This window comes from Triticum urartu, chromosome 5 (assembly GCF_003073215.2).
Source record: "Triticum urartu cultivar G1812 chromosome 5, Tu2.1, whole genome shotgun sequence".
Lineage (NCBI taxonomy): Eukaryota > Viridiplantae > Streptophyta > Magnoliopsida > Poales > Poaceae > Triticum > Triticum urartu.
In genome coordinates this window covers 300,867,865-300,939,953 of record NC_053026.1, presented here as the reverse complement: position 1 = coordinate 300,939,953, position 72,089 = coordinate 300,867,865, and positions in this window count along the sequence as shown.

Genomic DNA, 72,089 nt, shown 5'->3' with positions numbered 1-72,089 from the left:
ATGCTACGCCTTCCAGCCCGGTGTCTCGCTTGCTTACTGGTCACCGCAGGCTGACACGGCCCCTCGGCTGAAGACCATGAAGGCTTCGCTGGACCCTCCTTGTGTCATTTGAGTGCTCTATCCGCTCTGCCTTTGGCACTGCTCAGGTGATTTGTGTTATTCAGAGAACTTGTTCATCCACCCCCCTAGTTTGTAGCTTTTCTACCTTTGCTTTCGAACTGCTCTTTGAGCTCCTATATCAGAATATGTTGTGGTTTCGTTCTCAGCAATGGAACCGGGGAGATGCTCCCTGTTTTTCTTAAAAATATATTTTATATGTTATTATATATTTAACGGATACTTACATATGTAAGAAAACAATATCCCACATCTTATTAACTTATAAAAATAATTTCTTAACAAATAAAATCCTGGATTGTTTTGGCACAAAAATCCTAGTGATTGTGTACAAAAGCTTGGTAAGATTTAAGGATGAATGTAATAATATCACTTATTATTTAAATATATTTATAACAAAATGCTCAGCCCCTTTTTATTTTTTGATAACATTGCTGGCCCAACCCAACATTATAATTAGAATCAGGCCAGCAAAATCGTGTATTTCGAGAAAGTGCAAATGGGCTGTAATTTTTTAGGAAATAAAATAAATGGGCCGCGTGGACGCTACATTATTTGTTCACCCATCCCAGCTAATGGCCGTCTCAAAAAAAGCCCAGCTAATGGCTGTAATTAAAAAAAGATCAAATTGACTGTAAATTCTACCGCGCAAAAAAAGACTGTAAATTCTGAAAAAATGGGTTAAATACGTGCCACATTTTTGGAGGCTGAAATGTGGGCCAATAGGTCGAAGCCAATGCAAGTCGTTGTCAATTTAGTCAACAAATGATTCTGACATGTTAGCCGTTGGATTTACATCCAACGACCGGCATCCATCTTTAATCTCTTGTCTTCTTCCTCCAGCGCCGCTGGGACCACCTCCCGCCTCCTGCTGCTAGCAGCTCTGCTTAGCACGCTTCCCTATGAAGCGCTACTCCATCGTTGGCCAGGCCATCCCTCCACCCCTCCACACCTCCTGTTCTTCTCCACCGACTGCCGAACCACGCCGCACTAGAACCAGTTCACCCTCGTACACCTCTCTGTCTGTGACTCTACTCCGGCGTCTTCCCATCTCCGGCTCGTTGCTCTCTGGGGCCTCGCCGTCGTCCACCACCTTGGATGCGCTCGGCGCGGCGTGGTCAACGTGGTCAACGAACGACATCATCGGAAGTAGACTGTGCGTGGAGAGGCTGACAGCTGGGTCCATGGCCGCACACAAGGAAATGCCTCCTTATTACGCGCAAAATAATGATTCCTCCACCTGACATCTGGGACCCACCGGAAGGGCCTCTGTATTTCGTGAAATAAAGTTCCCCCCGCTGACATGTCGGACCCACCAGGTATCTTCGCACGCAAGGAAGTGCCTCCTTATTACGCACAAAAAAATGAATATTCCCCCTGCCAGCTGGAACCCAGCATAGTGGGAGGCTGACTTGTGGGCCTACCAAGTTGACGGGGACGGAGGGCTTTGTCAACTTAGTCAATATGAACGATTCTAGCTCCTGTTACCGTACGATGTTCATCCAACGATCGTAGTGCTTCTTCAACCTCTGGTCTTCTTGCTCCAGCCGCCCAAACCAGCACCGGTCGTGCCGCGTGCTCCTGCCTCCCGTGGCCGACTGTGATGCCGCGAAGGCCTCACCGCCCCCTACTACTCCCACCGTTGGCCAGGCCATCCCTCTACTCACCCACACCCCCTGTTATTCTGCAGCGACAGCAGCCTCACACCGCAGCCGAACCAGTGAACCCTCGTACTCCTCTTCGCGTGGGCATCCACTGCTGCGTCTTCCCCGGCTCCGAGTCGTCCCCTTCCTAGTCCTCGCCGTCGTCCACCGCCCTGGTGCTCTCGGCGCGGCGTGGTCAACGTGGTCAACGACCGACTTCCATCGGAAGAGTAATGTACGTGGAGAGGCTGACAGCTGGGTCCACGGCAGCCGCAAGGAAGTGCCTCCTTATTACGCGGAAAATAATTATTCCTCCACTTGACAGCGGGGACCCACCGGACGGGCCACCAGTATTTTGCGAAAAAATCGTTTCCCCCTGACTGCTGGGACCCACCAGACGGGCCACCGTATTTCGCGAAAAAAAACGTTCCCCCACTGTCAGCTTGGACCCACCGGAAGTGCCTCCTTATTACGCACAAAAAAATGAATACTCCCCCGGCTAGCTGGGACCCACCTTGCTGGGAGGCTGACTTGTGGGCCTACTAAGTTGACGGGGACGAAGGGCTTTGTCAACTTAGTCAATATGAACGATTCTAGCTCCAATGACCGTACGATGTCCATCCAACGGCCATAGTGCTTCTTCAACCTCTGGTCTTCTTGCTCCAGCCGCCCAAAGCAGCGCCGGTCATGCCGCATGCTCCTGCCTCCCGTGGCCGGCTGTGCTGCCGCAGAGGCCTCACCGCCCCCTACTATTCCCACCGCTGGCCAGGCCCTGTGGCGACGATAGCCTCACACCGCAGCTGAACCAGTGAACCCTCGTAGTCCTCTCCGCGCGGGCTTCCACTACCGCGTCGTCCCCTTCCTAGGCCTCGCCGTCGTCCACCGCCGTGGTGCTCTACGCGCGGCGTGGTCAACGTGGTCAAGGAACGACTTCCATCGGAAGAGTACTGTACGTGGAGAAGCTGACAGCTGGGTCCACGGCCACAGCCCAATTTTTTTGTGATTTGCCAAGTAAGTCGCTTTATCAGGCCTGTTGGGCTGCAAATCTTTCAAGACGAGGAGAGCTTTCATTCGGCTGGCCGAGAAAATGGCCCATCGGTAATGAGAAATGATTTGTACATTTTTAAAACACATCAAACCGGCAATTAGTTTCAAATATCTTTTTTTTTCATTTAAAGATTTTAAATTACATTAATTTTTATGCATGGAGAATTTGTTGGATTTTATATTGATATACATTTATTTTTAAAATCAGTTTGAATGTGAGTCGAAATTTCGGGATTAAAAATAGTTCAGACCGCACCGAAATATGCAAAATTTCGTATAATTTTTTAACCGTTGCCACAATATGGGCTGTAATGCTAACAAAAAGAATATGGGCTCCAAAAAAACCTTAAGAATTAGCAAATGGACTGTAAATTATTAGAAATAATGACAAATGGCTTGTATGCTGTTTTCCACAGATTTGAGGCTTTCCTAAAAAAAAGGTTGACGCACAAGCACTGACTGTTGGATGTCCATCCAACGGCCGTCATGCTTCTTCAATCTCTACTCTTCCTGCTCCAGCCGCTCAAACAAGCGCCGGCGGGACTGCCTGCTCCCTCCTCCTCGTGGCCGGCTGTGTTGCCGCGCAGGCCTCACCACCCGACCGTACTCCCATCGCTGGCCTAGACATCCCTCTACTCACCCACACCTGTTGTTATTCTCCGGCGACGGAGACGAACCAGTAAACCCTCGTACAGTCATACTCCCCTCCGCGTGGGAAACAACTGCCGAGTCTTCCCTGCCTCCGTGTCGTCCCCTTCCTAGGCCTCGCCGTCGTCCACTGCCCTGGTGCTCTCGGCGCGGCGTGGTCAACATGGTCAAGGAACGACTACCATCGGACGTGGACTGTACGTGGAGAGGCTGACAGCTGGGTCCATGGCCGCATCAAGGAAGTGCCTCCGTATTACGTGGAAAATAATGATTCCTCCACCTGACAGCTGGGACCCACCGGACGGGCCACTGTATTTCGCGAAAAAAAAAACGTTTCTCCCTGACTGCTGGGACCCACCAGCTACATCTTCGCCCGCAAGGAAGTGCGCCGGGCAAAAAAAAATGATTCGCCCCCTGACTGCTGGGACCGACCAGCTACATTTTCGCAGGCAAGGAAGTGCCTGACAGTCGGGACCCACCTGGTCGAAGCATACGTAGCATTGTCATTCTGGTCGCGAACGTGTACGTACATACTGGTCGATGTAGAGGCGCGCAGGTGTCGGAGTAGAGGCGCGCACGTGTCGTAGTAGAGGCGCGCACGTAGCATTTACACGTACATACAGCGGCCAGGGTGCAAGAAAGAAAATACGGCCACGTATGTGTACATACGGGCGGGGTCTTGAACGCCTACTCGTGCATACGTACGGCTAGGGCTCGTGTACATGGCAGGGTCAGAACGGAGAAACATCGTCATCGTCATGTTCATGGGGAGGAAACGGAATGCGTCGTGTTCATGGGGAGGCAACGGAATGTGTCGTGTTCATGGGGAGGCAACGGAATGCGTCGTGTTCATCAGGAGGGCTTGGACGGAACAGGCGATGGAAACGAGGCCTGGCGTACCGCAGAACGGAGGAAACGGCCTTGTGTTCGACCGACCACGTTCCAAACGGGATCCTGTTCATCGGGAGGGGTCTGGCGTACTGCAAAACGGAGGAAATGGACCTCCTACGGTCGAAACGGGGGTCCTGTTGATCGGGAGGGGTGTGGCGTACCGCAAAACGGACGAAACGGACTTGTGTTGGAGCGCTACAGTCGAAACGGGGGTCCTGTTCATCGGGAGGGGTGTGGCATACCGTAAAACGGGACTCCACGGGATACTGTTCATCTCCACCGTCGACCTCCTCTGGCCTCCACGGGCTCCTGTTCATCCAGCCTCCACCGCGCGCTACTCCACTGGCTACTGTTCAACCACCCCTCCACCGTCTATTGTTCATCCAGCCCTCCACACCACGAGGTCCTATTCAACCACCCCTCCACCGTCTACTGTTCATCCAGCCCTCCACACCACGGGGTCCTGTTCAACCACCCCTCCACCGTCTACTGTTCATCCAGCCCTCCACACCACGGGGTCCTGTTCATCCACCCCTCCACGGGCAGCCCTCCACCGTCTACTGTTTATCCAGCCCTCCACCACACCACGGGGTCCTGTTCATCCAGAGGCAACGCCACCGCTCACTGTTCATCCTCGGCTTCAGTTAGCAGCAGTAGTGAAGGAATCGCTCGATCGAGTTCAGTTAACAGCCATCGATCGATCGCTCGGGTTCAGTAACGCGTAGCCTGCAGTGCAATCGCTCGGGTTCAGTTGGAGCCCAACGCCTCACTCGGGTTCAGTTAGAGCCAACGCCTCACACACACACGCGTACGTGTACAAGAGAAACGCGCATCGCTCGGCCCCCGACCTCCCACCGTAACCGGGAACTCCCCGAAATTTTCCTCCCCCTCGCTTCTACCACGGTTTTTTCTATCATGGACGGCCCAAAGAATGTCATGCAGCTGCGTCTCCGGCCCGCCCAGGACGAAAAGCCCATTTTCTGTCATGATTTTTTGTCATAGAAGTAGGAGCCCACCACATCTATGATGATACCGGGTTTTGTCACAATTATCGTCATAGAAGTGTCATATGTATGACAGAAAAAATTTCGTTCGGCCCAAAATGTCACGGATGTGTCTTTTTTTTGTAGTGGTTTCCCTCAACTTCAATGCGTTCCTAGAGAAAACCAAGTTGAAAGACAATGGCAGCAACTACACGGACTGGGTCCGTAACCTGAGGATTATCCTCATAGCTGCCAAGAAAGCATATGTCCTTGATGCACCGCTAGGTGAAGCACCTGTTTTCCCAGCAGATCAAGATGTTATGAACGCCTGGCAGACGCGTAGTGATGATTACTCCCTGGTTCAGTGTGGCATGCTTTATAGCTTAGAACCGGGGCTCCAAAAGCGTTTTGAGCAACACGGAGCATATGAGATGTTCCAAGAGCTGAAAATGGTTTTCCAAGCTCATGCCCGGGTCGAGAGATATGAAGTCTCCGACAAGTTCTATAGTTGTAAGATGGAGGAGAATAGTTCCGTCAGCGAGCACATACTCAAAATGTCTGGGTTGCACAACCGCTTGTCTCAGCTGGGAGTTAATCTCCCGGATGATGCGGTCGTTGACAGAATCCTTCAGTCGCTCCCACCTAGCTACAAGAGCTTTGTGATGAACTTCAATATGCAGGGGATGGAAAAGACAATTCCTGAGGTATATTCAATGCTGAAATCAGCGGAGGTGGAAATCAAAAACGAACATCAAGTGTTGATGGTGAATACAACCACTAAGTTCAAGAAAGGCAAGGGTAAAAAGAACTTCAAGAAGGACGGCAAGGGAGTTGCCGTGCCTGGTAAGCAAGCTGCCGAGAAGAAGCCAAAGAATGGACCCAAGCCTGAGACTGAATGCTTTTATTGCAAGGGAAACGGTCACTGGAAGCGGAACTGCCCCAAGTACATAGCGGATAAGAAGGCCAGCAATGCCAAAGGTATATGTGATATACATGTTAGTGATGTGTACCTAACCAGCGCTCATAGTAGCTCCTGGGTATTTGATACCGGTGTAGTTGCTCATATTTGTAACTCAAAATAGGAACTGCGGAATAAACGAAGACTGGCAAAGGACGAGGTGACGATGCGCGTCGAGAATGGTTCCAAGGTCGATGTGATCGTCGTCGGCACGCTACCTCTACATTTACCTACGGGATTAGTTTTAAACCTCAATAATTGTTATTTAGTACCAGCTTTGAGCATGAACATTGTATCTGGATCTCGTTTAATGCGAGATGGCTACTCATTTAAATCTGAGAATAATGGTTGTTCTATTTATATGAGAGACATGTTTTATGGTCATGCCCCGCTGGTCAATGGTTTATTCTTATTTAATCTCGAATGTGATGTTACACATATTCATAGTGTGAATGCCAAAAGGTGTAAGGTTGATAATGATAGTTCCACATACTTCTGGCACTGCCGCCTTGGTCACATTGGTGTCAAACGCATGAAGAAACTCCATGCAGATGGACTTTTGCAGTCTCTTGATTATGACTCATTTGACAGGTGCGAACCATGCCTCATGGGCAAAATGACCAAGACTCCGTTCTCCGGAACAATGGAGCGAGCAACCAACTTATTGGAAATCATACATACTGATGTGTGCGGTCTAATGAGTGTTGAGGCTCGCGATGGCTATTGTTATGTTCTCACCCTCACTGATGACTTGAGTAGATATGGGTATGTCTACTTAATGAAACACAAGTCTGAGACTTTTGAAAAGTTCAAGGAATTTCAGAGTGAGGTTGAGAATCAATGTGACAGGAAAATCAAGTTCTTACGATCAGATCGTGGGGGAGAATATTTGAGTCACGAATTTGGCACGCACTTAAGGAAATGCGGAATTGTGTCACAACTCACGCCGCCTGGAACACCTCAGCGTAATGGTGTGTCCGAACATCGTTATCGCACTCTATTGGATATGGTACGATCTATGATGTCTCTTACCGATCTACCGCTGTCATTTTGAGGATATGCTATAGAGACTGCCGCATTCACTTTAAATAGGGCTCCATCGAAATCAGTTAAAACAACACCGTATGAATTGTGGTTTGGTAAGAAACCTAAGCTGTCGTTTCTGAAAGTTTGGGGATGCGACGCTTATGTCAAGAAACTTCAACCTGAAAAGCTCAAACCCAAATCGGAAAAATGCGTCTTCATAGGATACCCTAAACAAACTATTGGGTATACCTCCTACCTCAGATCCGAAGGCAAGAACTTTGTTGCCAAGAATGGATCCTTTCTAGAGAAAGAGTTTCTCTCGAAAGAAGTAAGTGGGAGTGAGGGAGTCCTGGATTAGGGGGTCTCCGGACAGCCAGACTATATCCTTTGGCCGGACTGTTGGACTATGAAGATACAAGATTGAACACTTAGTCCCGTGTCCGGATGGGACTCTACTTGGCGTGGAAGGCAAGCTAGGCAATACGGATATGTATATCTCCTCCTTTGTAACCGACCTTGTGTAACCCTAGCCCTCTCCGGTGTCTATATAAACCGGAGGGTTTTAGTCCGTAGGACAAGATACAATCATACCATAGGCTAGCTTCTAGGGTTTAGCCTCTCTGATCTCGTGGTAGATCAACTCTTGTACTACTCATATTATAAAGAATAATCAAGCAGGACGTAGGGTTTTACCTCCATCGAGAGGGCCCGAACCTGGGTAAAACATCGTGTCCCCTGCCTCCTGTTACCATCCGCCTTAGACGCACAGTTCAGGACCCCTACCTGAGATCCGCCGGTTTTGACACCGACATTGGTGCTTTCATTGAGAGTTCCTCTGTGTCGTTGCCGGTAGGATTGATGGCTCCTACGATCATCGATAGCGATGCAGTCCAGGGTGAGACTTTTCTCCCCGGACAGATCTTTGTATTCGGCGGATTCGCACTGCGGGCCAACTCGCTTGGCCATCTGGAGCAGATCGAGAGTTACACCCCTGGCCACCAGGTCAGGTTTGGAAGCTTAAACTACACGGCTGATATCCGTGGAGACTTGATCTTTGACGGATTCGAGCCCCTGCCTTGTACGCCACACGGTCACGATGAGTATGATTTAGCTCTACCATCGGACAGTGTTCAGGAGATCGCACCGGCAACCGCTCCGACCCTCAATTCGGAACCAGTTGTGCCATCCATGGACGAGTGGATAGACCCCGCCACGGAGGCCGCACTCTCATCGGCGATCGAGCCGAGTATCGACCTTACCCTTCACGAGAGCCGTGACGCCGAACTCCCAGATTCTTCCCCGGCCACGGACTCCGAACCGCCTGCGCCTTATCGAATCCGATTGGGCGCCGATCATGGAGTTTACCTCCACGAATATTTTTCAGCACTCGCCCTTTGGCGACATACTGAACTCATTAAGGTCTCTCTCCTTGTTAGGAGAATATTGGTCAAACTATATCCGGCAGGATTGGGATGCGGATGACGAAGAAATTCGCCGCCCACCCACCACCCACTTAGTAGCCACTGTCGACGACTTAACCGACATGCTCGACTTCAACTCCGAAGACATCGATGGTATGGACGATGATGTGGGAGACAAAGAGGAACCACTGCCCACAGGGCACTGGATAGCCACCTCATCATACGATATATACATGGTGGACACACCCAAAGAAGGCAATGGCGACGAGACAGCGGAGGATGACCCCTCCAAGAAGCAACCCAAGCACCGACGTCAGCGGCGCCGCTCTAAGTCTCGCCAAAGCAAAAGCGGTGACACTGGCACAGGAGACAATACCACTCTGGATAGTGCCGAAGACGATAACAATCCCCTCCAGCAAGATTTAGGGCAGGAGGATGGAGAAGCCAGCCCTCCCGAGAGAGCGGCAGATGGAGAGGCGGAGGATGATAATTGCATGCCTCCCTTCGAAGATGAGGCAAGCCTCGATGATGACGAATTCATCGTGCCTGAGGATCCCGTCGAACAAGAGCGCTTCAAGCGCCGGCTTATAGCCACGACAAATAGCTTTAAGAAAAAGCAACAACAGCTTCAAGCTAATCAAGATTTGCTAGCCGACAGATGGACTGAAGTCCTTGCGGCCGAGGAATATAAACTCGAACGTCCCTCCAAGAGTTACCCAAAGCACAAATTGCTACCCCGACTGGAGGAGGAAGCACCAAAACCTACATCTCCAACGTATGACGTGGCTGATCGGCCACCTCGTGGCCGCGACAGAGAGGCACTTCAGCCAAAAGCTCAGCCCGCACTCCGACGCCACTCAAATAAAAATGTCAAGGCATGGGGAAATACGCCAGACCTGCGAGACGTATTGGAGGACAAAGCAAAACATGCAAGATCGATCTACGGATCGCGAGGGCGCGCCACTATGCGAGACATAATCATCACGCCGAATACAGTAAAAGTAAATCCGACCGGGCCGAACACAGCGAGCAAGACTCATTTGAGCTGCGTCGTGATATAGCCCAGTACAGAGGCGCCGCACACCCCCTATGCTTCACACACGAAGTAATGGATCACCAAATCCCAGAGGGTTTCAAACCTGTAAATATCGAATCATACGACGGCACAACAGATCCTGCGGTATGGATCGAAGATTTCCTCCTGCACATCCACATGGCCCGCGGTGATGATCTACATGCCATCAAATACCTCCCACTCAAGCTCAAAGGACCAGCTCGGCATTGGCTCAATAGCCTGCCAGCAGAATCCATTGGCTGTTGGGAAGATCTGGAAGCCGCATTCCTTGACAACTTCCAGGGCACTTATGTGCGACCACCGGATGCCGATGACTTGAGCCACATAATTCAGCAGCCATAAGAATCGGCAAGGCAATTCTGGACTCGGTTCCTAACAAAGAAAAATCAAATCGTCAACTGTCCGGATGCAGAGGCCCTAGTAGCTTTTAAGCACAACATCCGCGACGAGTGGCTAGCCCGGCTCCTTGGCCAGGAAAAGCCGAAATCTATGGCAGCCCTCACAACACTCATGACCCGCTTCTGTGCGGGAGAAGATAGCTGGCTGGCTCGCAGCAATAACATATCAAAGAACCATGGTACTTCGGATACCAAGGATGGCAATGGCAGGTCACGTCACAACAAACATAAACGCCGCATTAACAACGACAATACCGAGGATACGGCAGTCAATGCCGGATTCAAAGGCTCTAAACCCGGTCAACGGAAAAAGCCATTCAAAAGAAGCACTTCGGGCCCATCCAGTTTGGACCGTATACTCGATAGCTCGTGTCAAATACACGGCACCCCCGACAAGCCAGCCAACCACACCAATAGGGATTGTTGGGTGTTCAAGCAGGCCGGCAAGTTAATTGTCGAAAACAACGATAAGGGGTCACATAGCGATGACGAAGAGGAGCCCCGGCAGCCGAACACCAGAGGACAGAAGAGGTTTCCCCCACAAGTGCGGACAGTGAACATGATATACGCAACCCACATCCCAAGAGGGAGCGGATGCGTGCGCTGAGGGACGTATATGCGTTGGAGCCAGTCGCCCCAAAGTTCAACCCATGGTCCTCTTGTCCGATCACCTTCGATCGCAGGGACCACCCCACTAGTATCCGTCATGGCGGATTCACCGCACTGGTCCTAGACCCAATCATTGACGGATTTCACCTCACTCGAGTCCTTATGGATGGTGGCAGCAGCCTGAACCTGCTTTACCAGGACACAGTGCGCAAAATGGGTATAGACCCCTCAAGGATCAAACCCCACAAAAACGACCTTCAAAGGCGTCATACCAGGTGTAGAGGCCCATTGCACAGGCTCAGTCACACTGGAAGTGGTCTTCGGATCCCCGGATAACTTCCGAAGCGAAGAGTTAATCTTCGATATAATCCCGTTCCACAGTGGCTATCATGCACTGCTCGGGCAAACCGTATTTGCGAGATTCAATGCGGTACCGCATTAGGCATACCTCAAGCTCAAGATGCCAGGACCTCGGGGGGTCATCACAGTTAATGGAAACACAGAGCGCTCTCTTTGCATGGAGGAGCACACTGCGGCCCTCGCAGCAGAAGCGCAAAGCAGCCTCTTAAGGCAATCCACTAGTTCGGTGATTAAGGACCCGGACACCTTCAAGCGCGCCCGGAGTAATCGGCAACAAGACCGCCTGGCACGCTCCGAGCTCGCATAGCAATGCAGCCCCCACCCCAGTCCCAGCCAAACGGCGAAACCCGTGCCGCGCGTACATAATTACGCATTGAAAATACCATGGGCATAGGTGGGGAGGGGGCACGTCTACTGCACGCCCCAAGACGCGGCTCAACCGCACTAGGGGCTTCACGCTTTATTATTTTTGTCTCTTTCAGGACTTTAATCTCTAGAAACCTTATCCGGAAGTATGATTGCTGAACACATGATGCAGCAACCAAGGAGGCAGAAAGCTACGTCGCACCATGGAACTCCCAGGTGGATTACGATAACGAGTGAAATATTTGCTTTAATGCCATTCCTCAGCTTGCCCTTGGAGGGGACACTTCTAATAGTCCTACTTTTTGCTTACCGCACTACTTGTATCATTTTGATTTAACGCACCTTTTTTAATACATAATGCATAGCACTAGACTATTATCGCATTCTTTATTCCTCCTTTTTTTATATACATATATATGTTCATTCATGACATCCAGCACCCGTACACTCTGGTACGGCTAATACGCTAGGGGCTTAAGCGTACCCCTTATTACGGCGTGAGTAGTTCGAACACTTTCAACAGTGCGGCACCCCGAACTTATAGCATTATATGCATCAGCTCTGAATCATGTCTTAGGTCAATAGTTGGGTTTGCCCGGCTCCCATGTTTTGGTACCTTACGTTCCTCTATATCGGCTAAGGTAGCACCGGGAGAACTACTGCGATTGTGCCCTGGTTCTGCTAGGCTAAGCACCTCAGTAGAGAAAGCTAAAATTGACTGTCATGATAAGGCGAGAGACTGGTCGTTGTTCGAGAGGTTTCAAGTCCCTAAAGACTTATGCCGCTTAGAACGAGGAGTCGGCTTTGTTCGGCTTAAGGCGTGTATAGCGCCCCGAATTCGGCCTTCCGAATACTAGGGGCTTCGCCAAAATTTAAAATTATAGGATTCTATGGCTAAGTGAGAGTGATAAAGCATTATAGTCCGATTTCCTTGTTCGTTGTGCTGAGCACCTCCCTCGAAGGACCCAAAAATGGGAACAAGAGTGCTTAGGTTTATCCCGAACACCCCAGCACTCGTGGCATGTGGGCAGAAGCCGACGACTAGCCATCTCTCAGATTTGATAAATAGCCGAACAGAAGGTAATATTTTAAATTCAAACAAGCGTTGCATAGAGCATATGAATAAGTTTTCATAGTACAGGATCACACGAGCAAGTTCATTCAAATATTACATCTTTCGCACACTCGTCCGCTACAAGACGGGCACCCTTCAGGACACCCTCATAATACATCTCAGGGTGGCGATGCTCTTTGCCCTATGGCGGCCCCTCCTTCACCAGCTTTACGGCGTCCAGCTTCGCCTAGTGCACCTTTGCACGGGCAAAATCCCGGCGTGCACCTTCGATGCAGACGGACCGCTTGATGACTTCCAGCCGTGGGCAGGCATCCACAAGCCGCCGCACCAGGACGAAGTAGCTGTTGGGAAGGGCGTCGCTAGGCCACATCCGGACTGTAAGGCCCCTCATGGCCTGTTCGGTCGCCTTGTGTAGCTCGACCAGTTGCTTCAGCTGGTCGCTCATAGGCATCGGGTGTTCGGTCCCAGTATACTGAGACCAGAACAGCTTCTCCGCCGAGCTTCTCTCCTCGGCCTGGTAAAAATGTGCGGCATCCGACATGCTACGGGGCAAATCTGCGAATGCTCCTGGAGAGCTCCGGACTCGGGTAAGTAACAAGTAATTTACTTTCACATGCTTGATTTGCATATTGAATGCCTTACCCGCCACTATCTTCCTCATCGCCTCAATCTCCTGGAAGGCCTTTTGGGCTTCAGCCTTGGCATTCTTTGCGCTCTCAAGGGCCGCAGCAAGCTCAGACTCTCGCGTCTTCGAGTCAAGCTCCAACGCCTCGAGCTTCGTCACGAGAGCTTGGAGCTCTTGCTGCACCTCGCCCACCCGTGCCTCTTGCTTTTCCCTCTCGGTGCGCTCCTGGGCCGCTTTGTTTTCGGCCTCGGATAGCGCTTGCTTTAGGGTTGCCACTTCAGTCGTGGCCCCTGGCAAATTCATGATGATCCTGTCATCTTGCAATCGCATCTTATATATATATACTAGGTATTACTTACCTTTGTTCTCCTCGAGCTGCCTCTTAGCAAGGCCGAGCTCTTTCTCGGACCCCTAAAGGTCCTGCTTTAGTGCGGCGACCTCCGCAGTCAGTGCGGCAGAGGTCAGCAGCGAAGCCTGCATACGCATATAGACATACTTATATTAGACTCCTGCTGATATTATTTGATCCTCTATTCGGCTTTTCTTTGTGAACACCAAACAGAGCATCAGGGGCTACTGTCTATGCGGTAACATTTTTCTATATTTTAAATACGTACCTCAAAGCCTGTTAGAAGGCTGGCACAGGCTTCAGTCAGTCCGCTCTTGGCGGACTGAACCTTCTTGATCACTGCACTCATAATAGTGCGGTGCTCCTCGTCGATAGAAGCGCCACGAAGCGCTCCCAGCAGGTTCTCTGGTGCCTCTGGATGGACAGAGGTCACTGGCACGGGCGTCTTGCCCCTTTGGGAAGGGAGCCGCCTGCCGGAGTTCGGAACCACTGGAGGTTCCGGCGCGGTGTTCGGCTGAGAGCCGAACTTGGAGGCCCCGGGAGCCTTGCTCCCTTTGCTCCTGGAGTCTGGAAGGTCGCCTTGAGGCGCCTCCAGGACTGTCTCCCCCCGGCTCGGTGCCCCTTGAGACAATACCTCGGCATTGTCTGTAGGGTAGGGGGAGGAGGCGGTCGGAAGTGGATCGCTATCCATATCCGACGGGTCCAAGGAACCGTCCGACGAAGATACGTCGATACGGGCTCGGGGCGGTCTGCATAATCATATTCGGCGTTAGGAAAAGCAATGCGACAACGGTATGCTATGAATTACTCTGGTATCTGAATACTTACGACTTCGCCAGGGGCTTGGCCCTGAGCAGCCACTCGTCTTCGCCTTCAGCGGCGGTGGTGGAACAGTCCGGAAGAAGAGTCCTTCCCTTCTTGGACCCTTCGGCCTCCTCAATTGGGGCAGCCTTCCTTTTCTTGTCTCCTCCGGCTGGAGGGGGGGCATCTTCATCTTCCTCCTCGTCTTCAGCGGAGGAATGCGTTGCGGAGTTATCGGACGATGAGCCCGATACCACCTGGCACAGGGAACACTTTCGGGTCCCCGTGGCCTTCTTCTTGGTCTTCTCCGGCACCTTATAAGGAGCCGGAGTCAGCATCTCCGTCAGAAGATCATCCGCCGTGTCTTCGCGCAGGGGGGCGGACAGTTAATCTGCTCCGATGCCTCCACCCAGTCCTGTCAAGGGCATAGGAGCTCAAACCCCGCACAAGGTTAAGCTATGGGAAATAAATATCCTACCAGATGTACAAAACTTACCGGATTTGCAGGGCGCTTCGCGCTTAGCCCGTGGTCCTCGGTAAGAGAGGGAGGGACCTCGGCGCCCTTGAACAGCACCCTCCAGACGTCTTTATGCGTCGTGTCGAAGAGCTCGCTTAGAGTCTGGTGCTGGGCCGGGTCGAACTCCCATAAGTTGAAATCCCGTTGTTGGCATGGGAGGATCCGGCGGAAGAGCATAACCTGGACTATGTTGACAAGCTTGAGTTTCTTGCTTGTCATGTTCCGGATACATTTCTGGAGTCCTTCCAGCTCCATCGATGAACCCCAGGGCAGTCCCTTCTCCTTCCAGGAAGTGAGCCGCCTGGGGAATCCGGATCAAAACTCGCGGGCCGCCACCCAGTTGGTGTCGCGCGGCTCAGTGATGTAGAACCACCCCGATTGCCACCCCTTTACGGTCTCCATGAAGGAGCCCTCAAGCCATGTAACGTTGGGCATCTTGCCCACCATGGCTCCTCCGCATTCCGCTTGTTGTCCGCCCACTATCTTTGGCTTGATATTAAAGGTCTTCAGCCACAGGCCGAAGTGAGACCGGATGCGGAGGAAAGCCTCGCACACGATGATGAACGTCGAGATATTGAGGATGAAGTTCGGGGCCAGATCATGAAAGTCCAGCCCGTAATAGAACATGAGGCCGCGGACAAATGGATGAAGGGGAAACCCCAGTCCACAGACGAAATGGGGGAGGAAGACCACCCTCTCGTGAGGTTCGGGGGTAGGGATGACCTGCCCCGTGGCTGGCAGCCGGTGCGCGATATCCGTGGCTAAGTATCCGGCTCCGCGTAACTTTTTGATGTGCCCCTCCGTGACAGAGGAGGCCATCCACTTGCCTCCCGCTCCGGACATGTTTTGGAGAGAGTTGAGGAGGAAGATGCGGACTTGGGCGCTGGAGCTCGAGTGCGCGAGAATGGATGAGCAAGGAGGAAGAAGGCGTGGGTAGAAAAATGTGAGATCTTATCCCTTTATAAGGGCGGACTAAACTATGCGCCCTCACTAGCCTGGTAAAACTCGCTTATCCACCAAGCGCCGTAATTGATGGCGCAGTTGGGTTACCCACGTCCATATTGATGAGAATCCTGTAATAAGGGGAACACGATCTTTGCTTTGACAAGACGTGTCAAGAAACCGCCTCGCGTTATGTGCGGGGCTGGTTAAGGAAAAATGGTTCGAATAATTACCGGGGCATGACATGATGTCATGCTGCCAAAACATGTCAGTGGATTGGATTTGTGGAAATATTATTCTCTCTACGGTGGTATGTGAAACTTATTTTGTAGGGTCGGACACTATCCTTGTATTCAAATTCTCCTCTGGTGTATTCGGAGGAGGAACCCGCCTTGCAATGCCGAAGACAACATTGCGCGCCGGACTCATCGTAATTGAAGCCTGGTTCAGGGGCTACTGAGGGAGTCCTGGATTAGAGGGTCTCCGGACAGCCGGACTATATCCTTTGGCCGGACTGTTGGACTATGAAGATACAAGATTGAAGACTTCGTCCCGTCTCCGAATGGGACTCTACTTGGCGTGGAAGGCAAGCTAGGCAATACGGATATGTATATCTCCTCCTTTGTAACCGACCTTGTGTAACCCTAGCCCTCTCCAGTGTCTATATAAACCGGAGGGTTTTAGTCCGCAGGACAAGATACAATCATACCATAGGCTAGCTTCTAGGGTTTAGCCTCTCCGATCTCGTGGTAGATCAACTCTTGTACTACTCATATTATCAAGAATAATCAAGCAGGATGTAGGGTTTTACCTCCATCGAGAGGGCCCAAACCTGGGTAAAACATCGTGTCCCCTGCCTCCTGTTACCATCCGCCTTAGACGCACAGTTCGGGACCCCCTACTCGAGATCCGCCGGTTTTGACAAGCACCGAGATCCGTCGGTTTTACCTCCATCGAGATGCAACGCTTGTTTGAATTTAAAATATTACCTTCTGTTCGGCTATTTATCAAATCTGAGAGATGGCCAGTCGTCGCCTTCTGCCCCCATGCCACGAGTGCTGGGGTGTTCGGGATAAACCTGAGCACTCTTGTTCCCATTTTTGGGTCCTTCGAGGGAGGTGCTCGGCACAACGAACAAGGCAATCGGACTATAATGCTTTATCACTCTCACTTAGCCATGGAATTCTATAATTTTAAATTTCGGCGAAGCCCCTAGTATTCGGAAGGCCGAATTCGGGGCGCTATACACGCCTTAAGCCGGACAAAGCCGACTCCTTGCTCTAAGCGGCATAAGTCTTTAGGGACTCGAAACCTCTCGAACAGCGACCAGTCTCTTGCCTTATCAAGACAGTCAGTTTTAGCTTTCTCTACTGAGGTGCTTAACCCAGCAGAACCGGGGCACAATCGCAGTAGTTCTCACAGTGCTACCTTAGCTGATATAGCGGAACGTAAGGTACCAAAACATGGGAGCCGGGCAAACCCAACTATTGACCCAAGACATGATTCGGAGCTGATGCATATAATGCTATAAGTTCGGGGTGCCGCACTGTCAAAAGTGTTCGGACTTCTCACATCGTAATAAGGGGTATGCTTAAGCCCCTAGTGTATTAGCCGTACCAGAGTGTACGGGTGCTGGATGTCATGAATGAACATATATATGTATATAAAAAAGGAAGAATAAAGAATGCGATAATAGTCTAGTGCTATGCATTGTTTATTCAAAAAGGTGCGTTAAAGCAAAATGATACAAGTAGTGTGATAAGCAAAAATTAGGACTATTTGAAGTGTCCCCTCCAAGGGCAAGCTGAGGAATGGCATTAAAGCAAATATTTCACTCGTTATCGTAATCCACCTGGGAGTTCCGTGGTGCAGCGTAGCTTTCTGCCTCCTTGGTTGCTGCATCATGTGTTCGGCCATCATACTGTCGGACAGGATTTCCAGAGATTAAAGTCCTGAAAGAGAGAAGAATAAAAAGGCAGGAAGCCCCTAGTGCGGTTGAGCCGCGTCTTGGGGCGTGCCGTAGTCATGCCCCCTCCCCACCTATGCCCATGGTATTTTCAATGCGTAATTATGTATGCGCGGCACGGATTTCGCCATTTGGCTGGGACTGGGTGGGGGCCGCATTGCTATGCGAGCTCAGAACGTGCCAGGCGGTCTTGTTGCCGATTACTCCGGGCGCGCTTGAAGGTGTCCGGGTCCTTAATCGCCGAACTAGTGGATTGCCTTAAGAGGCTGCTTTGCGCTTCTGCTGCGAGGGCCGCAGTGTGCTCCTCCGTGCGGAGAGAGCGCTCTGTGTTTCCATTAATTGTGATGACCCCCCGAGGTCTTGGCATCTTGAGCTTGAGGTATGCATAATGCGGTACCGCATTGAATCTCGCAAATGCGGTTCGCCCGAGCAGTGCGTGATAGCCACTGCGGAACGGGACTATATCAAAGATTAACTCCTCACTTCAGAAGTTATCTAGGGATCCGAAGACCACTTCCAGCATTAACAAACCTAAGTTGTCGTTTCTGAAAGTTTGGGGATGCGAAGCTTATGTCAAGAAACTTCAACCTGAAAAGCTCGAACCCAAATCGGAAAAATGCGTCTTCATAGGATACCCTAAAGAAACTATTGGGTATACCTTCTACCTCAGATCCGAAGGCAAGATCTTTGTTGCCAAGAATGGAACCTTTCTAGAGAAAGAGTTTCTCTCGAAAGAAGTAAGTGGGAGGAAAGTAGAACTTGATGAAGTATTGCCTCTTGAACCGGAGAGTGGCGCAGCTCAAGAAAATGTTTCTGAGGTGCCTGCACCGACTAGAGAGGAAGTTGATGATGATGATCATGAAACTTCAGATCAAGTTGCTACTGAACTTCGTAGGTCCACAAGGACACGTTCCGCACCAGAGTGGTACGGCAACCCTGTCCTGGAAATCATGTTGTTAGACAATGGTGAACCTTCGAACTATGAAGAAGCGATGGCGGGCCCAGATTCCGACAAATGGCTGGAAGCCATGAAATCCGAGATAGGATCCATGTATGAAAACGAAGTATGGACTTTGACTGACTTGCCTGATGATCGGCGAGCCAAAGAAAATAAATGGATCTTTAAGAAGAAGACAGACATGGATGGTAATGTGACCATATATAAGGCTCGGCTTGTCGCTAAGGGTTATCGACAAGTTCAAGGGGTTGACTATGATGAGACTTTCTCACCCGTAGTGAAGCTAAAGTCCGTCCGAATCATGTTAGCAATTGCCGCATTCTATGATTATGAGATATGGCAAATGGACATCAAAACGGCATTCCTTAATGGTTTCCTTAAGGAAGAATTGTATATGATGCAGCCGGAAGGTTTTGTCGATCCTAAGAATGCTGACAAGGTGTGCAAGCTCCAACGCTCAATCTATGGGCTGGTGCAAGCCTCTCGGAGTTGGAACATTCGATTTGATGAGATGATCAAAGCGTTTGGGTTTACGCAGACTTATGGAGAAGCCTGTGTTTACAAGAAAGTGAGTGGGAGCTCTGTAGCATTTCTCATATTATATGTGGATGACATACTATTGATGGGGAATGATATAGAATTCTTGGAAAGCATAAAGGCCTACTTGAACAAGTGTTTTTCAATGAAGGACCTTGGAGAAGCTTCTTATATATTAGGCCTCAAGATCTATAGAGATAGATCGAGATGCCTCATTGGTCTTTCACAAAGTACGTACCTTGACAAGATATTGAAGAAGTTCAATATGGATCAGTCCAAGAAGGGGTTCTTGCCTGTATTGCAAGATATGAGATTGAGCACGGCTCAATGCCCGACCACGGCAGAAGATAGAGAAAAGATGAGTGTCGTCCCCTATGCCTCGGCCATAGGGTCTATTATGTATGCCATGTTGTGTACCAGACCTGATGTAAACCTTGCCGTGAGTTTGGTAGGAAGGTACCAAAGTAATCCCGGCATGGAACACTGGACAGCGGTCAAGAATATCCTGAAGTACCTGAAAAGTACTAAGGATATGTTTCTCGTTTATGGAGGTGACGAAGAGCTCGTCGTAAAGGGTTACGTCGATGCTAGCTTCGACACAGATCTGGATTACTCCAAGTCACAAACCGGATACGTGTATATTTTGAATGGTGGGGCAGTCGGCTGGTGTAGTTGCAAGCAAAGCGTCGTGGCGGGATCTACATGTGAAGCGGAGTACATGGCAGCCTTGGAGGCAGCACAAGAAGCAATCTGGATGAAGGAGTTCATTACCGACCTAGGAGTTATTCCCAATGCATCGGGCCCGATGACTCTCTTCTGTGACAACACTGGAGCTATTGCCCTTGCCAAGGAGCCTAGGTTTCACAGCAAGACCAGGCATATCAAGCGTCGCTTCAACTCCATTCGTGAAAATGTTCAAAATGGAGACATAGATATTTGTAAAATGCATACGGACCTGAATGTCGCAGATCCGTTGACTAAACCTCTTCCTCGAGCAAAACATGATCAACACCAAAACTCTATGGGTGTTCGATTCATCACAATGTAACTAGATTATTGACTCTAGTGCAAGTGGGAGACTGTTGGAAATATGCCCTAGAGGCAATAATGATATGGTTATTATTATATTTCCTTGTTCATGATAATTGTCTATTGTTCATGCTATAATTGTGTTATCCGGAAATCGTAATACATGTGTCAATACATAGACCACAACATGTCCCTAGTGAGCCTCTAGTTGACTAGCTCGTTGATCAATAGATGGTTACGGTTTCCTGACCATGGACATTGGATGTCATTGATAACGGGATCACATCATTATGAGAATGATGTGATGGACAAGACCCAATCCTAAGCATAGCGCAAGATCGTGTAGTTCGTCTGCTAAAGCTTTTCTAATATCAAGTATCTTTTCCTTAGACCATGAGCTTGTGCAACTCCCGGATACTGTAGGAATACTTTGGGTGTGCCAAACGTCACAACGTAACTGGGTGACTATAAAGGTGCACTACGGGTATCTCCGAAAGTGTCTGTTGGGTTGGCACGAATCGAGACTGGGATTTGTCACTCCGTATGACGGAGAGGTATCTCTAGGCCCACTCGGTAAGACATCATCTTAATGAGCTCAATGTGACTAGGGTTCTTCACGAGATGATGTGTTACGGAACGAGTAAAGTGACTTGCCGGTAACGATATTGAACAAGGTATTGGGATACCGACAATCGAATCTCGGGCAAGTAACGTACCGATTGACAAAGGGAATTGTATACGGGATTGCTTGAATCCTCGACATCGTGGTTCATCCGATGATCATCATGGCACATGTGGGAGCCAACATGGGTATCCAGATCCTGCTGTTGGTTATTGGCCGGATAGTTGTCTTGGTCATGTCTGCATGGTTCCCGAACCCGTAGGGTCTACACGCTTAAGGTTCGATGACGCTAGGGTTATTAGGAAGACTTGTATGTGATTACTGAATGTTGTTCGGAGTCCCGGATGAGATCCTGGAAGTCACGAGGAGTTCTAGAATGGTCCGGAGGTGAAGATTTATATATGGGAAGTTGTCATACGGTCACCGGAAAAGTTCGGGGGCATATCGGTATTATATCGGGGCCACCGGAGGGGTTCCGGGAGTCCACCGAGAGGGGCCACCTCTATCGGAGGGACTCATGGGCCGTAGAGGAAAGGGAACCAACCCTTGGAGGGCTGGGCGCATCCCCCCCTTTTGGGCCCATGCGCCTAAGGTTGGGGGGAACCCAAGAGGGGGCGCCCCCCTTGCTTGGGGGGCAAGCCCCCTCCCCTTGGCCACCGCCCCCCCCCCTCTAAATATCATCTAGAGGGGGTCGGCCCCCCTCCTCCTTCCCCTATAAATAGAGGGGCAAGGGGAGGGCTGCACACCACATCAAAGGCGCAGCCCCTCCCCTCCCCAACACCTCTCCTCCTCCGTTAAGAGCTTGGTGAAGCCCTGCCGGAGTACTGCCGCTCCACCACCACCATGCCGTTGTGCTGCTGTTGGAGCTCTCTTCCTCAACCAATCCCTCCTCCATCCTACATCAAGGTGCGGGAGACGTCTCCGCTCCGTACGTGTGTTGAACGCGAAGGTGCCGTCCGTTCGGCGCTAGGATCATCGGTGATTTGGATCACGACGAGTATGACTCCATCAACCCCGTTCTCTTGAACGCTTCCGCTCGCGATCTACAAGGGTATGTAGATGCACTCCTCTCCCTCTTGTTGCTAGATGACTCCATAGATTGATCTTGGTGATGCGTAGATAATTTTAAATTTCTGCTATGATCCCCAACAATATGAGCATGAGCCATGGATATAGCACTATAGTGGAATAGAATGGTGGTTGTGGAGAATACAAAAAGGGAGAAGATAGTTTCACATCAACTAGGCGTATCAACGGGCTATGGAGATGCCCATTAATAGATATCAATGTGAATGAGTAGGGATTGCCATGCAACGGATGCACTACTGCTATAAGTGTATGAAAGCTCAACAAAATAAACTAAGTGGGTGTGCATCCAACTTGCTTGCTCACGAAGACCTAGGGCAATTTGAGGAAGCCCATCATTGGAATATACAAGCCAAGTTCTATAATGTAAAATTCCCACTAGTTTATGGAAGTGACAACATAGGAGACTCTCTATCATGAAGATCATGGTTCTACTTTGAAGCACAAGTGTGGAAAAAGGATAGTAACATTGTCCCTTCTCTCTTTTTCTCTCATTTTTTTATTTGTTTGGGCCTTCTTCTTCTTCTTCTTCTTCTTTTGGCCTCTTTTTTTCGTCCGGAGTCTCATCCCGACTTGTGGGGGAATCATAGTCTCCATCATCCTTTCCTCACTGGGACAATGCTCTAATAATGATGATCATCACACTTCTTTTTACTTACAACTCAAGAATTAAAACTTAATACTTAGAACAGAATATGACTCTATGTGGATGCCTCCGGCGGTGTACCGGGATAATGAATCAAGAGCGACATGTATGAAAGAATTATGAACGGTGGCTTTGCCACAAATATGATGTCGACTACATGATCATGCAAAGCAGTATGACAATGATGAAGCGTGTCATAGAAAACGGAACGGTGGAAAGTTGCATGGCAATATATCTCGGGGTGGCTATGGAAATGCCATAATAGGTAGGTATGGTGGCTGTTTTGAGGAAGGTATATGGTGGGTTTATGGTACCGGAGAAAGTTGCGCGGTACTAGAGAGGCTAGCAAATGTGGAAGGGTGAGGGTGCATATAATCCATGGACTCAACATTAGTCATAAAGAACTCACATACTTGTTGCAAAAATCTATTAGTTATCGAAACAAAGTACTACGCGCATGCTCCTAGGGGGGTAGATTGGTAGGAAAAGACCATCGCTCGTCCCCGACCGCCACTCATAAGGAAGGCAATCAATAAATAAATCATGCTCCGACTTCATCACATAACAGTTCACCATACGTGCATGCTACGGGAATCACAAACTTCAACACAAGTATTTCTCAAATTCACAACTACTCAACTAGTATGACTCTAATATCACCATCTCCATATCTCAAAACAATCATGAAGTATCAAACTTCTCTTAGCATTCAATGCACTTGTATGAAATTTTTTATTATTGCCATGTTGGTCTAAAGGACTCTCAAAATAATATAAGTGAAGCATGAAATATCAATTATTTCTATAAAATAGAACCACCGCCGTGCTCTAAAAGATATAAGTGAAGCACTAGAGCAAAAACTATATAGCTCAAAAGATATAAGTGAAGCACATAGAGTATTCTAATAAATTCCAACTCATGTGTGTCTCTCTCAAAAGGTGTGTACAGCAAGGATGATTGTGGTAAACTAAAAATCAAAGACTAAAATCATACAAGACGCTCCAAGAAAAGCACATATCATGTGGCGAATAAAAATAAAGCTCCAAGTAAAGTTACCGATAGACGAAGACAAAAGAGGGGATGCCTTCCGGGGCATCCCCAAGCTTAGGCTTTTTGGTGTCCTTGTATTTTAACTTGGGGTTCCATGTACATATCCAAGCTTAGGCTTTTGCCACTCCTTGTTCCATAATCCATCAAATCTTTACCCAAAACTTGAAAACTTCACAACACAAAACTTAAATAGAAAATCTCGTGAGCTCCGTTAGCGAAAGAAAACAAAACACCACTTCAAGGTACTGTAATGAACTCATTCTTTATTTATATTGGTGTTAAACCTACTATATTCCAACTTCTCTATGGTTTATAAACTCTTTTACTAGCCATATATTCATCAAAATAAGCAAACAACACACGAAAAATAGAATCTGTCAAAAACAGAATAGTATGTAGTAATCTGTAGCTAACGCAAACTTCTGGAACCCCAAAAATTCTAAAATAAAATGCAGGACGTGAGGAATTTATATATTAATAATATACAAAAAGAATTAACTAAATATCACTCTCCAATAAAAAATGGCAGCAATTCTTGTGAGCGCTAAAGTTTTTGTTTTTTACAGCAAGATCAAGAAGACTTTCCCCAAGTCTTCCCAACGGTTCTACTTGGCACAAACACTAATTAGACACAAAAACACAACCAAAACAGAGGCTAGATAAATTATTTATTACTAAACAGGAGAAAAAGCAAGTAATAAAAATAAAATTGGGTTTCCTCCCAACAAGCGCTATCGTTTAACGCCCCTAGCTAGGCATAAAAGCGAAGATAGGTCTAGGTATTGCCATCTTTGGTAGGCAATCCATAAGTGGCTCTCATAATAGATTAATATGGTAATTTAACTTTGTTTCTAGGGAAGTGTTCCATGCCTTTCCTTAATGGAAATTGGAATTTAATATTCCCTTCCTTCATATCAATAATTGCACCAATCGTTCTAAGACAAGGTCTACCAAGAATAATAGGACATGAAGGATTGCAATCTATATCAAGAACAATGAAATCTATGGGCACATAATTCCTATTTGCAACAATAAGAACATCATTAATATTTCCCATAGGTTTCTTAATAGTGGAATCCGCAAGGTGCAAGTTTAAAGAACAATCATCAAATTCATGGAAACCTAGCAAATCACACAAAGTTTTGGGGATCGTGGAAACACTAGCACCCAAATCACACAAAGCATAGCATTCATGAGCTTTAATTTTAATTTTAATTGTAGGTTCCCACTCATCATAAAGTTTTCTAGGGATAGGAACTTCCAATTCAAGTTTTTCTTCATAAGATTGCATCAAAGCATCAACGATATGTTTAATAAAAGCTTTATTTTGACTATAAGCATGAGGAGAATTTAGCACGGATTGCAACAAGGAAATACAATCTACCAAAGAGCAATTATCATAATTAAATTCCTTGAAATCCAGGATAGTGGGTTTGTTGCTATTTAAAGTTCTAACCTCTTCAATCCCACTTTTAACAATTTTTGCATCAAGATCTAAAAACTCTGAATTATTGGGACGCCTTCTAACTAAAGTTGACTCATCTCCAGTCCCATCATTATCAAGATTCATATTGCAAAACAAATATTTAATAGGGACACATCAATCACTTTTAGATCTTCATCCTTATTATCATGAAAACTACAAGAACACGCTTTCACAAAGCAATCTTTCTTAGCACGCATCCTAGCGGTTCTTTCTTTGCACTCATCAATGGAAATTCTCATGACTTTGAGAGACTCATTGATATCATGCTTAGGTGGAATAGATCTAAGTTTCAAAGAATCAACATCAAGAGAAATTCTATCCACGTTCCTAGCCAACTCATCAATATTAAGCAATTTTTCTTCAATCAAAGCATTGAAACTCTTTTGAGAACTAATAAATTCTTTAATATTAGATTCAAAATCAGAGGGCATCTTATTATAATTTCCATAAGAATTGTTGTAGGAATTACCATAATTATTAGAGGAATTACTAGGAAAATTACCTCTATACGCGTTATTACCAAAATTGTTCCTACCAACAAAATTCACATCCATAGATTCATTATTATTCTCAATCAAAGTAGACAAAGGCATATCATTAGGATCAGTAGGAGCACTCGTATTAGAAAACAATTTCATAAGTTCATCCATCTTTCCACTCAAAACATTAATCTCTTCAATTGCATGCACCTTTTTACTAGTTGATCTTTCAGTGTGCCATTGAGAATAATTAACCATAATATTATCTAGGAGTTTGGTAGCTTCTCCTAAAGTGATTTCCATAAAAGTGCCTCCCGCGGCCGAATATAAAAGATTTCTAGAAGCAAAATTCAATCCGGCATAATTTTTTTGTATAATCATCCATAAATTCAATCCATGTGTAGGGCAATTACGTATCATTAATGTCATCCTCTCCCAAGCTTGTGCAACATGTTCATGATCAAATTGCTTAAAATTCATAATATCGTTTCTAAGAGAGATGATATTAGCGGGAGGAAAATACTTAGAGATAAAAGCACCTTTGCACTTATTCCATGAATCAATACTATTTTTAGGCAAAGACGAAAACCAAGCTTTAGCACGATCTCTAAGTGAAAACGGAAATAGCTTAAGTTTAGCAATATCATTATCCACATCTTTCTTATTTTGCATATCACACAAATCAACAAAGTTGTTTAGATGGGTAGCGGCATCTTCACTAGGAAGGCTAGAAAACGGATCTTTCATGACAAGATTCATCAAAGCAGTATTAATTTCGCAAGATTCAGAATCGGTAAGAGGAGCAATCGGAGTGCTAATAAAATCATTATTGTTAGTATTGGCAAAGTCACACAATTTAGTATTATCTTGAACCATCAAGACAAGCATGCAATCCAACACACAAGCGAACAAGAAACGGTCAAAAGAGGCAAATTGGGAAAGAGAAGGGGAACAGAGAAGAGAGGGCAAATAAAACGATAAGGGTGAAGTGGGGGAGAGGAAAATGAGAGGCAAATGGCAAATAATGTAATGTGAAGGATAAGAGTTATGATGGGTACTTGGTATATCTTGACTTGGCGTAGATCTCCCCGGCAACGGCGCCAGAAATCCTTCGTGCTACCTCTTGAGCACTGTGTTGATTTCCCTTGAAGAGGAAAGTGTGATGCAGTAGAGCAGCGTAAGTATTTCCCTCAGTTTTTGAGAACCAAGGTATCAATCCAGTAGGAGACCACGCGCGAGTCACCTCGTACCTACACAAATAAATAAGAACCTCGCAACGCACACGATAAAGGGGTTGTCAATCCCTTCACGGCCACTTGCGAGAGTAATATCTAATAGAGATGATAATAATAAGATAAATATTTTTGGTATTTTTATGATATAAATTGAAAGTAAACAAAGCAAAATAAACGGCGCCAGAAATAGCTTGTTGACAGGAGATTAATATGATGGAAAATAAACCCGGGGGCCATAGGTTTCACTAGTGGCTTCTCTCAAGATAGCATCAGTATTACGGTGGGTGAACAAATTACTGTCGAGCAATTGATAGAAAAGCTAATAATTATGAGAATATCTAGGCATGATCATGTATATAGGCATCATGTCCGCGACAAGTAAACCGAAACGATTATGCATCTACTACTATTACTCCACACATCGACCGCTATCCAGCATGCATCTAGAGTATTAACTTCATAAGAGTAGAGTAACGCCTTAAGCGAGATGACATGATGTAGAGGGATAAACTCATGCAATATGATATAAACCCCATCTTTTTATCCTCGATGGCAACAATACAATACGTGCCTTGCTGCCCCTGCTGTCACTGGGAAAGGACACCGCAAGATTGAACCCAAAGCTAAGCACTTCTCACGTTGCAAGAAAGATCAATCTAGTAAGCCAAACCAAACTGATAATTCGAAGAGACTTGCAAAGATAACCAATCATACATAAAGAATTCAGAGGAGATTCAAATATTGTGCATAGATAAACTTGATCATAAACCCACAATTCATCGGATCTCGACAAACACACCACAAAAGAAGATTACATCGAATAGATCTCCGAGAGAATCAAGGAGAACTTTGTATTGAGATCCAAAGAGAGAGAAGAAGCCATCTACCTACTAGCTATGGACCCGAAGGTCTAAAGTAAACTACTCACACATCATCGGAGAGGCCATGGAGTTGATGTTGAGGCCCTTCGTGATCAATGCCCCCTCCGGTGGAGCTCCGGAAAAGGCCCCAAGATGGGATCTCTTGGGTACAGAAGGTTGCGGCGGTGGAATTAGGTTTTCGTAGTGCTCCTGGATGTTTGGGGGGTACGTGGATATATATATATATAGGAGGAAGAAGTACGTCGGTGGAGCAACGAGGGGCCCACAAGGGTGGAGGGCGCGCCCCCTGCCTCGTGGCCTCCTCGATTGTTTCTTGACGCCCACTCCAAGTCTCCTAGATCACGTTCGTTGAGAAAATCACGTTCCCGAAGGTTTCATTCCGTTTGGACTCCGTTTGATATTGCTTTTAGGCGAAACACTGAAATGGGCAAAAAAACAGCGATTTGGGTTGGGCCTCCGGTTAATAGGTTAGTCCCAAAAATAGTATAAAAGTGTAAAAATAATCCGATAACATCCAAAATAGATAATATAATTGCATGGAGCAATCAAAAATTATAGATACGTTGGAGACGTATCAGCATCCCCAAGCTTAATTCCTGCTTGTCCTCGAGTAGGTAAATGATAAAAACAGAATTTTTGATGTGGAATGCTTCCTAACATATTTCGCAATGTAATTTTTCTTTATTGTGGCATGAATGTTCAAATCTGAAAGATTCAAGATAAAAGTTTAATATTGACATAGAAATAATAATACTTCAAGCATACTAACTAAGTGATGACGCACAAGTATAGGAGATCGCAACAGTTTTCGAGGGTAGAGTATTCAACCCAAATTTATTGATTCGACACAAGGGGAGCCAAAGAATATTCTCAAGTATTAGCAGCTTAGTTGTCAATTCAACCACACCTGGAAACTTAATATCTGCAGCAAAGTACTTAGTAGCAAAATAATATGATAGTAGTGGTAAAGATAGCAAAAGTAACGGTAGCAAAAGTAATGTTTTTGGTATTTTATAGTGATGATAGCAATAGCAACGGAAAAGTAAATAAGCGAAGAACAATATATGGAAAGCTCGTAGGCAATGGATCGATGATGGAGAATTATGCCGTATGCCGTTCATCATGTAACAGTCATAACCTAGGGTGACACAGAACTAACTCCAGTCCATCAATGTAATGTAGGCATGTATTCCGAATATAGTCATACGTGCTTATGGAAAAGAACTTGCATGACATCTTTTGTCCTACCCTCCCGTGGAAGCGTAGTCCTATTAGAAACTAATGGATATTAAGGCCTCCTTTTAATAGAGTACCAGACCAAAGCATTAACACATAGTGAATACATGAACTCCTCAAACTACGGTCATCACCGGTAAGTATCCCGATTATTGTCACTTCGGGGTTAACGGATCATAACACATAATAGGTGACTATAGACTTGCAATATAGGATCAAGAACTCTCATATATTGATGAAAACAAAATAGGTTCAGATCTGAAATCATGGCACTCGGGCCCTAGTGACAAGCATTAAGCATAGCAAAGTCATAGCAAGATCAATCTAAGAACATAGGGGATACTAGGGATCAAACCCTAACAAAACTAACTCGATTACATGATAAATCTCATCCAACCCATCACCGTCCACTAAGCCTACGATGGAATTACTCACACACGGCGGTGAGCATCATGAAATTGGTGATGGAGGATGGTTGATGATGACAATGGCGACGGATTCCCCTCTCTGGAGCCTCGAACGGACTCCAGATCAGCCCTCCCGAGAGAGTTTAGGGCTTGGCGGCGGCTCCGTATCATAAAATGCAATGAATCCTTCTCTTTTGGTTTTTTTGCCTGAAAGTGAATATATGGAGTCCAGGTTGAGGTCGGTGGAGCGTCAGGGGGGCCACGAGGCAGGGGGCGCGCCCAGGGGGGCAGGCGCGCCCCCACCCTCGTGGACAGGTGGGACACCCCCTGACGTGGATCTTCCTTCCAATATTCATTATATATTCCAAAATAATTCTCCGTTGATTTTCAGGTCATTCCTAGAACTTTTATTTCTGCACAAAAATAACACCATGGCAATTCTGCTGAAAACAGCGTCAGTCCGGGTTAGTTCCATTCAAATCATGCAAGTTAGAGTCCAAAACAAGGGAAAAGGTGTTTGGAAAAGTATATACGATGGAGACGTATCAACTCCCCCAAGCTTAAACCTTTGCTTGTCCTCAAGCAATTCAGTTGATAAACTGGAAGTGATAAAGAAAAACTTTTACAAACTTTGTTTGCTCTTGTTGTTGTAAATATGTAAAGCCAACATTCAAGTTTTCAGCAAAGATTATGAACTAACCATATTCACAATAACATTTAGGTCTCATGTTTAGACATATCAATGACATAATCAACTAGCGAGCTATAATAATAAATCTCGAATGACAACACTTTCTCAAAACAATCATGATATGATATAACGAGGTGGTATCTCTCTAGCCCTTTCTGAGACTGCAAAACATAAATGCAGAGCACCTTTAAAGATCAAGGACTGACTAGACATTGCAATTCATGGTAAAAGAGATCCAGTCAAGTCATACTCAATGTAAACTAACAGTAATGGATGCAAATGACAGAGGCGCTCTCCAACTGGTGCTTTTTAATAAGAGGGTGATGACTCAACATAAAAGTAAATAGATAGGCCCTTCGCAGAGGGAAGCAGGGATTTGTAGAGGTGCCAGAGCTCGGTTTTGAAATAGATATGAATAATATTTTGAGAAGTATACTTTCATTGTCAACATAACAACCAAGAGATGGCGATATCTTCCATGCTACACACATTATAGGCGGTTCCCAAACAAAATGGTAAAGTTTATACTCCCCCTCCACCAACAAGCATCAATCCATGGCTTGCTCGAAACAACGAGTGCCTCCAACTAACAAGAGTCCTGTGGGAGTTTTGTTTGCAGTTATTTTGATTTGATTTGCATAAAGCATGGGACTGGGCATCCCGGTGACCAGCCATTTTCTCATGAGTGAGGAGCGGAGTCCACTCCTCTTGAGAATAACCCGCCTAACATGGAAGATACGGACAGCCCTAGTTGATACATGAGTTATTCAAGCATAGAAAACAAGATATTTATTTGAAGGTTTAGAGTTTGTCACATACAAATTTACTTGAAACGGCAAGTAGATACCGTAAATAAGTAGGTATGATGGACTCATATGGAATAACTTTGGGGTTTATGGAATTGGATGCACAAGCAGTATTCCCGCTTAGTACAGGTGAAGGCTAGCAAAAGACTGGGAAACGACCAGCTAGAGAGCGACAACAGTCATGAACATGCATTAAAATTAATCAACACCGAATGCAAGCATGAGTAGGATATAATGCACCATGAACATAAATATCATAGAGGCTATGTTGATTTTGCTTCAACTACATGCATGAACATGTGCCAAGTCAAGCCACTCGAATCGTTCAAAAGAGGATACCACCCTATCATACCACATCACAACCATTTTAATAGAATGTTGGCAGGCAAGGTAAACCATTATAAGCTCCTAGCTAATTAAGCAAGGCATAAGCAACTATAATCTCTAATTGTCATTGCAAACATGTTTATTCATAATAGGCTGAATCAGGAACGATGAACTAATCATATTTACAAAAACAAGAGAGGTCGAGTTCATACCAGCTTTTCTCATCTCAATAAGTTCATCATATAATCATCATTATTGCCTTTCACTTGCACGACCGAATAGTGTGGATAATAATAATAGTGCACGTGCATTGGACTAAGCTGGAATCTGCGAGCATTCAATTCAAGAGAGAAGACAAGGTAATATGGGCTCTTTGTCAGATCAACAATAATGCATATAAGAGCCACTCAATATTTTCATTATGGTCTTCTCCTCTCGACCCTCAAAGAAAACAAATAAAACTATTTACACGGGAAAGCTCCCAACAAGCAAAAGATGAACGAGAAATCTTTTTGGGTTTTCTTTTTAATTACTACTACTACAGGCATGGAAAGCAAACTAGTTAAAAACTACAACTATTTTTTTTCTTTTGTTTTTATCAAGGTTTATTAAACACACAAGAAGAAAGCATAAAAAGGAAAATAAACTAGCATGGATGATACAATGAAAAAGTATGAGCACCGACAACTGGCATGAGTGTGTGAACATGAATGTAATGTCGGTGAGAGATACGTACCCCCTCCCCCAAGCTTAGGCTTTTGGCCTAAGTTGGTCTATGGCCACGGCTGGCCTGGCAGATATCCAAAGTTGTAGCTGGGGTCATACTGAGATGCAACGGCAATTGCCTGATGAGCTGCAGCTTGGAGGCGAGCTGTCTCCGCCCTCCTCTCATACTCGGTCGCCTCCTCCCTGGTTATAACATATCTCCGTTTTGCCTGAGAGTCAAAGAAAGCGGGAGCAGGGAGAGTGACATGATAGGTGTGTCGTCTGTCAAAGATTAGTCGGTACTGGAGGAAATAAGTAGGTGTGATGGACTCATATGGAATAACTTTGGGGTTTATGGAATTGGATGAACAAGCAGTATTCCCGCTTAGTACAGATGAAGGCTAGCAAAAGACTGGGAAACGACCAGCTAGAGAGCGACAACAGTCATGAACATGCATTAAAATTAATCAACACTGAATGCAAGCATGAGTAGGATATAATGCACCATGAACATAAATATCATAGAGGCTATGTTGATTTTGCTTCAACTACATGCGTGAACATGTGCCAAGTCAAGCCACTCGAATCGTTCAAAAGAGGATACCACCCTATCATACCACATCACAACCATTTTAATAGGATGTTGGCACGCAAGGTAAACCATTATAAGCTCCTAGCTAATTAAGCATGGCATAAGCAACTATAATCTCTAATTGTCATTGCAAACATGTTTATTCATAATAGGCTGAATCAGGAACGATGAACTAATCATATTTACAAAAACAAGAGAGGTCGAGTTCATACCAGCTTTTCTCATCTCAATAAGTTCATCATATAATCATCATTATTGCCTTTCACTTGCACGACCGAATAGTGTGGATAATAATAATAGTGCACGTGCTTTGGACTAAGATGGAATCTGCGAGCATTCAATTCAAGAGAGAAGACAAGGTAATATGGGCTCTTTGTCAGATCAACAATAATGCATATAAGAGCCACTCAACATTTTCATTATGGTCTTCTCCTCTCGACCCTCAAAGAAAACAAATAAAACTATTTACACGGGAAAGCTCCCAACAAGCAAAAGATGAACGAGAAATCTTTTTGGGTTTTCTTTTTAATTACTACTACTACAGGCATGGAAAGCAAACTAGTTAAACACTACAACTAATTTTTTTGTTTTGTTTTTATCAAGGTTTATTAAACACACAAGAAGAAAGCATAAAAAGGAAAATAAACTAGCATGGATGATACAATGAAAAAGTATGAGCACCGACAACTGGCATGAGTGTGTGAACATGAATGTAATGTCGGTGAGAGATACGTACCCCCTCCCCCAAGCTTAGGCTTTTGGCCTAAGTTGGTCTATGGCCACGGCTGGCCTGGCAGATATCCAAAGTTGTAGCTGGGGTCATACTGAGATGCAACGGCAATTGCCTGATGAGCTGCAGCTTGGAGGCGAGCTGTCTCTGCCCTCCTATCATACTCGGTCGCCTCCTCCCTGGTTATAACATATCTCCCTTTTGCCTGAGAGTCAAAGAAAGCAGGAGCAGGGAGAGTGACATGATAGGTGTGTCATCTGTCAAAGATTAGTCGGTACTGGAGGAACTGATCGTTCCTCTCAACAATCTGATGACGAACCATGGCCTCATAATCTAAATAAACAGGAGGCAACTCAATATCATACCCACGTATGGGTATATCAAGAAAATTAGCTAGACGGGTTGCATAAATTCCACCAAAGAAATCTCCATGAATATGATTATTATGCAACCTACGTGCAATGATAGCCCCCAAGTTGTATTGTTTATCTCCTAGAACAGTGCTTCTGAGAACGCTAAGATCAGGCACACACATGTGACATGCTTCATCTTTACCATTAATGCATCTACCTATGAAGAGAGCAAAATAATGTATAGTAGGAAAATGAATGCTCCCTATGGTAGCTTGTGTTTTCAGTGCCAGATATTCTCAAATATTCTAGAAAAAATCATATTTAAATTTTGGGGCATTTGGAGAACTTCTATTTTCGGGGTATTTTTTATTGCATGGATAATTTAGAAGACAGGCAGAAATTACTATTTTTGCTTTATTTAATATAAATAACAGAAAGTAAAAAGAGGGTACAGAGAGTTATGTTTTCTAAATTCATCCATCTCATGCTCATCAAAAGGAGTCCACTAACAAGGTTGATCAGGTCTTGTTAACAAACTCATTCCGAATAACATGGAACTGGAGAATTTTCGAATAACACTAGGTTACCTAACGGGGATATGCACATACCCAACAATAAGAATATCATATTTCTTCTTGACAGTAGGAAGAGGGAATTCAAAACCTCCAATAGTAATTGTTGGAATTTTTCCAATAGAATTGATACTGTGGACTTGAGGTTGTTTCCTCGGAAAGTGTACCATATGCTCATTACCATTAACATGAAAAGTGACATTGCCTTTGGTGCAATCAATAACAGCCCCTGCAGTATTCAAAAAGGGTCTTCCAAGAATAATAGACATACTATCGTCCTCGGGAATATCAAGAATAACAAAGTCCATTAAAATAGTAACTTTTGCAACCACAACAGGCACATCCTCACAAATACCGACAGGTATAGCAGTTGATTTGTCAGCCATTTGCAAAGATATTTCAGTAGGTGTCAATTTATTCAATCAAGTCTACGATATAAAGAGAGTGGCATAACACTAACACCGGCTCCAAGATCACATAAAGCAGTTTTAACATAGTTTTTTTTAATGGAGCATGGTATAGTGGGTACTCCTGCATCTCCTAGTTTCTTAGGTATTCCACCTCTAAAAGTTTAATTAGCAAGCATGGTGGAAATTTCAGCTTCCGGTATCTTTCTTTTATTAGTAACAATATCTTTCATATATTTAGCATAAGGATTCATTTTAAGCATATCAGTCAAACGCATACGCAAAAAGATAGGTCTAATCATTTCAGCAAAGCGCTCAAAATCCTCATCATCCTTTTTCTTGGATGGTTTAGGAGGAAAAGGCATGGGTTTCTGAACCCATGGTTCTCTTTCCTTACCGTGCTTCCTAGCAATAAAGTCTCTCTTATCATAACGTTGATTCTTTGATTGTGGGTTATCAAGATCAACAACAGGTTCAATCTCTACTTCATTGTCATTACTAGGTTGAGCATCAACATGATCATCATTATTAACATTATCACTAGGTTCATGTTCATTACCAGATTGTGTTTCAGCATCAGAAATAGAAATATCATTAGGATTCTCAGGTGTGTCAACAACAGGTTCACTAGTAGCATCCAAAGTCCTATCATTTTTCTTTTTCTTCCTCTTAGAAGGACTAGGTGCATCAATAATATTTCTCTGAGAATCTTTCTCAATTCTCTTAGGACGGCCTTTAGGATACAAAGGTTCCTAAGTCCTTTTACCAGTTCTAGTAGCCTCTCTAACAGCAAAATCATTTTTATTATTTAGTTCATTGAGCAAATCATTCTGAGCCTTGAGTACTTGTTCTACTTGAGTGGTAACCATAGAAGCATGTTTACTAATAAGTTTAAGTTCACCTTTAACATTAGCCATATAATCACCCAAGTGTTCAAGCATATCAGCATTACATTTTAATTCTCTACCAAAATAAGCATTGAAGTTTTCTTGTTTAACCATAAAGTCATCAAACTCATCCAAGCATGGGCTAGCGAACTTAGTAAACGGGATTTCAACTTTATCATATCTATAGAGAAAATTTACCTTTACTACCTGTGTCGGGTTATCAAGACCATGTATTTCTTCAACAGGCGGTAAATTAAGACCATGTATTTCTTCAATAGGAGGTAAATTCTTAACATCTTCAGCTTTAATACCTTTTTCCTTCAGTTTCAATAATTTCATTCTCTCTAGCCCTAGCAAGATGTTCATCAAGAAATTCACCAAGTGGCACAGTAGTATCAAGCATAGAATTAGTTTCATTAGAAGTATCATGCATAGCAGAAGTGGCATCAACAACAACATCCGACATATCAGAATGAATAGCAGAAGCAGGTATAGGTGTCGCAAGCTTAATGAAAACAGAAGGTGAATCAAGTGCAGAGCTAGATGGCAGTTCCTTACCTCCCCTCGTAGTTGAGGGATAATTTTTTGTTTTAGCGTCTTTCAAGTTCCTCAAAATGATAAGAAGATAAAAATCCCAAGTGACTCAAAGAATAGAGTTATGCTCCCCGGCAACGGCACCAGAAAATAGTCTTGATAACCCACAAGTATAGGGGATCGCAACAGTTTTCGGGGGTAGAGTATTCAACCCAAATTTATTGATTCGACACAAGGGGAGCCAAAGAATATTCTCAAGTATTAGCGGCTGAGTTGTCAATTTAACCACACCTGGAAACTTAATATCTGCAGCAAAGTACTTAGTAGCAAAGTAATATGATAGTAGTGGTAAAGATAGCAAAAGTAACGGTAGCAAATGTAATGTTTTTGGTATTTTATAGTGATGATAGCAATAGCAACGGAAAAGTAAATAAGCGAAGAACAATATATGGAAAGCACGTAGGCAATGGATCGGTGATGGACAATTATGCCGGATGCGGTTCATCATGTAACAGTCATAACCTAGGGTGACACAGAACTAGCTCCAGTCCATCAATGTAATGTAGGCATGTATTCCGAATATAGTCATATGTGCTTATGGAAAAGAACTTGCATGACATCTTTTGTCCTACCCTCCCGTGGAAGTGGAGTCCTATTAGAAACTAATGGATATTAAGGCCTCCTTTTAATAGAGTACCAGACCAAAGCATTAACACATAGTGAATACATGAACTCCTCAAACTACGGTCATCACTGGTAAGTATTCTGATTATTGTCGCTTCGGGGTTAACGGATCATAACACATAATAGGTGACTATAGACTTGCAAGATAGGATCAAGAACTCTCATATATTGATGAAAACATAATAGGTTCAGATCTGAAATCATGGCACTCGGGCCCTAGTGACAAGCATTAAGCATAGCAAAGTCATAGCAAGATCAATCTAAGAACATAGGGGATACTAGGGATCAAACCCTAACAAAACTAACTCGATTACATGATAAATCTCATCCAACCCATCACCGTCCATCAAGCCTACGATGGTTGATGATGACGATGGCAACGGATTCCCCTCTCCGGAGCCCCGAACGGACTCCAGATCAGCCCTCCCGAGAGAGTTTAGGGCTTGGCGGCGGCTCCGCATCGTAAAACGCGATGAATCCTTCTCTTTTGGTTTTTTCTGCCCGAAAGTGAATATATGGAGTCCAGGTTGAGGTCGGTGGAGCGTCAGGGGGCCCACGAGGCAGGGGGCGCGCCCCCACCCTCGTGGATAGGTGGGACACCCTCTGACGTGGATCTTCCTTCCAATATTCATTATATATTCCAAAATAATTCTTCGTTGATTTTCAGGTCATTCTGAGATCTTTTATTTCTGCACAAAAATAACACCATGGCAATTCTGCTGAAAACAGCGTTAGTCTGGGTTAGTTCCATTCAAACCATGCAAGTTAGAGTCCAAAACAAGGGCAAAAGTGTTTGGAAAAGTAGATACGACGGAGACGTATCACTAAGCAATCATGTCTTCTCAAAATAACATGGCCAAAGAAAGTTATCCCTACAAAATCATATAGTCTGGCTATGCTCTATCTTCATCACACAAAATATTAAATCATGCACAACCCCGATGACAAGCCAAGCAATTGTTTCATACTTTTGATGTTCTCAAACTTTTTCAATCTTCACGCAATATATGAGCGTGAGCCATGGATATAGCACTATGGTGGAATAGAATGGTGGTTGTGGAGAAGACAAAAAGGGAGAAGATAGTTTCACATCAACTAGGCATATCAATGGGCTATGGAGATGCCCATTAATAGATATCAATGTGAATGAGTAGGGATTGCCATGCAATGGATGCACTAGAGCTATAAGTGTATGAAAGCTCAACAAAAGAAACTAAGTGGGTGTGCATCCAACTTGCTTGCTCACGAAGACCTAGGGCAATTTGAGGAAGCCCATCATTGGAATATACAAGCCAAGTTCTATAATGTAAAATTCCTACTATTTTATGAAAGTGACAACATAGGAGACTATCTCATGAAGATCATGGTGCTACTTTGAAGCACAAGTGTGGAAAAAGGATAGTAACATTGTCCCTTATCTCTTTTTCTCTCATTTTTTTATTTGTTTGGGCCTTCTTTTTTTTGGCCTCTTTTTTCGTCCGGAGTCTCATCCCGACTTGTGGGGTATCATAGTCTCCATCATCCTTTCCTAACTGGGACAATGCTCTAATAATGATGATCATCACACTTCTTTTTACTTAAACTCAAGAATTACAACTCAATACTTAGAAAAAAAATATGACTCTATGTGGATGCCTCTGACGGGGTACCGGGATAATGAATCAAGAGCGACATGTATGAAAGAATTATGAACTGTGGCTTTGCCACAAATATGATGTCGACTACATGATCATGCAAAGCAATATGACAATGATGAAGCGTGTCATAGCAAACGGAACGGTGGTAGGTTGCATGGCAATATATCTCGGGATGGCTATGGAAATGCCATAATAGGTAGGTATGGTGGTTGTTTTGAGGAAGGTATATGGTGGGTTTATGGTACCGGCGAAAGTTGTGTGGTACTAGAGAGGCTAGCAAATGTGGAAGGGTGAGGGTGCGTATAATCCATTGACTCAACATTAGTCATAAAGAACTCACATACTTATTGCAAAAATCTATTAGTTATCGAAACAAAGTACTACGTGCATGCTCCTAGGGGGATAGATTGGTAGGAAAAGACCATCGCTCTTCCCCGACCGCCACTCATAAGGAAGGCAATCAATAAATAAATCATGCTCCGACTTCATCACATAACGGTTCACCATACGTGCATGCTATGGAAATCACAAACTTCAACACAAGTATTTCTCAAATTCACAAGTACTCAACTAGCATGACTCTAATATCACCATCTCCATATATCAAAACAATCATCAAGTATCAAACTTCTCTTAGAATTCAATGCACTTGTATGATTTTTTTTATTATTGCCATGATGGTCTAAAGGACTCTCAAAATAATATAAGTGAAGCATGAGGGATCAATTATTTCTATAAAATAGAACCACTGTAACATCCCAAATTTTCAATTTGGAATGTTATACAATAGATCATCTTTGCATATCATATTTTATTGCATTTTGGCTGATCCAGAAATTCTACGCAACTCAAGGACCCACGGAGAGAGTTGGGGATTTCATTATTTTCATATTTGAGTTTTCTCAAATTTTGAAAATAGGATCATTTGATTTTATTTATTTTATCTTCAATTATTTCTAATATAAAATATGAGAGAGGGAATAAAATGACTTTCCCAAAATAAATAAATATTGAGGATTTAATAATAAAATCAAATAAGATTTTATTTTGGTTTTATTTGCTATTTTATTTGAATTTAGGGAAAATTGCACGTTTTCAAAATTGCATTTAGGGCCAAGAAAATGTTCATCCTGTTCTAAATATTTTATTTAGACGGTGAAAAATTGTTTTGTCATTTTTAGAATTTTATTTATTTTTCTAGAATTTTTTTTAGTTGCAGTGGTATTGTCTTAAAAAAAGGATCAAGTATGTATCCCGGCATGTGCCGAAGAGGACTCAAGTAAATTTTTTAACAAGAGTTGTGCAGGAGGAGGTACCAGTAGTGAAGGATTTCCCTGATGTATTTCCAGAGGAGTTGCCCAGCATGCCACCGGATAGAGATATTGAGTTTTTGATTGAGCTTTTGCCAGGCACAGGGCCAATATCTAAGAGACCATATAGAATGCCCACAAAGGAAAGGCTAACGTAGTAGCTGACGCGTTGAGCCGTAAAAGCCATGTCAACACCTTAATGACGGGAGATTTACCAAGAGAGTTAGCCGAAAATCTTCGTGAGCTATGTTTGGAGATAGTTCCGAGAGGCTATGTAGCAGCATTGGAGATTCAGTCTACTTTGATGGATAAGATCAGAGAAGCCCAGAAGACTGATAAGGATATTGCTTCTGTTAAGGAGAAAATAAGCAAAGAAAAAGCTAAAGGATTTCATGAGGATGAGCACGATACCTTATGGTTTGAAGACCGTGTTTATGTGCCTAATGATTCGGTGCTCAGGAAATTGATTATGCAAGAGGCCCATGATTCACCATATTTGATTCACCCAGGAAATACCCAGATGTATTTGGATTTGAAGGATAATTTCTGGTGGACCGGAATGAAGAAGGATATTGAGGAGTATGTAGCAGTTTGTGATGTATGTCAGAGAGAAAAAGTAGAGCATCAGAAGCCAGCAGGATTGCTACAGCTATTGCCGATACCCGAATGGAAGTGGGATAAACTAGGCATGGATTTTATTACAGGATTGCCCAGAACTCATTCAGGCTATGACTCGATTTGGGTTGTAGTCGATCGTTTGACAAAGGTAGCTCATTTCATTCCAGTGAAGACTACCTATACCAGTGCTAAGTTAGCAAAGATATACATGACCAGGATCATATGTCTGCATGGAGTTCCAAGGAGCATCATATCAGATAGAGGAACCCAGTTTACCTCAAAATTCTGGAATCAGTTGCATGAAACTTTGGGTACCAGGCTAGAGTTCAGTACAGCTTTCCATCCGCAAACAGATGGACAGACCGAGAGAGTCAATCAGATTCTGGAGGATATGCTGAGAGCTTGTGCGCTAGATTATGGATCTAGTTGGGACAATAATTTGCCATACACAGAATTCTCTTATAACAACAGTTATCAATCCAGTTTGAAGATGGCCCCTTTCGAAGCCTTGTACGGAAGGAGGTGCAGGACCCCGTTGTCATGGGATGAAGTTGGAGACCGACAGTTGTTTGGACCAGATCTGATTAAGGAGTCTGAACAAAAAGTAAAATTGATTCGCGATAGGCTTGTTGGAAAAATGCCCTAGAGGCAATAATAAAAGGATTATTATTATATTTCCTTGTTCATGATAATTGTCTTTTATTCATGCTATAATTGTGTTATCCGGAAATCGTAACACATGTGTGAATACTTAGACACCAACATGTCCCTAGTAAGCCTCTAGTTGACTAGCTCGTTGATCAACAGATAGTCATGGTTTCCTGACTATGGACATTGGATGTCATTGATAACGAGATCACATCATTAGGAGAATGATGTGATGGACAAGACCCAATCCTAAACATAGCACAAGATCGTATAGTTCGTTTGCTAGAGTTTTCCAATGTCAAGTATCTTTTCCTTAGACCATGAGATCGTGTAACTCCCGGATACCGTAGGAGTGCTTTGGGTGTACCAAACATCACAACGTAACTGGGTGACTATAAAGGTATACTACGGGTATCTCCGAAAGTGTCTGTTGGGTTGACACGGATCAAGACTGGGATTTGTCACTCCGTATGACGGAGAGGTATCACTGGGCCCACTCGGTAATGCATCATCATTATGAGCTCAAAGTGACCAAGTGTCTGGTCACGGGATCATGCATTACGGTACGAGTAAAGTGACTTGCCGGTAACGAGATTGAACGAGGTATTGGGATACCGACGATCGAATCTCGGGCAAGTAACATACCGATTGACGAAGGGAATTGTATACGGGGTTGCTTGAATCATCGACATCGTTGTTCATACGATGAGATCATCAAGAGCATGTGGGAGCCAACATGGGTATCCAGATCTCGCTGTTGGTTATTGACCGGAGAGCAATCTCGGTCATGTCTACATGTCTCCCGAACCCGTAGGGTCTACACACTTAAGGTTCGGTGACGCTAGGGTTGTAGGGATATGTATATGCAGTAACCCGAATGTTGTTCGGAGTCCCGGATGAGATCCCGGACGTCACGATGAGTTCCGGAATGGTCCGGAGGTAAAGAATTATATATAGGAAGTGCTATTTCGGCCATCGGGACAAGTTTCGGGGTCACCGGTATTGTATCGGGACCACCAGAAGGGTCCCGGGGGTCCACCGGGTGGGGCCACCTATCCCGGAGGGCCCCATGGGCTGAAGTGGGAAGGGATCCAGCCCAAAGTAGGCTGGGGCGCCACTTCCCCTAGGGCCCATGCACCTAGGGTGGGGGAAACCCTAAAGGGGAGGCGCCCCTTGCTTGGGGGGCAAGCCCCCCACCCCTTGGCCGCCGCCCCCCTAGGAGATTGCATCTCCTAGGGCCGGCGCCCCCCCCTAGGCCCCCCTATATATAGTGGGGGGGATGGAGGACCTCTTATCTTTGCCTTTGGTGCCTCCCTCTCCCTCTCCAACACATCCTCCTCCATAGAGCTTGGCGAAGCCCTGCCGGAGTACTGCGGCTCCATCACCACCACGCCGTCGTGCTGCTGCTGGAGCCATCTTCCTCAACCTCTCCTTCCCCCTTGCTGGATCAAGAAGGAGGAGACGTCATGTTGACCGTACGTGTGTTGAACGTGGAGGTGCCGTCCGTTCGGCGCCAGGATCTCCGGTGATTTGGATCACGTCAAGTACGACTTCCTCATCCCCGTTCTTTGAACGCTTCCGCGCGTGATCTACAAAGGTATGTAGATGCAATCCAATCACTCGTTGCTAGATGAACTCCTAGATGGATCTTGGTGAAACCGTAGGAAAATTTTTGTTTTCTGCAACGTTCCCCAACAGTGGCATCATGAGCTAGGTCTATGTGTAGTTCCTTTTGCACGAGTAGAACACAATTTGTTGTGGGCATTGATGTTGTCAACTTTCTTGCCGCTACTAGTCTTATCTTTCTTCAGCGGTATTGTGGGATGAAGCAGCCCGGACCAACCTTACACGTACGCTTACGTGAGACCGGTTCCACCGACTAACATGCACAAGTTGCATAAGGTGGCTAGCGGGTGTCTGTCTCTCCCACTTTAGTTGGAGCGGATTCGATGAAAAGGGTCCTTATGAAGGGTAAATAGAAGTTGACAAATCACGTTATGGCTTTCACGTAGGTAAGAAAACGTTCTTGCTAGAACCCTATTGCAGCCACGTAAAACTTGCAACAACAATTAGAGGACGTCTAACTTGTTTTTGCAGCAAGTGTTCTGTGATGTGATATGGCCAAAGTTGTGATGAATGATGAATGATATATATGTGATGTATGAGATGTTCATGCTATTGTAATAGGAATCACGACTTGCATGTCGATGAGTATGACAACCGGCAGGAGCCATAGGAGTTGTCTTTATTTTTTGTATGACCTGCGTGTCATTGAGAAACGCCATGTAAATTACTTTACTTTATTGCTAAACGCGTTAGCCGTAGTAGTAGAAGTAACAGTTGGCGAGCAACTTCATGGAGACACGATGATGGAGATCATGATGATGGAGATCATGGTGTCATGCCGGTGACAAGATGATCATGGAGCCCCAAGATGGAGATCAAAGGAGCTATGTGATATTGGCCATGTCATGTCACTATTATTTGATTGCATGTGATGTTTATCATGTTTCTGCATCTTGTTTACTTAGAACGACGGTAGTAAATAAGATGATCCCTCATAATAATTTCAAGAAAGTGTTTCCCCTAACTGTGCACCGTTGCGACAGTTCGTTGTTTCGAAGCACCACGTGATGATCGGGTGTTAGATTCCAACGTTCACATACAACGGGTGTAAGACAGATTTACACATGCAAACACTTAGGTTGACTTGACGAGCCTAGCATGTACAGACATGGCCTCGGAACACAGAAGACCGAAAGGTCGAGCATGAGTCGTATAGAAGATACGATCAACATGAAGATGTTCACCGATGTTGACTAGTCTGTCTCACGTGATGATCAGACACGGCCTAGTTAACTCGGATCATGTTATACTTAGATTACTGGAGGGATGTCTATCTAAGTGGGAGTTCATTGAATATTTTGATTAAATGAACTTAATTATCATGAACTTAGTCTAAAATTTTTACAATATGTCTTGTAGATCAAATGGCCAACGTAGTCCTCAACTTCAACGCGTTCCTAGAGAAAACCAAGTTGAAAGACGATGGCAGCAACTACACGGACTGGGTCCAGAACCTGAGGATCATCCTCATAGCTGCCAAGAAAGATTATGTCCTACAAGCACCGCTAGGTGACGCACCTGTTCTCCCTGCAGAACAAGACGTTATGAACGCTTGGCAGGCACGTACCGATGACTACTCCCTCGTTCAGTGCGGCATGCTTTACAGCTTAGAGCCGGGGCTCCAAAAGCGTTTTGAGAGACACGGAGCATATGAGATGTTCGAAGAGCTGAAAATGGTTTTCCAAGCTCATGCCCGGGTTGAGAGATATCAAATCTCTGACAAGTTCTTCAGCTGTAAGATGGAGGAAAACAGTTCTGTCAGTGAGCACATACTCACTATGTCTGGGTTGCATAACCGCTTGACTCAGCTGGGAGTTAATCTCCTGGATGACGCGGTGATTGACAGAATCCTTCAGTCGCTTCCACCGAGCTACAAGAGCTTTGTGATGAACTTCAATATGCAGGGGATGGAAAAGACCATTCCTGAAGTATTTGCAATGCTGAAATCAGCAGAGGTAGAAGTCAAAAAGGAACATCAAGTGTTGATGGTGAATAAAACCACTAAGTTCAAGAAGGGCAAGGGTAAGAAAGCCTTCAAGAAGGACGGCAAGGGAGTTGCCGCGCCCGGCAAGCAAGCTGCCGGGAAGAAGCCAAAGAATGGACCCAAGCCCGAGACTGAGTGCTTTTATTGCAAGGGAAGTGGTCACTAGAAGCGGAACTGCCCCAAATACTTAGCAGACAAGAAGGCCGGCATCACGAAAGGTATATGTGATATACATGTAACTGATGTGTACCTTACCAGTACTCATAGTAGATCCTGGGTATTTGATACCGGTGCGGTTGCTCACATTTGTAACTCAAAACAGGAGCTGCGGAATAAGCGGAGACTGGCGAAGGACGAGGTGACGATGCGCGTCGGGAATGGTTCCAAGGTCAATGTGATCGCCATCGGCATGCTACCTCTACATTTACCTTCGGGATTAGTATTAAACCTTAATAATTGTTATTTAGTGCCAGCTTTGAGCATGAACATTGTATCAGGATCTCGTTTAATTCGAGATGGCTACTCATTTAAATCCGAGAATAATGGTTGTTCTATTTATATGAGAGATATGTTTTATGGTCATGCTCCGATGGTGAATGGTTTATTCTTAATAAATCTCGAGCGTAATGCTACACATGTTCATAGTGTGAGTACCAAAAGATGTAAGATTGATAATGATAGTCCCACATACTTGTGGCACTGCCGCCTTGGTCACATAGGTGTCAAACGCATGAAGAAGCTCCATGCTGATGGACTTTTAGAGTCTCTTGATTACGAATCATTTGACATGTGCGAACCATGCCTCATGGGTACAATGACCAAGACTCCGTTCTCAGGAACAATGGAGCGAGCAACCAACTTATTGGAAATCATACATACTGATGTGTGCGGTCCAATGAGTGTTGAGGCTCGCGGTGGCTATCGTTATGTTCTCACCCTCAATGATGACTTGAGTAGATATGGGTATGTCTACTTAATGAAACACAAGTCTGAGACCTTTGAAAAGTTCAAGGAATTTCAGAGTGAGGTTGAGAATCAACATGACAGGAAAGTCAAGTTCCTGCGATCAGATCGTGGAGGAGAATACTTGAGTCACGAGTATGGCACACACTTAAGAAAATGTGGAATAGTTTCACAACTCACGCCGCCTGGAACACCTCAGCGTAATGGTGTGTCTGAACGTCGTAATCGCACTCTATTAGATATGGTGCGATCTATGATGTCTCTTACCGATTTACCGCTATCTTTTTGGGGCTATGCTTTAGAGACTGCCGCATTCACTTTAAATAGGGCTCCGTCGAAATCCATTGAGACGACACCGTATGAATTATGGTTTGGGAAGAAACCTAAGCTGTCGTTTCTAAAAGTTTGGGGATGCGATGCTTATGTCAAGAAACTTCAACCTGAAAAGCTCGAACCCAAGTCGGAAAAATGCGTCTTCATAGGATACCCTAAAGAAACTATTGGGTATACCTTCTACCTTAGATCCGAAGGCAAGATCTTTGTTGCCAAGAATGGATCCTTTCTAGAGAAGGAGTTTCTCTCGAAAGAAGTAAGTGGGAGGAAAGTAGAACTTGATGAAGTATTACCTCTTGAACCGGAAAATGGCGCAACTCAAGAAAATGTTCCTGAGGTGCCTGCACCGACTAGAGAGGAAGTTAATGATGATGATCAAGATACTTCTGATCAAGCTCCTACTGAAATTCGAAGGTCCACAAGGACACGTTCCGCACCAGATTGGTACGACAACCCTGTCTTGGAAATCATGTTGTTAGACAACGGTGAACCTTCGAACTATGAAGAAGCTATGGCGGGCCCGGATTCCGACAAATGGCTGGAAGCCATGAAATTTGAGATAGGATCCATGTATGAAAACGAAGTATGGACTTTGACTGACTTGCCCGTAGAGCGGCGAGCCATAGAAAATAAATGGATCTTTAAGAAGAAGACAGACGCGGATGGAAATGTGACCATCTATAAAGCTCGGCTTGTCGCTAAGGGTTATCGACAAGTTCAAGGGGTCGACTACGATGAGACTATCTCACCGGTAGCGAAGCTGAAGTCCGTCCGAATCATGTTAGCAATTGCCGCATTCTATGATTATGAAATATGGCAAATGGACGTCAAAACGGCATTCCTTAATGGTTTCCTTAAGGAAGAATTGTATATGATGCAGCCGGAAGGTTTTGTCGATCCTAAGTATGCTGACAAGGTGTGCAAGCTCCAACGCTCGATTTATGGGCTGGTGCAAGCATCTCGGAGTTGGAACATTCACTTTGATGAGATGATCAAAGCGTTTGGGTTTATGCAGACTTATGGAGAAGCCTGCGTTTACAAGAAAGTGAGTGGGAGCTATGTAGCATTTCTCATATTATATGTAGATGACATACTTTTGATGGGAAATGATATAGAGCTTTTGGACAGCATTAAGGCCTACTTGAATAAGAGTTTTTCAATGAAGGACCTAGGAGAAGCTGCTTATATATTAGGCATCAAGATCTACAGAGATAGATCAAGATGCCTCATAGGTCTTTCACAAAGCACATACCTTGATAAGATATTGAAGAAGTTCAATATGGATCAGTCTAAGAAGGGGTTCTTGCCTGTGTTGCAAGGTGTGAAATTGAGCTCAGCTCAATGTCCGACCACGGCAGAAGATATAGAAGAGATGAGTGTCATCCCCTATGCCTCAGCCATAGGTTCTATTATGTATGCCATGTTGTGTACCAGACCTGATGTAAACCTTGCCGTGAGTTTGGTAGGAAGGTACCAAAGTAATCCCGGCAAGGAACACTGGACAGCGGTCAAGAATATCCTGAAGTACCTGAAAAGGACTAAGGAAATGTTTCTCGTTTATGGAGGTGACGAAGAGCTCGTCGTAAAAGGTTACGTCGACGCTAGCTTCGACACAGATCTAGATGACTCTAAGTCACAAATCGGATACGTGTATATTTCGAATGGTGGGGCAGTAAGCTGGTGCAGTTGCAAGCAGAGCGTCGTGGCGGGATCTACATGTGAAGTGGAGTACATGGCAGCCTCGGAGGCAGCGCATGAAGCAATTTGGGTGAAGGAGTTCATCACCGACCTAGGAGTCATACCCAATGCGTCGGGGCCGATCAAGCTCTTCTGTGACAACACTGGAGCTATTGCTCTTGCCAAGGAGCCCAGGTTTCCCAAGAAGACAAGGCACATCAAGCGTCGCTTCAACTCCATTCGTGGAAATGTTCAAGATGGAGACATAGATATTTGTAAAGTACATACGGACCTGAATGTAGCAGATCCGTTGACTAAACCTCTCCCTAGAGCAAAACATGATCAACACCAGAATTCCATGGGTGTTCGATTCATCACAATGTAACTAGATTATTGACTCTAGTGCAAGTGGGAGACTGTTGGAAATATGCCCTAGAGGCAATAATAAAAGGATTATTATTATATTTCCTTGTTCATGATAATTGTCTTTTATTCATGCTATAATTGTGTTACCCGGAAATCGTAACACATGTGTGAATACTTAGACACCAACATGTCCCTAGTAAGCCTCTAGTTGACTAGCTCGTTGATCAACAGATAGTCATGGTTTCCTGACTATGGACATTGGATGTCATTGATAACGAGATCAAATCATTAGGAGAATGATGTGATGGACAAGACCCAATCCTAAACATAGCACAAGATTATATAGTTTGTTTGCTAGAGTTTTCCAATGTCAAGTATCTTTTCCTTAGACCATGAGATCGTGTAACTCCCGGATACCGTAGGAGTGCTTTGGGTGTACCAAACGTCACAACGTAACTGGGTGACTATAAAGGTATACTACGGGTATCTCCGAAAGTGTCTGTTGGGTTGACACGGATCAAGACTGGGATTTGTCACTCCGTATGACGGAGAGGTATCACTGGGCCCACTCGGTAATGCATCATCATTATGAGCTCAAAGTGACCAAGTGTCTGCTCATGGGATCATGCATTACGGTACGAGTAAAGTGACTTGCCGGTAACGAGATTGAACGAGGTATTGGGATACCGACGATCGAATCTCGGGCAAGTAACATACCGATTGACGAAGGAAATTGTATACGGGGTTGCTTGTATCCTCGACATCGTGGTTCATCTGATGAGATCATCAAGAGCATGTGGGAGCCAACATGGGTATCCAGATCCCGCTGTTGGTTATTGACCGGAGAGCAATCTCGGTCATGTCTACATGTCTCCCAAACCCGTAGGGTCTACACACTTAAGGTTCGGTGATGCTAGGGTTGTAGGGATATGTATATGCAGTAACCCGAATGTTGTTTGGAGTCCCGGATGAGATCCCGGACGTCACGAGGAGTTCCGGAATGGTCCGGAGGTAAAGAATTATATATAGGAAGTGCTATTTCAGCCATCGGGACAAGTTTCAGGGTCACCGGTATTGTACCGGGACCACCGGAAGGGTCCCGGGGGTCCACCGGGTGGGGCCACCTATCCCGGAGGGCCCCATGGGCTGAAGTGGGAAGGGATCCAGCCCAAAGTGGGCTGGGGCACCACTTCCCCTAGGGCCCATGCGCCTAGGGTGGGGGAAACCCTAAAGGGGGGGCGCCCCCTTGCTTGGGGGCAAGGCCCCCACCCCTTGGCCGCCGCCCCCCTAGGAGATTGCATCTCCTAGGGCCGCCGCCCCCCCCTAGGCCCCCCTATATATAGTGGGGGGGATGGAGGACCTCTCATCGTTGCCTTTGGTGCCTCCCTCTCCCTCTCCAACACATCCTCCTCCTCCTCCATAGAGCTTGGCGAAGCCCTGCCGGAGTACTGCGGCTCCATCACCACCACGCCGTCGTGCTGCTGCTAGAGCCATCTTCCTCAACCTCTCCTTCCCCCTTGCTGGATCAAGAAGGAGGAGACGTCACGCTGACCGTACGTGTGTTGAACGCGGAGGTGCCGTCCGTTCGGCGCTAGGATCTCCGGTGATTTGGATCACGTCGAGTACGACTTCCTCATCCCCGTTCTTTGAATGCTTCCGCGCGTGATCTACAAAGGTATGTAGATGCAATCCAATCACTCGTTGCTAGATGAACTCCTAGATGGATCTTGGTGAAACCGTAGGAAATTTTTTGTTTTCTGCAACGTTCCCCAACAAGGCTCAAGGTAGCCCAGTCCAGGCAAAAGAGCTACGCAGATTCAAAACGCAAGGAGACAGTTTACGAAGTCGGAGACCGAGTTTATCTTCGAGTATCTTCACTTCGAGGAGTTAAGCATTTTGGAGTTAAGGGGAAGTTAGCGCCACGTTTTGTAGGACCATACAAAGTTTTGGAGCGTATGGGAGAAGTAGCTTATAAGTTGGAATTGCCCAAAGGATTGTCAGGAGTTCATGACATGTTCCACGTTTCCCAGTTGAAGAAGTGCCACGCAGAGATGGCTGATATACCGCTAAGAGATACAGTGCCACTGGAAGCGATTCAGTTGGACAGTGATTTGACCTATGAGGAGAAACCAGTTAAGATTCTTGAGTATGCCAGCCGAGTCACCCGCAGCAAGGTTATCAAGTTTTGCAAAGTTTAGTGGAGCCACCACACGGAGGATGAAGCCACCCGGAAACGAGAGGAAGATCTGTTGAAGGACCACCCTCACCTATTTTCTAGCCAACCCGAATCTCGAGGGCGAGATTCATCTTTAGGGGGGTAGGTTTGTAACATCCCAAATTTTCAATTTGGAATGTTATACAATAGATCATCTTTGCATATCATATTTTATTGCATTTTGGCTGATCCAGAAATTCTACGCAACTCAAGGACCCACGGAGAGAGTTGGGGATTTCGTTATTTTCATATTTGAGTTTTCTCAAATTTTGAAAATAGGATCATTTGATTTTATTTATTTTATCTTCAATTATTTCTAATATAAAATATGAGAGAGGGAATAAAATGACTTTCCCAAAATAAAGAAATATTGAGGATTTAATAATAAAATCAAATAAGATTTTATTTTGGTTTTATTTGCTATTTTATTTGAATTTAGGGAAAAATTGCACGTTTTCAAAAAATACATTTAGGGCCAAGAAAATGTTCATCCTGTTCTAAATATTTTATTTAGACGGCGAAAATTTGTTTTGTCATTTTTAGAATTTTATTTATTTTTCTAGATTTTTTTAGTCGCAGCGGTATTGTCTTAAAAAAAAGACACCCCACGCCGGACTGGGCCAAGGGCCCGGCCGAGCAGGCCGGCCCAGCCGCCGCCGCCTCTCGCCCGGGGTAGGGACAGGAGTCCCGACCGCCGCCGCCGCCGAGTCCGGGGAGGACCCGCCTCCCGAGGCCGCCCCTTCCCCAAGTCGCCGCCTCCCCCCCCTTTATAACCCCGCCGGACCCCCCTGGAGCCGCCCCACACCGCCGCCGCCCCCCACGCCGCTTGTCGCCCCTGCCGCCGCCCAGAGCCGCTGCCCCGCACCACCCGCCGCCGCCGGAGCCCCGCCGGAGCCCCGAGCCAAGGTAGCCGCTGCCGCCGGTTTTCTGAGAAAAACCGTTTCGTTTTATTTAGAAAACCCTAGTTTTCGTTTTTTTAAATAGATCGATTTTTCTCTGGTTTATTTATTTAGCGAGCGTTCGCTCGTTCGTTCGTATTAATGAACGCGTTCATCGTTTAGTTCCAGTTAACGAACGTTTGTTCGTTAACCTGTTCGTCATTTTTCTTTTTCTCGGATTAAATCTGTGATTTTCTGATCGCGATTTCTGATCCGATGTTCGTTTTAGTTTAACTTTTTGCTCGTTTGTCGGAACCAGGCGATTCAAGCGCCTGGTGTTTCGTCTCGAAACCCTCTTTCCGTTTAACCAACTCAAACAAGTTTTTGCCTCAGTTAAAATTTCCCTAGATTCAGATTAGTAAACGAAGCTTGTTTCTTTTGCCGTTTGTCTTTCGTTGCTTCGTTCGATTTGGTTCTTTTTGCCAACCGGAGTTCTTAAGTTGGACTTTCTGGTTAGATCTCTTATTCGAGTTTTACCTGTGCATTAGTTGAGTACTTATTGTATGCTTGTTTGTTTGCGATAGAGTACCCGGAGTGTGCCGCTTACTACTTCGAATCGCTAGGTTTCACGGATCATCAGCAAGGCAAGTAACACTTTGATCATACTTCCTACTACCCAGTTTTTATTGCATTAGATCAATCCTCACACATTGCATGATTAGGATCTAATTAAATTGTGGGTTTGGGAAGTAGATGAGGTAGTACCTATTACCTGTTTATTATCAAACCTTTGGGAGTTACTTCTACGTTTGCTTTTATTGCCATGCTATGCTAGTAGACGTGGATTGGGTGAGTGAAATCCATGACAGATGTGAGATTGATAATTTAATGGTTTGTCTAAGGTGGCAACTTAAACACACATCTGGGTGGATTGAGGCGCCTGGGTATTCCAGCGATTGCCTGTTTTCTTTTGGACCGCCACCCAGGCTCAAAGGGATCATGAGATTATTCATGCTAGAAACTTCCATGTGCAACCACAAGCTACTATGGGCTCTAGCATAGTTGACTAAGTCGTGCGAACTCTTACAGTGGTAGACTAGCAGATGTAGGGGATATAGGTTGGTACGGTCTACCCATCGTAAGGTGCTAGCGCTTCTGAAAGACTATGTCTCGGTCATCCGTTTCTCAAACACCATGTAGTGCGAGAATCCTAACGGAAGAGATCGAGTCTTGTGGGGAAAGTGCGCAAACCTCTGCAGAGTGTATAAACTAATCATGGTTAGCCGTGTCCCCGGTTATGGACATCTTGAGTATCTAGAACTTGGATTATCATATGAATCTCATCATGTTACTCTAATTAATTTTGTTGGGTTTTAATGATGATTGCTTAATTGGGATTGAGAATGCTATCAACCATTCTCAATGTTTAACAACTACCATGATAGTTAAATAAAATTTATTTCCTTTGCAGTAGGGAAAAATTGGCTTTACGCAAAATTGTAACCATAGAGCTTTCCACTAGCCAAATATGCATGTAGTATAGTTTTATTCTTCCATCATTCTCTATGTGTTACCTTGCCAGCATATTCCATGTGTTGACCCGTTTTCGGGCTGCAACGTTCATGTTGCAGACTTTTCAGACGACGAGTAAGGTGCTTTTAGGTCGTGGTTCTATACTCAGTGATGTCGTTAAAATTGATGCACTCACTTATCTTCCAAGCCTTCCGCTGTTATCGTTATTAGATGGCCTTAAGCCATATTTATTGTAATAAGTTCTCTTTTGAGACACTCGATGTAATAAGTGTGTGATTTCTACTCTGTTATAAATCCTTCAAGTACTGTGTGGTGTCAGCATTACTGATCCAGGGATGACACCTGAGCACAGAGATTGGACCGGTTGAGTTCTGGTCGCTACAAGATGGTATCAGAGCACACGCTGACTGTAGGACACGACCACTAAGCTAAAGCTCTAGATCACTACTCTCTTCTCATTCTAACTCCTCATCTTTTCTACTCTTTTAGGATGGCAGATGCAAGGAACAAGTTCACGCAACCGGATGAAGATACACCCTTTGGACGCCACTTGAAGGAAGTAACTAGATATCTGAACATAGGAGTAGCAAGTTTCACCGGAACCTACAACGCCACTTTACCTGAAGAAGAGCGCTGGATGATTCAAGTTCAAGTTCCAGGAAGGACGTTCATGCCAGTCACTGAGCCCATAGAGTTTTCATTTGATGCACCAACGTGGAGTCTAGGAAGGAGCATGGCAGCTCACATCGTCATGGGACGCATTGGAGAAGTTTACAGCAATGATCTCAAGGATACTATCTACCAGATTTGTGGGCGCCGAGATGAGCACTGGGAGATGATCAGCACCAAGAAGGATAGATCAATTGTAGCTTTTATCCAGGAGTTAAACCAGCACATTCGACGTCAGGAGAACCAGATGTGCGCCGACCTGATAGATCTGAAGAAGGCAAGGACAAGAATCAAGGAACTGGAGGAAGAACTCAAGGCTACACGTGAAGATTATGAAGAGGAAATCGAAGTATTTGTGGAGAAGAATGACGATCTGATCAGGAAGATTGGAATAATTATGGGAGACCCTACACCAGTAGAAGAAGACGAAGAACCCAAGGAGATTCGCCCGGAAGACTACATCATCATCGACGACACCGACTCGGATCCAGATGATAGCGATGATGACTATGTGGATGAAGCTGGAGCAGATATCATGGAGTCTGCAACCGAAGAATATTTCTAGTAGACCACCCCAATAGTAGTAGTAGTCCACCATGTAAATATAGTAGTCCAAGCACTTTTGCGATAGTTAGATCGATTGTATGCCCTTGTTTGATTGAATGAAGTGAATTGTTTGCTTTTGCCTCATGTGCATATGGGTAGTGTTTTCTCTTTAGATCCCCTCTCTACTCTTAAATCTCATCTTTTCTAGACCCTCAGATGCCTCCGAGACGTGACCCCGGATTTACCTTCCCACCGGAGCTCACTCAGTTGATCCAGCAGCAGAACATGTTGATGCAGTTGCTAGTCCAGAATCAGAATCAGGGGAACAACAACAACAACAACCCACCACCACCACCACCTGTTGATCACTTAGCCCGTTTTCTTAGGCTGAATCCGCCGGCGTTTTCCAGTAGCACCGAGCCGATAGTAGCAGATGATTGGCTCCGCAAGACAGCAAGGGAGTTGACCACGGCAGGATGCACAGATGCGGAAAAGGTGAAGTTTGCCGCACATCAGCTTGAAGGACCTGCAGCATCATGGTGGGAGAATTTCACAGCCACTTTCCCTGTCGACACTGTCACATGGGACCAGTTTTAGGAGGCTTTCCGTACTGCCCATCTTTCAGCAGGAGCTATGGCCATGAAGAAGCGAGAGTTTCGCAACTTGCGCCAAGGAGGGTGGACAGTTGGCCAGTATGTGGAGGACTTTAGTAAGCTAGCACATTATGCCCCAAATGATGTTGCTACGAATGCAGCTAAGCAGGAGAAGTTTCTGGAAGGACTGAATGATGAGTTGAGCATGCAGTTGATGGTAGCAACCTTCAACAACTACCAGGAGTTGGTAGACCGTGCTCTCATGATTGAAGGGAAGCAACAGCAAATTGAGAACTGCAAGAGGAAGTATGGACAAGGGAAGTATAATTCTGGAGCTCAGCAGAAACCACGTTTTACCCCTAGACCAGGAGGACATTTTCAGCATACCCATGGAGGAGGTAGCTCGCATAACCATAATGGCCCCAAGAATGGTAATGGGAATGGAGGAAGCAACGGCCAAAACCACACCAACCCATCAACCCCAGCCAAGAGAGACTTGAGCCAAGTCACTTGCTTTAGTGTCAGAAGACCGGACATTACGCTAATGAACGTCCTGAAGCCCAGAATGGAAATGGCAATGGAAGCTCTGGGAAGAAGCCGAACCCTTTCAACAGGGGACAGGTGAACCACGTAAATGTGGAGGAAGTTGAAGCCCAGCCCGATGCAGTAATAGGTAAGTTTTTGGTTAAGTCATTTACTGCACTCGTTTTTTGATACTGGTGCATCACATTCATACATATCAAGGGGATTTGTGGATAAGTATAAACTGCCAACCCAAGCCCTTAGGTCACCCATGTTAGTAACCTCGCCTGGAGCAGAGTATATGGCTAGTCTATGGTGTGATCGGTTACCATTAAGGATTGGTAACTACGTATTTCCCTCAGACCTAATAGTATTGGAATCTCAAGGATTGGATGTGATATTAGGCATGGATTGGTTATCAAAGTATGAAGGGAAAATTGAATGTGCCAGTAAGTCAATTTTGCTTACCACCCCAGAAGGAAGAAGGATCAAGTATGTATCCCGGCATGTGCCGAAGAGGACTCAAGTAAATTGTTTAACATGAGTTGTGCAGGAGGAGGTACCAGTAGTGAAGGATTTCCCTTATGTATTTCCAGAGGAGTTGCCCGGCATGCCACCAGATAGAGATATTGAGTTTTTGATTGAGCTTTTGCCAGGCACAGGGCCAATATCTAAGAGACCATATAGAATGCCCGCAAAGGAAAGGCTAACGTAGTAGCTGACGCGTTGAGCCGTAAAAGCCATGTTAACACCTTAATGACGGGATATTTACCAAGAGAGTTAGCCGAAAATCTTCGTGAGCTATGTTTGGAGATAGTTCCGAGAGGCTATGTAGCAGCATTGGAGATTCAGTCTACTTTGATGGATAAGATCAGAGAAGCCCAGAAGACTGATAAGGAGATTTCTTCTATTAAGGAGAAAATAATCAAAGGAAAAGCTAAAGGATTTCGTGAGGATGAGCACGATACCTTATGGTTTGAAGACCGTGTTTATGTACCTAATGATTTGGCGATCAGGAAATTGATTCTGCAAGAGGCCCATGATTCACCATATTCGATTCACCCAGGAAATACCAAGATGTATTTGGATTTGAAGGATACTTTCTGGTGGACCAGAATGAAGAAGGATATTGCGGAGTATGTAGCAGTTTGTGATGTATGTCAGAGAGTAAAAGTAGAGCATCAGAAGCCAGCAGGATTGCTACAGCCATTGTCGATACCCGAATGGAAGTGGGATAAGCTAGGCATGGATTTTATTACAGGATTGCCCAAAACTCGTTCAGGCTATGACTCGATTTGGGTTGTAGTCAATCGTTTGACAAAGGTATCTCATTTCATTCCAGTGAAGACTACCTATACCAGTGCTAAGTTAGCAAAGATATACATGACCAGGATCGTATGTCTGCATGGAGTTCCAAGGAGCATCGTATCAGATAGAGGAACCCAGTTTACCTCAAAATTCTGGAATCAGTTGCATGAAACTTTGGGTACCAGGCTAGAGTTCAGTACAGCTTTCCATCCACAAACAGATGGACAGACCGAGAGAGTCAATCAGATTCTGGAGGATATGCTGAGAGCTTGTGCGCTAGATTATGGATCTAGTTGGGACCATAATTTGCCATACGCAGAATTCTCCTATAACAACAGTTATCAATCCAGTTTGAAGATGCCCCCTTTCGAAGCCTTGTACGGAAGGAGGGGCAGGACCCCATTGTCATGGGATGAAGTTGGAGACCGACAGTTGTTTGGACCAGTTCTGATTAAGGAGTCTGAACAAAAAGTAAAATTGATTCACGATAGGCTCAAGGTAGCCCAGTCAAGGCAGAAGAGCTACGCAGATTCAAAACGCAAGGAGACAGTTTACGAAGTCGGAGACCGAGTTTATCTTCGAGTATCTCCACTTCGAGGAGTTAAGCATTTTGGAGTTAAGGAGAAGTTAGCGCCACGTTTTGTAGGACCATACAAAGTTTTTGAGCATATGGGAGAAGTAGCTTATAAGTTGGAATTGCCCGAAGGATTGTCAGGAGTTCATGACGTGTTCCACATTTCCTAGTTGAAGAAGTGCCACGCAGAGATGGCTGATATACCGCTAAGAGATACAGTGCCACTGGAAGCGATTCAGTTGGATAGTGATTTGACCTATGAGGAGAAACCAGTTAAGATTCTTGAGTATGCTAGCCGAGTCACCCGGAGCAAGGTTATCAAGTTTTGCAAAGTTCAGTGGAGCCACCACACGGAGGATGAAGCCACCCGGGAACGAGAGGAAGATCTATTGAAGGACCACCCTCACCTATTTTCTAGCCAACCCGGGCGAGATTCATCTTAAGGGGGGTAGGTTTGTAACATCCCCAATTTTCAATTTGGAATGTTATACAATAGATCATCTTTGCATATCATATTTTATTGCATTTCGGCTGATCCAGAAATTCTACGCAACTCAAGGACCCACGGAGAGAGTTGGGGATTTCGTTATTTTCATATTTGAGTTTTCTCAAATTTTGAAAATAGGATCATTTGATTTTATTTATTTTATCTTCAATTATTTCTAATATAAAATATGAGAGAGGGAATAAAATGACTTTCCCAAAATAAAGAAATATTGAGGATTTAATAATAAAATCAAATAAGATTTTATTTTGGTTTTATTTGCTATTTTATTTGAATTTAGGGAAAATTGCATGTTTTCAAAAATTGCATTTAGGGCCAAGAAAATGTTCATCCTGCTCTAAATATTTTATTTAGACGGTGAAAATTTGTTTTGGCATTTTTAGAATTTTATTTATTTTTCTAGAGACCCCGCGCCCGACTGGGCCAAGGGCCCAGCCGAGCAGGCCGGCCCAGCCGCCGCCGCCTCTCGCCCGGGGTCGGGACAGAAGTCCCAACCGCCGCCGCCCCCGAGTCCGGGGAGGACCCGCCTCCCGAGGCCGCCCCCTTCCCCAAGTCGCCGCCAACCCCCTTTATAACCCCGCCGGACCCCCCTGGAGCCGCCCCACACCGCCGCCGCCTCCCCATGCCGCTCGCGCCGCCTGCCGCCGCCGCCGCACACCGCAGCCACCGCCCCGCGCCGCTTGCCGCCCCTGCCGCCGCCCGGAGCCGCCCACCGCCGCCGGAGCTTCGCCAGAGCCCTGAGCCAAGGTAGCCGCCGCCGCCGGTTTTCTGAGAAAAGCCGTTTCGTTTTATTTAGAAAACCCTAGTTTTCGTTTTTTTAAATAGATCGGTTTTTCTCCGGTTTATTTATTTAGCGAGCGTTCGCTCGTTCGTTCGTTTTAACGAACACGTTCATCATTTAGTTCCAGTTAACGAACATTCATTCGTTAACCTGATCGTCGATTTTCTTTTTCTCAGATTAAATCTACGATTTTCTGATCGCAATTTCTGATCCGATGTTCGTTTTAGTTTAACTTTTTGCTCGTTTGTCAGAATCAGGCGATTCAAGCGCCTGGTGTTTGAAAGTGCGTTATATCGACTAGAGGGGGGTGAATAGGCGATTTTTATGAAAGTCTTCAAAACATGGAAGTTATGAAGACAAACGATAGAAATAAACCTATTACCCTGCAGCGGAAGGTAGACTACACTAGGCAAGCCATAGTCAAGTATTCAATAGAGTGAAAGCACAATGACTAATAGCAGCAATGTAGTAAGGATCAGGTAGGAAGATATTGTGAAGCCACACAGAACACGCAGTCACTCAGTGAAGACAAAAGATAGTGCGAACATACAATGACTTCACAAGGAGTAACAGTAAGTAAAGGGAAGGGAAGATGAAACCAGTGACTCACTGAAGACAATGATTTGTTGGACCAGTTCCAATTGTTGTGACAACTATACGTCTGGTTAGGGCGGCTAGGTATTTAAACCTTAGGACACACAGTCCCGGACACACAGTCCTGAACACGCAGCTCAGGACACCCAGTCCTCACCGTATTCCCCTTGAGCTAAGGTCACACAGACCTCGCCCAATCACTCTGGTAAGTCTTCAAGGTAGACTCCCAAACCTTCACAGACTTCGTTCACCGGCACTCCCAAGGGGTGGGCTATTTATAGCCACTTGGCAACCCGACCTGATTTGTCCGAAATGACCCTGGGTCACTAAGGAACTGACACGTGTTCCAATGGTCAGATTTCAAACTCACACGGCAACTTTACTTGGGCTTCAAGCAAAGCTGACTTGCCCGACTCTGGACAAGATTCGCTCTCAAAGTCTTCACTCGAAGACATTTTTAGGGGTCATCTCTGGTAGGAAAACCGAATCAATGAGGGACTTCTACTTGTGTTATCCTGCAATTCTCACAAACACATTAGTCCCTCAACTAGGTTTGTCGTTAATACTCCAAAACCAACTAGGGGTGGCACTAGATGCACTTACAATCTCCCCCTTTTTGGTGATTGATGACAAACTAGTTGAAGTTTTCAACGGGGAATATAATCTGTGAAATTGTAAAGGATAAGGAATTATCTTCATAAGTTGCAAGGGCTCCCCCTGAAGATGTGCATATAAGTAATTTGCTTTTGGAATGCAAATGCACATGGCAGGTTGTACTTGTGGAGATCCACTTCAACTTATGATGACAATCCACTATGCATGTGAAAGTATATGAAGATAATGACGTGCATAATGGAAAATGGACGTCTGTAGAATGATCTAAGTGCGTAATTTATCGTCGCACATGCGGAATTTATCATCGCAACACAAGGTGGCAGATAAGTAGCAGAAGACCATCGAGTTTAAGTGTTACAACTCAAAGAACCAAATGTAGCAAAATGAGAGTTGTAAGCACGAAGCAAAATATAAAGCACCCGCCCATATGGACCCGCTTGAAGACTATCAACCTCATATGCTTCTCCCCCTTTTGTCAGTAAGGACCAAAAAGGTTTGAAGACATAGAGCATCTACTCGTTCCCATGAGGAGTAGGTGAAGCAGCAGGGTCGTTGGTGGTGTTTGGCGGTGCTGAAGAGCTTGGAGCAGAGTCGAAGCGTGCTGAAGGAGGTGGCGGTGAAGTAGCATCGTCTTCATCCTCGATCACTCTGGCATTCATAGTTGTAGCAGAGGAAGAGAACTCAGAGTCTTCAAGGGATGGAGTTCATCGCAGCACTGCCCTTCGAGGAGGTGTGGAGTCAAACTTGAATCGCTCAGTGAAGCCATCCTCTTGAAGATCATCTTCAAAACACATCAGCGTTAGCCCTTTCCATGTGCGGCGAGAGGTTTCATGGGCAACAAAAGCATTCTTGGTGGCAAGATTGCGAATGCGATTAACATCCACCAAGAGGCTTTGCATCTGACGCTTCAGCCAGTCATGATGCCTATCCTGTTTCTGATGAAGAGCCACAAGAAGCTCTCGGTCATTGAGAACACGAGTGCGCTTCTTGGGTCGTGGAGCAGTTGTACTGTCAGTGGCTTCAGTGAGAGCAGGATGCGGTGCACGTGTAGTGCTAGCCAAAGGATACACACGAGTTACGGCTTCCACGCCTTCAACGTTCTGAGTGAAACTTTGATGCTCTGCATTCTGAAGACTGAGAGGTTCCTTGGCAGGCTCAGGATAGATGGCTTCAATAGACATATCCACATCAGGCAAAAAGATCCGATGGTTGCGGGCCGAGGGCTGATATGAGATAGTGGAGTGAAGTTTGATCAGCCGCATCACCCAAGGGGCGTAGAACTTCAAACCAAACAGATCAGAGCCAGATGCAGCAAGTTGGCGAATGAAGAAATCATGTGTATTGAAGCATTTTCCATGAAGAATGTAGAAGACTAAAGTCTTCATTGCACCTTCCAGCTTGGCATGGGGAGAATGTCCTTTGATTGGCCAGAGAGTTCGCCTTATGATGTGATAAATGGTTCTTGGCAGATACTCAAGGTCTTCAACGAAGAACTCCGTGGGATAAGCAGCATCTTGGGGCAATGGCTTCATCATACTGAGCATCTGACTCATATTAGGTTCAGTCTTCTGAAAGATGCTCTCAATAGCTTCACTATGAAGCTGATAGCCATGCTCGTAGAGATCGCCAGGAGTGGGCAAACCAGTGAGCTTAATGATGTCAAAGGCTTTGGCTTCGTGATGAACATTTACTGTCATCCACTCTAGGACCCAAGTCCGCGGATGTGAAGTGTGGCATAGAATTGGAGCAGCAACTCTTCATTCCAATGCTCTTGGTCAGTGACGAATGGCAGCAATCCAACTTCTTTGAAGCAATCCAGAGCTTCTTCCAGACAGGGCAGACCAGCTATAGCTTCAATGTCAAGACGCTTGTGGGGGAAGATGCGACCTTGATTGTATAGAATGCGGGAGTAATAGCTTCGCTGCAGATAGCTCCAGAACCGATCAGATGATATCCTTTCCCTTGAGTAGGGGTTCCTGGAGCTATTGAAGAATGTGTTGTCTGCTCTGAAGCCATTGATATTGAAGGAGCCAGGTGTTGATGCAGGACCTGGGAACCTTGGCAATCTTGGGATTGGCTTCTGTACCTGAGGCCTGTGCTCAACATGATAGTCGAACTGGGGACCGGCAGCAGACTCAGGAACAGAAGTGGCGGGATCAGTGGCTTCGCTGACTTCTGGTGCTTTTGTTGGTGAGGGCTCCACATTAGCTTCAGCCATGATAGCGTCAGTGGCTTCAGTGGTGTTGGTGGTGGCAGCCTCAAGATGTTCAACCTCCACTTGACGAGCAGGAGGATCGGTCACGATCACATTCTCCTCGAGAACTGCTTCTTGGTGGGACAGGGGAGTGGCAACTTGTGGGACTTCTTCTTCCGCGGCTGATGCAGCCGGATTGTCTTCAGCAGAGACTTGAGGCCTTGGACCTTTGTGAAGCCTGCGCAATGCGGGTGACACCTGTGGAGTTGTTGTTGGCTGGGCCTCAAGGTCTTGATTCTCTTGTGGGCGATCCGTCCATGAAGCATCTTGTGCAATTGGAGTCAGTGGACGACCAATGCTGATGAGTTCACTGTGCGTTAGCACAGGCGATGATACCTGTTGGTGTTCTAGCTAAGGAAGGGCTGCATCATCTTCAACATGGTCATGATGACCAATGTCTTCAGCAGTGATGGGATCAGCTGCTGGAAAGTCTTCAGCTTCATGAGCCTCTCTGAAAGCAAGCTCATGGACAGTCAGTTGACGTTCTTGTGGATCGGCGTCGAGGTGAACCATGGAAATGGGTTCAACAATCAAGGGCTCTGTGGGAGCAGCCCGTTCCTTCTTGATCATTCTTTTCTTCTTGGCGGGGGCAGTAGCAGAGGCTTCAGGATGTTTTCTCTTCCTTGCTTTAGCCTCAGTAGTCCTGGTCTTCTTCAGTTCTGAAGTGGTTGACCTGACCTTTGGCTTCGGGCCAGTCATGCTAGTTGGGAAGACAAGGGGATCTGCCTCCTGCCTTGGTGCTTCAGGTTCAGCCATAGCGGGCTTCTTCTACTTCTTGGCAGCCATCCTGGGGTCGATGCCAGGACGCCCAAGGTCCTTGCGCTTCTCAGCCTCATTGTAGGCTTGCACACACCTATCAGCCAGGACCTTCATGCGCTCACGAGAACCTTGAGCTTCTGCACATTTCTTTAGAAAGGCTTCCTTGAACTCGTGCAGCATAATCTTGAAATTCTTCACGTCTTGCACACTGAGCTTGGCCATATGCTTCTTGAACTGAGATTTCTCAAAGTCAATCTTCTGCTTCAGTTCAACAACGCGCTGGGCGATAGCTAACTCTGAAGCAATGGCGCCATGGAAGGAGACACTGAGGCCAATGGGTAGTTGGAGATCTTCGAAGCTGATGTTTGGCATGTCAAACCATTCATCAATGAAGTTGTGGATGATTGTTACATCAAAGAGAGGCAGATCATTGAAGATTTCTGCTTCTTCTTTGCTCTTGATGAGTTTCTCAAGAGCGTCATCTGCAAGATCTTCATCACTTGACAGATCAATGGCATCATTGCGCAGAATGGCAGCAGCTGTTAGCTCTTGGCCGGTGTGTGGTAGAGGCATCTTGACCTTCTGGGGCTTGGAGATGCGTGATAAATCTTCGGACTGCACACTGTCTTCAGGAGGTGCAGTTGCCAGTGGCTTCGCCCGTGAGATTTTTGGTGAAGGGGCAGGCTTTGAAGCTTTAGGCTTCTTCAACTTCTTTGGCTTCGGCGCTGCAGGCGCTTCATCTGATTCAGCGTCAGCTGCAAGCTCATTCACTGCAGTCCCTTGAACCAAGATATGGGTGATGAGGCCTTCAAGGTTGTAGAAAGGACCGACGACATTGGGTTCTGCATCTCGTGTGCCATCAGCCCTTGGAGCTGAGGGACTAGGGTTGAAGTCTAGTCCCAATGTCTTCTTGTTTTGCTTCGCTGAGTTCTGGGCAAACTGGAAGTTGTGCTTGAACAGAATGTCATCACGACACCATAATAGTGACGATGGGTGTGCATCAACAGGCTGTGGCCCATGGACCATGCAGGGATAGAAGCCTTGTTCAATGGCTTCATCTTTGGACCTGGGTTGAAGATTCTTGTATAGGATGTCTCCCCATGGTCTCTTGATGGCATTTTTCTCAGCATATTCCTGGGTTACAAATCGGTATTTGAACCATTGTTCTGCCCAATATCTTCGAATCCATTGGATTTGGGTCTTGCGCTGATTGTAATCCTCTTCAGGATCTGTCTCTCTTTGATGTTTCTCCACGACGCTTTCTGCCACCCTTCCTTGCTGATTTCTCTGAAGCCATGAACTTTAAACTGAAAGGCTTCAACACGTTCAAAGGCTTCAAAGATTTTCGCTTGCTGGACAAACAGGAACTTGCTTCGGGAGAATTTATATGATGCTGTAAGAATTCTGCAAATGAATGCAGACTATGAGAACCAAGGGATTCTCCCACGGACATGTACCTGTGACAGCATTAAGGTGCGAGGGAAAGGGAAGAGGTCATATGCATTCTCAGAAGATTTTGAATATAAATCAGTTTAGAAGACATTGACCTCATCGTGCGAAGACATTCACTCATAGATAAGGAGTTGGTTCTAGATTTGTACGAATCCAGAGATCAGTACAAGTGAGGAATCTAACTACTTTGTGAAGCATAAGTGAATATACTAGGCATGTTATGAGATGCAGTATGAGAGAGATCTAACTTGTGTGAATAAAAGCTGCTTGTGGTAGAAAGTGACAAAGCCATAGGATCAACGGTGCTGTAAAAAGGAAGTTTTATTTACCACACTAAGAACTGCTAGACGGAGTGGAAGATGAGGCCGAGCAGTTCGATCTTCCGTGCCCTAACTTGGCGACGGAGGACACCTACGGCGACGGCAGAGAGGACGATGTCCGCGGTCGGCGTGAAGACGGCGTCGGAGAGGTTGCGGCAGCGAAGTGCTTCGTCGCCAGCGTCGTCGAGGGCTAGCTGTGGCACTAGGGTTCGTGCGAGAGTGGAAGAAGAGATAATGACCGCCGTGAAGTGTGTATTTATAGGTACAGGGGCGGCACTGCGTTATTACACAGGTGCCCCTGGCGATTCGCATCTGAGGAACACGTGGCCATTATGCAGAATTTTGGGGTTTGTTCCACGTCCCACGCACGCCTGGATTGTCGGGTGGTCATTCCTACTTCTCCGGGTTTCATGTGGAGGAATGATCATTGAAAGTGGACTTAAGGTTTGTCTTTGTATCTTCTGCTGACAAGGACGCAGAGAAGACATTCGACAGTTTCAATAGAATGCATATGATTTGGAGAGATAGAGTTTGAGATAGATAGCATAGAGAGGTTAGGGTCCGATCACATTCACTTAGTTCAAAAGATTCAACAAGAAGACATAGCTATAAGTGAATGTTGTAGAGGACAGAACACTAGTATATATATATAATCAACATAGTGAAGATAATCACGAAGACATGTTGAGATTGAAGCCAAACCAAATGTGAAGACATAGCAAGGTAACGCCATGAGTGAAACACTTCAAAATAGAACATTTGGTGGTGGCGTTACCCACCGTATAGGAAGTATTAGACCCAGACACGGTGCACAATTATCGTGGCGCTCCGAAGTCAAATTCCACATTAATGTATTCACACTTAGAATATATGTCTTCATTGATTGAAGATATACTTTACTTCGTGTGTTGCACATCTAAGTCATCAATATGCATAAGGGTTAGGATGTGTGCCTGATCACAGGACATTTGAGGATTCCAGGATATTTAGCTCACACCGTAACTTGCAAAATCTCTTCTCATCCAAGGGCTTGGTGAAGATATCTGCCAATTGCTCTTCAGTGTTGACGTGTATGATATCAATATCTTCCTTAACATGATCTTTGAGAAAGTGATGACGAATTTCAATGTGCTTTGTCTTCGAGTGCTGAACTGGGTTGTTGGCAATCTTGATGGCGCTTTCGTTGTCGCAGTAGAGTGGCACTTGCTTCAGATGAATGCCATAGTCTTTGAGCGTTTGCTTCATCCACAGAAGCTGAGCGCAGCAAGATCCAGCAGCAATGTATTCAGATTCAGCAGTGGGGAGAGATACACAGTTCTACTTCTTTGAAGACCAACATACAAGTGATCGTCCCAGAAAGTGACATGTGCCTGATGTAGACTTGCGATCAACTTTGTCACCAGCATAATCAGCATCCGAGAATCCAACTAGATCAAACTCTGAGCCCTTTGGATACCATAATCCTAGAGTTGGGGTGTGAGCCAAATATCGAAGAATTCGCTTCACAGCTAAGTGATGCGACTCCTTTGGTGCCGCTTGAAATCGAGCACACATGCAAACACTAAGCATAATATCTGGCCTAGATGCACATAGATAAAGTAAAGAACCAATCATGGAGCGGTATACCTTTTGATCAAACTCTTTACCATTGTCGTCATGACCCAGATGATGCTTGGCTGGCATTGGCGTCGTGAAGCCTTTGCAGTCTTGCATACCAAACTTCTTTAGGCAATCTTTGAGATACTTCTCTTGAGATATGAAGATGCCGTTGCGTTGCTGTCGTATTTGAAGACCGAGAAAGAACTTCAGCTCTCCCATCATAGACATTTGATATTGCTCTTGCATCATATATCCAAACTCTTCACTGTACTTCTGATTGGTGCAGCCGAAGATAATGTCATCCACATATATTTGGCACACAAACAGTTCACCATCATATGTCTTCGTGAAGAGAGTGGGGTCGAGAGAACCAGGTATGAAGCCTTTGCTCTTCAGGAAGTATTTGAGTGTGTCATACCAGGCCCGAGGGGCTTGTTTGACGCCATACAGTGCCTTGTTGAGCTTGTATACCATGTCAGGATGTTTTGGATCTTCAAAGCCCGGAGGTTGTGCAACATACACTTCTTCTTCAATCTTGCCATTGAGGAAGGCGCTCTTCACATCCATTTGATAAAGAAATATGTTGTGATGATTTGCATAGGCCAGCAGTATGCGTATGGCTTCAAGTCTAGCCACAGGAGCAAATGTTTCATCGAAGTCAATGCCTTCCACTTGAGTATATCCTTGAGCAACGAGATGAGCTTTGTTTCTGACAACTTGACCATGCTCATCTTGCTTGTTGCGGTATATCCATTTGGTGCCTATTATGTTGTGCTTCCGAGGATCGAGACGCTTGACCAGTTCCCATACATTATTCAGCTCAAACTGTTGAAGCTCGTCTTGCATAGCTTGAATCCATTCAGGTTCCATGAAGGCTTCTTCAACTTTCTTGGGTTCTGTTATTGAGACGAATGCGAAGTGCCCACAGAAATTTGCTAGCTGAGTTGCCCTTGAACGAGTGAGTGGACCGGGTGCATTGATGCTATCAATTATTCTTTCAATCTGCACTTCATTGGCAACACGAGGATGTACAGGGCAAAGATTTTGCTCTTGCTGATCATTGTCGTTGTTAGAAGGAATGTCTTCAGGCTGAGCATTGTCTTCATGTTGATCAGGTGCTGAGATGATAAGTTCTTCTTCGGGATGAGCTTCAGAAGGTATAATTTCTCCAGTTCCCATTAGCTTGATTGATTCACTGGATGGAACTTCATCTAGCACATTTGGCATTTGCTCTCTTTGTGAACCGTTGGTCTCATCGAACCGCACATCCACTGTTTCAACCACTTTGTAATGAAAGAGATTGAAGACTCTGTAGGAGTGCGAATCCTTTCCATATCCAAGCATAAAACCCTCATGTGCTTTTGGTGCAAACTTTGAGGTGTGATGTGGGTCCTTGATCCAGCACCTGGCGCCAAATACTCTGAAGTAACTGACATTTGGCTTCTTACCAGTAAGGAGCTCATAAGATGTCTTGTTCAAAATCTTGTGAAGATAAACACGATTGATTGTATGGCATGCAGTATCAATGGCTTCAGGCCAGAATTTTCTTGGAGTCTTGTATTCATCTAGCATCGTTCTGGCCATCTCAATGAGTGTTCTGTTCTTGCGTTCGACGACCCCATTCTGCTGTGGCATGTACGGGGCTGAGAATTCATGTGTGATGCCCAAGGTATCAAGATATGTATCAAGGCCAGTGTTCTTGAATTCAGTGCCATTGTCACTTCTGATATGCTTTATCTTGGCGCCATAGTTGTTCATTGCTCGATTGGTGAAGCGTCTGAAGACATCCTGCACTTCAGTCTTTTAAAGGATTATGTGCACCCAAGTATATCTAGAATAATCATCAACAATGACAAAGCCATAGAGACAAGCAGTAGTAGTAAGAGTTGAGTAATGAGTGGGACCGAAAAGATCCATGTGAAGCAGTTCGAAGGGTCGAGTAGTGGTCATGATTGTCTTCGAGGGATGTTTGGCCCTCGTCATCTTTCCTGCCTCACAGGCACCGCATAAGTGATCTTTCTTGAACTTGACGCCCTCGATGCCTATAACATGCTTCTTCTTTGCCAGGGTGTGGAGGTTCCTCATGCCAGCATGCCCAAGCCTCCGATGCCAGAGCCAGCATTCTAAAGCTTTTGCTAGAAGACATACGGCAAGCTATGGTCCTGCTGAGAAATCTACCACGTACAAATCATGTTTTCGATACCCTTCAAATACTAGAGACTTGCCAGATTCCATTAGAACAAGGCAACAATATTTTCCAAATATTACGATCATGTTTAAATCGCAAAGCATTGAGACAGACATTAAGTTGAAGCCAAGGGATTCAACAAGCATGACTTTATCCATGTGTTGATCCCTTGAGATTGCAACTCTACCTAGACCCAATACCTTACTTTTACCAGTGTCAGCAAATGTGATGTGGCTCTTGTCGGATGGACGTAAGGTTGAGTCCATAAGAAGGCTTCTTTTGCCAGTCATGTGATTTGTACACCCACTATCAATAATCCATTCTGAATACGCTGGTGTCGTACCCTACAGTGCAGTTAGGGGGATAGGCTTCACGAAGAGCATTGTGAAGCAAAAACATTTGACGAACCAGTGGGTTATGAAAGCTTAGATCCAGATTAGGACTAATAGGGAGAGTAGCAAGCGATTCAGGAACGAAGTACATAGTAAGACCATTCGGGCATTTGATCTTGCGCCCTACAAGATGTTTAAGGTCCCCAGCAATAGCGTCAGACGATTTTGGTTTTCTGCTGGAGACCTTTCCCTGCAAAAGAGAGTTAAGCTTTCTTAGCCACCCACATCTTCAAGGGTGGCTTAGAAGCAATAAGTCTAAGTGCAGCATCTGAGAACTTTGTCTTTGGAGCCCTAGCAAACAGTCTTGCAGGCAGACAATAGTACTCATAAGAATAAGCAGAATAGTTCTTGGTCTTATGAACATGGCGGTTTGATGAACCGCTCTCATATTCATATGCCTGAGTATGGTTTCCCTGCAAAACATTTGCGTTAGTGCGACTCAGGTGAGTCCTTTGTCTGTATGAAGCCTTTGGACCGTATGAAGCCTTTGGTCTGAGGTTTGTCGTCTTCACGTGAGGTGTCATGATGACATTCACAGGAAGATTCTCCAGACACCTTTTCGGAACCCAGATCTTCTTCATAGGCAGTCCATTCCTGCAGTTAGTACCAATGTACCTGGCAAGCACTTCACCATTCTGATTCTTAAACAGTTTATAGTTTGCATCAAGGGATTCATCAATGATAATGGGGTTAGCACAAGTGAAGCCAGATAGATTGGATGGATCTGCTGAAGGTTCCTTTGCAGCAACCCACGTGGTTTTGGGGTACTGCTAAGGTTTCCAGTAAGAGCCATCAGCATTCATTTTCCTTACGAACCCAACACCCTCTTTCCTTGGGTTTCGGTTCAGAATCTGCTTTTTGAGGACATCACATAGTGTCTGATGCCCTTTAAGACTTTTGTACATCCCTGTTTCAAGCAATGTCTTCAACCTAGCATTCTCATCAGCAATAGCAGTGGTATCCTCAGCAGAGGGGTTAGTTACCACATCAACAGTTGAAGATATTGCAACAGTAGTAGCAGTAGAACATTCAGCAACAGAAGTAGCATTATCACGCTCAATGCATTTAAGACATGGTGGTTCAAATCCTTCCTGAGCGGAACTGATCTGTTTGGCGCGAAGTGACTCGTTTTCCTTTTGAAGATCTTCATGAGCCGCTCTCAATTTCTCAAGATCTTGCTTCCTTTGAAGATAATCATAGGAAAGCTTTTCATGAGTTGTTGAGAGAGTTTCATGACGACTTTCAAGTTCCTCATACCTAACGTGAAGATTTTTTATGTCTTCAATTAAGGATTCAGATTGAGTCATTTCAGCACCTAACAGATCATCGCTTCTGTCTAACAGTTTTTGAATATGTTCCATAGCTTTCTGTTGTTCAGTTGCAATTTTAGCAAGTGTTCTGTAGCTGGGTTTTAAACCACAATCAGAGTCATCGTCACTAGATGTTTGATAGTGAGTAGTGCTTGTGTTTACCTTGGCACCGCGTGCCATGAAGCAGTAGGTAGAAGCGGAGTAGTCCTTGTCATTTGCATCGGTGTCGGTGATGAAGTCATTGTCTTCAGTGTTGAAGATGGACTTGGCAACGTATGCTGTAGCCAGACTTGCGGCGCCTTAATCGGACTCCTCCTCAGACTCCACCTCTGCCTCCTCAGAAGCGGACTCCTCCTCTGAATCCATTTCCTTGCCAACAAATGCACGTGCCTTGCCAGATGAGCTCTTCTTGTGTGATGAAGACTTTGAGGAAGACTTGGAAGAAGACTTTGAGTATTTCTTCTTCTTCTTGTCGTCAGAGTCATATTCCTTGCTCTTCTTCTTCTTTTTGTTCTCATTGTCCCACTGTGGACACTCAGAGATGAAGTGGCCAGGTTTCTTGCACTTGTGACATGTTTTCTTCTTGTAGTCGTGAGCAGAAGCTTCATCATTCCTTGAGCTTGATCGGGAAGACTTTCTGAAACCTTTCTTCTTGGTGAATTTTTGGAACTTCTTCACAAGAATAGCAAGTTCCCTTCCAATGTCTTCAGGATCATCTGAACTGCTGTCAGATTCTTCTTCAGATGAGGAGACAGCTTTTGCCTTCAAGGCACGAGTTCGCCCATAGTTTGGACCGTAGATATCTCTTTTCTCAGAAAGCTGAAACTCATGTGTGTTGAGCCTCTCAAGTATGTCAGACGGATTGAGTGTCTTGAAATCAGGACATTCTTGAATCATCAGGGCTAGGGTGTCAAACGAACTATCAAGTGATCTCAGTAGTGTCTTGACGACTTCATGTTTGGTGATCTCAGTAGCCCCGAGGGCTTGAAGCTCATTTGTGATGTCAGTGAGTCGGTCAAATGTGAGCTGGACATTCTCATTGTCATTTCGCTTGAAGCAGTTGAAGAGGTTGCGAAGGACACTGATTCTCTGATCTCTCTGGGTTGAGACACCTTCATTGACCTTGGAGAGCCAGTCCCAGACCAGCTTAGATGTTTCCAAAGCACTCACACGGCCATACTGTCCTTTGGTCAGATGACCACAGATGATATTCTTGGCCGTAGAGTCCAGTTGAACGAACTTCTTGACATCAGCAGCAGTGACACCTTCTCCAGCCTTGGGAACGCCGTTCTTGACGACATACCATAGGTCGACGTCAATGGCTTCAAGATGCATGCGCATCTTATTCTTCCAGTAGGGATATTCAGTTCCATCGAAGACGGAGCACACAGCGGAGACTTTAATTATCCTTGCAGTCGACATAGCTAAAACTCCGGGTGGTTAAACCGAATCACACAGAACAAGGGAGCACCTTGCTCTGATACCAATTGAAAGTGCGTTATATCGACTAGAGGGGGGTGAATAGGCGATTTTTATGAAAGTCTTCAAAACGTGGAAGTTATGAAGACAAACGATAGAAATAAACCTATTACCCTTCAGCGGAAGGTAGACTACACTAGGCAAGCCATAGTCAAGTATTCAATAGAGTGAAAGCACAATGATTAATAGCAGCAATGTAGTAAGGATCAGGTAGGAAGATATTGTGAAGCCACACAGAACACGCAGTCACTCAGTGAAGACAAAAGATAGTGCGAACATACAATGACTTCACAAGGAGTAACAGTAAGTAAAGGGAAGGGAAGATGAAACCAGTGACTCGCTGAAGACAATGATTTGTTGGACCAGTTCCAGTTGCTGTGACAACTGTACGTCTGGTTAGGGCGGCTAGGTATTTAAACCTTAGGACACACAATCCCGGACACCCAGTCCTGAACACGCAGCTCAGGACACCCAGTCCTCACCGTATTCCCCTTGAGCTAAGGTCACACAGACCTCGCCCAATCACTCTGGTAAGTCTTTAAGGTAGACTCCCAAACCTTCACAGACTTCGTTCACCGGCAATCCACAATGTCTCTTGGATGCTCAGAACGCGACGCCTAACCGGCTGGAGGATGCACAGTCCTCAAGTGTAATAAGTCTTCAGATCACACATACAAGAAGACTTAAGTGATGCCTAATTCTCTTTGGCTCTGGGTGGTTAGGGCTTTATCCTCGCAAGGAATTCTCTCTCAAAGGCTTCAAGGTGGGTTGCTCTCAAACGACAAAAGCCGTACTCTGAATCTGAGAAGCCAACCGTTTATGGTTGTAGGGGGTGGGCTATTTATAGCCACTTGGCAACCCGACCTAATTTGTCCGAAATGACCCTGGGTCACTAAGGAATTGACATGTGTTCCAACGGTCAGATTTCAAACTCACACGGCAACTTTACTTGGGCTTCAAGCAAAGCTGACTTGCCCGACTCTGGACAAGATTCGCTCTCAAAGTCTTCACTCGAAGACATAGGTTTTGTTTAAGCATCACTTCAGTCATTCTGAATGGTTCTCTTGGACCCCACTTAACAGTA